Below are 60,948 nucleotides of genomic sequence, written 5' to 3'. Positions count from 1 at the left end.
AGTGCTTAAAGTAACTGGACATGCCCAAGATTTTATTTACAAGGGCCTAGGCAAAAATGAATCTGTGCATTGAGTTTGAATGGTTATTGGAAAGAAACAAAGCAGTTGCCTCCTGCAGGCGCCCTACGAGGTCCAGCTAATAAGACGCAATACAATAGCCACGCCTGTTTTCCCACTGTGAAGCACGGGCTCTGCACAGGCCGCCATAACATGGGAGGATTGAAAGGCTCCGAGTCCAGCTGCTCTCTAGAAGCCGGCAATTTCTACACGCCACTTTCTGCCACATCATGATTTTAGAGTTAATAAAGCAGGGCATTTATGTTCAAGGGTGTGTGCCAGGTTTTCCTGTCCACCCAGATGCTCCCTCTCTTCAAAGCCTAAGGATTCTCTCTCCTTATGGGGGATGGGTGCAGGGCAATGCACTGGCTGAAGCTTTGCAAATGGGTGAGCTGGCAATTAATGGAATGAGCCATTAATATTTATTGGGTACCCACCAAGGCTCAGGGACTAGGTGGCCCCAGACTTCACACCGAGGTAATTATGTGTCCATTTGGTCTTTCAATAAAATATTTTTCAGCCTCCACTGGGAATTTTTTTATTGGCATTGGACTTCCACACAATTTATTTTTATAGTCTTTTATGTGAGGTTGTAACCTGATTTTGTCTAGGTTCTTGACTGTGGAATTGATCCAGGCAGGGCTGAAGAAGGCCAGAATAGGGTTCCAAAGGCAGGAGAGCAGAGGAGAGAGCAAGACCACTTTGAGCTTGCTTTTTAAACGACTAATTGTTCCGCCCCTTTGTTAATGACACAGGATGTGTCCCAGCTGTTTGCTGCTTTGATTGATTACCCCACTGTCAATTCCCCAGGAGGGCCATTAATAAGGCCCCTGGAGAATATCCAGGCATCTGGTCTTATCCCCAACAGTACCGAGCTGCTCCTGCAGAGGGTTCTTTGCTCAGAGGGAAACACGGTGGTAGGTAGGAGCAAGGAGCCCAGTGAGTGCGGGGAGGGGCAGCTCTAGAGACCTGTAGGAAGTTAATCTCCTGGGGAGGGCGGGAAGCGTTGGCTGCAAGGGGGGGGGGGTGCCACCATCCTCTGTCTCAATTAGACACTCAAACCTATGAAAGGGAGGCTGAGACAGAAGCCGGGGAAGAATCTGCCAAGGCCACCCAGGATTAGGCAGCAGAGCAGAGATCTAAATCTAGGTCTGCCCACCTCCTTGCACTCCCAGTAACTGACAAGGCACAAGGGCTTGCAAAGGCCTCGAAGGAATGGTGCAAATCTATGACAGAGTCCTAAACTTCATAGTACTTTTCATTTTTCACTGGTAGAAACAAAATCACGAAGAGCCCTGGAGGTCAGTGGCCACTGGGAGTATTGGGTGGTCCAGTAGGAATTTCCAAGTTCCTGGGAGAGATGGGTTGAGACCTCAGGGCCCACCAAGGGGAATTTCCTGATGTAGCAAGCAGGGATTCTTCCTTCTATGTGTCCCCGGAGCAGCCACCTATGTAGGGACACAACGATGTCTGCAACATTTCAATTCATTCATTCTGCTCACGTTTATGAAATGGTGAGCAGGTGCAGAGTCTTGATTTTAGGCATCCTGAGGAAGAAAAAGATACACAAGACACGCTGCCCATCTTTAAGGAGGAATTGAACCCTGGTACTTACATGCTTGCCCGAAGGATGTCCTGGAAGCTGAGGGAAGGCCAGGATGATGAGGGCAAGAAGGCACCTGCTGCCAGTACACCATGGAGCAGGAAGCCGACTCCTCCTCACCTGGGCAGGGGGTGGCCATTCCTGCGCAGCCCAGTTCAGCTCAAGCATGAGACTGTCTCCTGGCATAGCCCAAGGAAGGCTGTGCGCTGTGAGGCAGGTCTTGTCATACCTTTCAAAGAGCCAGGTCAGCCAGTTTTGGCTCTGGTTAGGATCAAATGGATAGGGGCGTGCTTGTTAAGAAGTAAAGTTTCTGGCTTCAGATTCTGAGCTGATGTCTGCTCCCTGAACTCTCTCTTGACTGACCACCAGACCTGAAACTGTCTCGACTGGCCTATTGGCCACTGACCTCCTATTTTGGCCAGGCTAGTGACTCCTTCTGCAGTGGTCTATCCGGTCCAGAGTGCTCAAGCACTCTATGCGCCCTGCTCTGACACTGCAAACCTCCCCTGCCGCCCCTGCAGGATCAGTAGGGTGCTCAGGTGCGGGCCAGGCCCTCCCTGGAGAGCGCAGCCACCTAGTCCTTGCTGGGTGGAGAGGGTGTGCCCTGAAGTCCTCAGTGAGCAGGGCTGTTGGCACCAAGACACTGGCCTGGGAGACGGGCGACGGGCCGCTGTCACTCCAGAGAATTTACTGCTGGCAGCGAAGGGCGCTGCAGTGCCTCGGGCCACCAGCAGGGGCAGCACTACCGCTCTGGGCTCAGTCAGCCTAAGTCAGGGGCGCGGGCCAAGGCTCCAGTGTGCAGCGCGCAGGCGGCGCCGGGGTTGGCTGAGAGGACCCTGCACGGAACCTAACTGGTGAGGCGGAGGGGGCGGGGCAGGCCGGGTGAGGACAAGTGCAGGGCACCGGGAGGAGGGCGACGGTGGCCCGCCGGGGCGTGGGGGCGGGCGTGGGGGCGGGCGTGGGCCCCAGAGGGCGGGGCCGGGGTGCCGCGGGCCTGGCGGGTTCTCAGGTGAGGTCCAGCAGCCCCTGAGGGCGGGGCTATGCTGCCCTGGGCCCTGTCAGGCCTCAGGTGAGGCCCTGCGGTCACGAAGGGAGAGACCATGTGCTGTGCAGGGAGCCTAAAGGGGTGATTGTGGCTGGAGACCTGGTGAGGCCTGAATGGCCGGGCCCTGCGCAGCGGATGCCCACGTACTGTGACAAGTGCTGTGGCTCCTGTGTTTAGCAGGTTTGGGACAGAGAACAGTTTGGGTCTGTGGTAAAGAAAGTTCTTGAACTCTCCTTTAAGGGTCTGATATGACTGGTCAGAATCCATAATGAGATAGTATGACACAGTCTCTGCTGCCTGGGGCCTGGGGCAGTTGGAGTCCACGAGCTCCATTCTGGTTCAAGGATCAAGGAAGGGTGAAGGGCCTTAAGAGAAGCAGAACAGTAATCCCTCATTAATTAGTTCAGCCACTGGTTTTGAACACTTCCTGTGTGCCAGGCACTATTCTAGACTCTGAGAATATTGATGAACGAGCTGGGCAAGGTCCCTGCATTCATGGCGTTATGTTCCAGGTGGGAGACAGGCAGTCAAGGCTCAGCCCTGGATTTTTGCCTTGTCTATTTTTGCCTTGGTATTTACAAGAATACTGTAAGGAGTTTGAAAGGGATGGAAGCAATAATTATGATGTGACTATGTTAGGCTTGAGATGTGTAGTAGGTTTTTTCCCAACATACACTGTACTAACAGCATAGTTCAAAAAAAATTTTTTACAGTGAAGGCCATGCACCCACTGGTGGCATTTAACTCTCCTTGTGTTTTCACATTTCTATTTATCTATTCATCTCTCTATCCATCTGTCAATTGCCTAGTACATTTTTAGTTGAGATGTCAAATAGGCCATTGGAAATTTGAGTCAGAAGTCGTGGGGCTGTCAGGGCTAAAGTTAATTTTTGGAATTATCACCCATAGATGTAGTTAAACTGAGCCACTGGATAAGCCTAGGTTGAGCCAGGACACAAAGAAGAGTAGGGTTAAGTCAAAAATAAATAAGTAAATAAAAGGGAGAAATGTGGTCAGCCATGCTTAATGCTGCTATTTAGAATGAATTTGGCAGTTAGGAGGCGTTTGAGTTTTCTGGCTAATGGGTTGGCTTGAACAAGGGGGTTTACCAGGCCCATGACTTTGTGGTTAGGAGAAGTCCAAAGTCAAGGCATCAGCAAAATGATGCTTTCTGCCTGCAGACTGGGGCTGGCCGCCAGCTCCCTTGGTCCTTGGCTTTTCAGGCACATGGCAGCGCCTTCTCCTTTCTGTTCTGGGCGCCGCTGACTCCCAGCTTCTGGCTGTTCCCCTTGGCTTCTCTGTCCAGTTTCCTTCACTCATCAGGACCTCCACCAACTGGAAAGGGTCACCCTCCTTGAGTTTGGGCATGACTTAGCTAATAACATCTCCAGAGGTCCTATTTCACTTGGGTTCATGTCCACAGACCTGGGGGTTGGGACTTGATTGTTCCTTTTGTGGGGGACAGGATTCATTCCCCAACAGAAGGATTTTGATAATTTTAACTAGAGCAATGATAGTGGAGTGGAGAGGCTTTAGGGTCAAGTAGATTTTTTTTCTAGCTAGAAGAAACTAGACCATCTAGTTAATACACCAGTGGGGTTGAACTCATGGAAGGAGAGAAGTTATGATATTGATGAGAGAGGAGAAGACTGCATGGGAAATCCTTGACTGCCTGAGAGGACAGGGGATACAAAAGAGGTGACTGACTGACTTTGAAATGAGCAGGGGCCCTAATCCACCACGGTAACTGCGGATGCAGGTAGGTCAGTAACATTGGTGGGAAAGGCAGAGTCATTGGCTGAGTGAGGGCAGTAGGAGAAAAAACAGGTACTGGAAATTGGAGGAGAGACCTGAGACATGGCCATTTTGGAGAGTGGGAAAGTGAAATAACCTGTGAGGTAGAATTGGATGGCCAGGCTGTATTGAGAGCCTATTTGCGAAATGCAGGCATGAGTTTAAAGTGAGCTTAACCAGTGTGGATGTGTCATTTTCTTCAGGAATGGTCAACCTTGTAATGGTGCTGTGAGGGTTAAATGAGGTAATCCAGTTAATATAGTGCCAAGCACGTGATCAGTGTTATCTGTTTTTATTTCCGTCCTCATTGGGCATCTCAGTTTATACAAACGTGGCTAAAGAGAGCTGACATTGACCACTTTGCAGGATCTTCTCCTGTGGCATCTTGTCATGTTCTCCAGTAAAACCAGTCCACTGCAGTTGGCAGCTTCTTGCTTCAGTTGGGCACAGCTTAACTAATAATATCTCCAGGGGTCCTTTCACTTGTGTTCACACCCACAGGCCTGGGGGTTGGGTCCTGAACGTTCCTTTGGTGGGGGTCAGACTCCTGGTGTGGTTCTCTTTATACAGTTTGGTGATCGAGGATGTTTGCTTTTCAAAGCCATGGGGTAGCAGCTAAAACCCTCCATCATCAGACTGTTTCAGAGTTCCCAACTGGATGCGCCAGAGTTTGTCAGCCATGGCAGTTCTTAAGTTTCTGTGAAGATCTCTTCTTCCTGCATTTTGTATTGGATCTGTGGCATCTACAGTTTGATTACCAGGGGGAAATTTTCAGTTTATTAGGTTGACTCTTCTTCCTGACTGCTGGGCAGTATTAACACAAATATAGCAATACTAACTGCCATTGACTGAGGTCTGAATGAGAGCCACTACTACAAGCACTTCATATGCATACTCTCAACTCTGTGAGGCACTTACTATTATATCTCTTTTTTTTTAGAAGAAAAAATAGGCTCAGAGTGGTTAAGGAACTTGCCCAAGTTACACATGGCCTAGTTTCTGCCACGGACTTGAATTTTTTTTATTTGGCTGAGCCATCACTCGTCTGGAGTAGAGTAGTTAAGGTAATGGGCCCAAAGCCAGATGAGCTGGATTAAAAAACTTCCACTTGCTAGCTATATGACTTGGGCAAATCATTTCACCTCTGTGTGCCTTTATTTCCTTGTCCAGAAAGTGGGAATCATAGTAGCACCTGCGAGGATTAAATAAATTAGAGTTAACCTGCCCAGCTAGTGCCTGGCTGCATTCAGGCAGATGGTAGTACAGTCATGGCGCTATGGGGACTGACTGACCCTGACCCGCACCCCCAAACCCGTCCCCGAGGGTCCTGCTGCCACGGCTTGGTGGAGCTTGAGCATGGAAGGGCGCTGGATCCCTGCTCCTCCCTCAGGGTTCCGATTTTATTAGCTCTCTGAGGTGAGCGAACACTTTATTCAGACTCATCTGACCCCTGGTGTTTATTTCATTAGTCCTGGAATTGCACATCACCTAGAAAAGGGCAGTAAGCCTCGAGGAGTAATGTAATTCCATTTTCATTCCTGAATCAGCAGCCCATGCAAGGGGTGGTTGAAAGGCCAGTTATTATATAGCTGGTGCTGGGCACGGAGTGTGGTAAATGGTGTGTGGTTCCGTGGCTGCGTGCTAAAATGTATGGACAAGCTTGGCCAAATCTTTGGGGTGACTGTGATGTGTGGTGTCGGTTCCTGATGAAAAGCACCTGGGCAGGCCTTGCATGTGAGACCAGGGACAGCTCTAAGTGATCTTTGATGAGGTACAACAGATCGCCTGAATGCATGCTAGAAAGGCATGGTGCCCCGTGGGCTGGCATCTGCATCAGCAGGGGTGGTTCATAAAACCTGGCAGAACGGCAGGCTTTACTTCTGCAGATTCTGAAGCAGTAAAGCACAGGTAGGGTGCTGGGATCTGTTTTTTAAGTGCGCTCTAAGTGAGTCTGGTATGCACGAGATATCGTTAGTGCCAGTCAGTGCTTTTTAGCCTTGACTATTTCAGAATCACCTGGGAAGTTTTACCAAACAAACACATACACAGACACACACACAAACAAAAAATGATTCCCTGGCTCACCCAAAAGATTCTGATTTAATTGATCTGTTTAAGAGCTGGCCATTGGTGTGTTTAAAAAGCTTCCCACCTGATTCTTCTGTGCAGCCAGGTTTGAGTATCATTGTCTATGAATGATCAGCTTGGTTTCTGTTCACAGTTTTGTTACTCCTGGATTTAAAGGAAACATATCTCCAGGTAGGAAAGTAAAAGAAATCAGCATTTCTTAAGCTAAGCCATGAAGATTTCCTGACATTTTGCCCTGGGGAAGAGAATTAACATGCACTGAGAGCATTGTGTAGAATTTCCATCTTGCAGCGGTTCTGGGAGATGTTTATTCTTCCCATTTTGTTGATGAGGATTTGGAGACTGAGGGCAGTTATGTTACTTGCCCAAGGTTTGCATTCAGAAACGTACAACTCCCAAGTCCATACTGCACTCCATCAGTGGTTCTCAAGTGTCACTGCATGTTGGAATCCCTCAGGAAGTTTTAAAAATGACCCAGTGTTGTGTACCATTCTTAGAGATTTCTCTGGTTTCATTGGCCTGGACTGTCCTGGAACTGGGATTTTGGAAAGCTCTCCAGTTAGTCCTAATCCTAATGTGCAGCTGAAGTTGCGAATCCCTGTCTTACACCTTGTAGCCTCCTGGTGACCTAAATTCACTTTCTTCCACACCAGCAGATTGTCCCTGTGTAGGCTGCCACCACTGGGGCCCCTGCCTCCATCCGTTCACTTATACTTGTCTTAGTGTCCTTTCTTTCCATGCCTTCCTGTATCTTAATAAATAGGTATTGAGTGCCTACCATGTGCCAGACATTTTTCTTGGTGCTGGAGTGCCTCAGTGGTGACAAGACAGCCAGGCCCCTGTCCTCATGGTACTTACCTTGGAGGAGACAGGCAGGAAGCACGTGAGCAGATTCACATGGATTACACACAGAGCAGATTTTCGGGTGATGAATGGTACTTCAAAGAAAAATAAAGTGGGGTAATGAGGAGAGCCATGCAGACTCAGAGGGCCTCTGTAGGTTGGCTGATGAGGGGAGGTATTTCCAAGGATAAGTAGGCAGAAATCGAAATGCTGTGCATGTTTTAGGTAGCAGGAGATGAACTTGGCTCATTTGAAGAATGAGCTCCCTGCCAGAAGGTAGATTGAGGAATACCCAGATCTCTATTTCATTCAAAGCACCAGAACAGCACCTGGCGCATCCCTCAATAAATATTTGTTGGATGAATGAATGAGCAGCCACTAGGTATGGCTGGAACAAAATGACAGTGAGGGAATGAGTGGCAGAGGAGTTCAGAGGGATAGGGCCAGATGATGGGGGCTTTTATTGGCAATAATGAGGAGTTTGGATTTTACTTGAAATGCAAACAGAAGCTCATGGAGGGTTTTAATCACAGGAGTAACACAATCCAGTTTAAATATCTTTTCAATAGGGGTATAATTTAATTACAGGAAAACTCACTCTTTTTAGGTATTCAGTTTGATTAGTTTTGACAAATGTGTCAAGTCATGTAACACTGCCACATTTTCATCAGTCCATCATTCATCCACTCACCAGTTGATGGATACTTGAATTGTTTCCAGTTTTTGCCATTTCTAAGTAAAGCTGCTGTAAATGTTCAGGCACAGGTTTTTGTATGAAACTACACCTGACAGTAGGGTTGCGGGTCGTAAGGCAAGTATATTTTTAATTCTTTAAGAAACTGCCACGGTGTTTTTCAAAATGGCTGTACCATTTTGAAATATCACTGGCAATGAATGAGAGTTCCAGTTGCTTCATATCCTTGCCAGAACTTTGTGCTGTGTGTGTGTGTGTTTGATTTTAGTCATTCTGTATTCTAATAGGTATGTAGTAGTATTTCATTATGGTTTTCTTTTGCATTTTGGTATTTTTCGGGAGTGTTGAGCACCTTTTCATGTGTTTATTTGTCATCCATATTTCTTTGGTAAAATGTCTGTACAAATATTTTGCTCACTGAAAAATATTAGGTTGCTTGGCTTCTTTGTGAATTGGTCTTTATATATGTGGCATAAAGTCCTTCTTCAATATGTGTTTCACAAATATTTTCTCCCAATCTGTGGTTTGTCTTTGCTTTTTCTTAATGGTTTTTAATTTGTCTGCCAATTGTTTTCTTTCTGTGGTTTGTACTCTAGTATCCTAAGAAATCCTTGTATGTCGCAATGTCACAAAGATTTTCTTCTAGGTTTTCTTCCAGAAGGTTTACATATTTAGGCCCATGAGCCATTCTCAGTTGATTTTGTATATATTGTAGAGCTCTGTTCATAATTTTGCATGTGGGTGTTCAGTTGTTCCAGCACCATTTGTTGAAAATACTCTCCTATCTGTGTTGTGTATTCTCAGCACCTTTCCTGAAAAGGGAATTAGTTGATTTTATTCTGTTCCGAGAGGTGTTATGTCTATCCTTATACTATATGACTGTGTCTAGATGTTCCATCTCATCACTTGTATTCACCATTACAAAAGGTCTTAGCCAGTGCAATCTAGGGAAGCAAAAGACAAAAGGTACACAGATTGAAAAGGAAAATATACAGTGGTCTTTATTTGTAGACAACACATTGTCTATATAGAATATCCCAAGGAATCTATGAAAAAGTTACTAGTAATACTAAGAGTTTGTAGCAAAGACACAGGATACTAGGTTAATATCCAAAAATCAATTGTATTTCTATATACTAGCAATGAATACTTAGAAATTGAAATTTTAAAAATACCATTTACAATGGCTTCAAAAATATGAAAAACTTAGGGATAAATCTAATGAATCACTGAAATAGTTGAGTACTAAAAACTACAAAACACAGAAAAGAGAAATGAAAGGAAACCTAAATAAATGGAGAAATATCTATGAATTTTATTTGCTAATATTTTGTTGATGATTTTTTCATCATGAGAGACTATGGCCTGTAATTAAAGATTCTGTTCTATAATTATGCTTTTGATATCAGGTTAATGATGGCCTCATAAAACAAGTGGGAAGTATTCCTCCCTCTTTAATTTTTGCAAGATTTTGTGTAGAATTTGTTATTTTTTCTTGAAACCTTTGGTAGAATTCAGCAGTCAGGCCCTATGGGCCTGGAGTTTTCCTCATGTTGGTTTTTAGCTATGGACCCAGTTTCTTTTATATACACACACACATGTTCATACATATGCATATACACATATATAGATACATGGCTACTTGGGTTATATATGCTACTCAATTTTTTTATTGGATAACTTCAGTACATTGAGTTTTTCAAGAAATTGTCCTTTTTGTTTATGTTATCAAATTTGGTATATGGTTGTTCATAATACTTGCTTGTTATCCTTCTGAGAGCTCTAATATTAAGATCTCTAGTGAAGTCCTCTCATTTCTTGTTTTGGTTACCCTTTTATATCTTTCTCTCCCCTCTTCCACCTTCTTCCCCTACTTTCTGCCTGCCTTCATTCCTTTCTCCCTATTAATTTTGTCTTCTGGCCAATATGTAATTGGGTTATTTTCTTATTTAAGAGTCCTTTGTATACTTTGAATATAAGTCCTTTATCAGATACGTATTTTCCAATGTTTTCTCCCCATCTGTGGTTTGTCTTTTCATCCTCTTAATAGAGTCTTCTGTAAAGAAGTTTTTAATTTTAATGAAGTCCAGTTTATCATTGTTTTTCTTTCATGGATTGTGCTTTTCATGTTGTATCTAGAACTTCAGTGCCAAACTCAAGGTCAAATAGATTATATCTTATGTTATCCTCTGGCACTTTTATAGCTTTGCATTATACATTTTGGTCTGTGATCCATTTTGAGTTTGTTTTTTTGTGAAAGGTTTAAGATCTGTGTCTAGATTTATTTATATTTTGCACACAGATGTCCCCTTGTTCCAGAACCATTTGTTGAAAACCCTGTGCTTTCTCCATTGAGTTGCCTTTGCTCTCTGTCAAAGACCAATTGATTGTATTTCTCTGGAGGCTTGCTCTTCTGGTCCTTCAATCTATTTGTGTATTCTTTCACCACTACTACACTGACTTGATTACTGCAGCTTTAGATTGTTTTGAATTCAAGTAGTGTCAGTCCTCTTAACTTTGTTCTTAGTATTGTAGTGGCTTTTCTGGGTCTTTTGCCATTTCATCTAAACTTTAGAATTGGTTTGTTGATATCCACAGAATAACTTGCCAGCATTTTCATTGGGATTTCCTTAAATCTGTTGATCACATTGGGAAGAATTGATAACTTAACAATTTTGAGTCTTCCTGTCCATGAACTTGGAATATCTTTCCGTTTATTTAAATCTTCAGTGTTCTCTTGCAAGTTTGCTTTGGGAGCTTATGGAGAATACAAAGAGCAGGTTGTTACTCATCCAGTTACACGAAGGCTGCCACTTTAGACAAGGTGGAATTAACTACAGTCTTCTTTTTCCTTTCCCTTTCCTCTTTCCTACTTCTCCAAATATTTGAATTACTAAGCTTTTACAGCCTTGGAATGTCTCCACCAGACCACTGGGGAATTAGAACTAACCTCACTGATGCTTGTACTCCCCTTTTCCTCATTACCCACAAACTTTTATCAACATTTATTGGGGTTATTCCAATTTGAAAAAGAATTGGCTACAATTTCTCTTTTTTCCTTTTGATATTATGGTAACATATACAATATAAAATAGCCCGTTTTAACCACTTTCAACCTTACAATTCAATGGTAATTGAAGTACCAATGTTGTACTACAATCACCACCATCGGTTACTAAAACTTTTCCATCATCCCAAACAGAAATGCTATAATCATTAAGCATTGACTCCCTCTTCCCTCTGTTCCTGGTAACCTTTAATCTACTTTGTCTCTATGAATTTGCATATTCTAGTTATTGAATATAAGTGAAATCAAACAATATCTGACCTTTGTGTTTGGCTTATTTCACTCAACCTGATGTCTTCAAGGTTCACCCATGCTGTCCCATGTATCAGAAGTTCATTTTCATGGCTGAATGATAGTCCATTGCATGTATATACCACATTTTATTTTTCCATTCATCTGTTGATGTCCATTTCTTATGACGTGGCAGATGAATCCTAAATTAAGATTGAAGTCTTGGTATTTTAAAGCAACCTCTTGGACTTATTTATTTTCTTCCTTTGTTTTTTAAAATGATCATTTTTTTTTTTGCTGAGATATAATTCACATACCACAAATTTTACCCTTGTGAAGTGTATGATTCAGGACTTGTATATTTATGAAGTTGTTCAACCATGAGCTGTGTCAAATTTCAGAACATTTTCAACAACCAAAAATGAAACCCCTTACCCTTCAAGCAGTCCCTTCCAGGTCCAGTCCTTGGAAACCACTAATCTGTTTTCTGCCTCTATGGGTTTGTCTCTTCTGGACATTTCTTATCAGTGGAGTCATATGCTATGTGGCCATTTGTGTCTGACTTCCAGGTTTTCAAGGTTTATCCTCAACACCTTAATCTTTTTTTATGGTGACTAACATTCCCTTAACATGGATATACTATATTTTGTTTATCCGTCGATCAGTTGATAGACATTTGGGTTGTTTCCACTCTTTGGCTACTATGGATAATGTTGCAATGAAGTTTTTGTGTGGATTTTAAATTCTTAAATTCATTTGGGTATATTCCTAGGAGTGGAGCTATATCCAGACTTCTCTTAAAACATTTAATTCCTTTGGAAGTTTGAATGGAAGAGACATGCACATAAATAATTGTGTTAAGACAGGGCTTTTAGGGGACTCTTAAGAGGTCTCTAAAGTTATCTTCCATTTCATTGGACTGATTTCAAGAATCAGTGAGGAATTTTCCCAGATGCCCACTCAACTGAGAGCTCCTTGAAGGTGGAAGTTATATTCCTCTCTGTATTTTCAGTCCTAACAGTGTACAGCACATTGTAGGCACTCAAAGCCTGAGGAATCGATTGGGGATTTTTCCTCTTCCCAGACGTGATCTGTGATCACATTCCTGACAGGTGGATATAGAGACTCAGGGCATGTCAGGCACCATTGCCAGGCAACCAAGGGCAGCTTCTGTTGCTTGGTGACTGGATAAGAGGATGGGGTTGGAAGTTTAGAGCCTTCATGGTCACTCTTTTAGAACTGCCTCATTGAAGCTGAGCTTGCCTCCCCTCCTCATGCCTCTTTTTGTTCTCCCCACCTTGTTGTCCCTGAGTGAGTAGTTGGACAGCTTAAGCCACTTGCTTCATAGTAGAGCAGGGCTGTCTTGAAGCACGAGTGCCATTTGAAATCTTCAGGAGCAACCTTGTTTCCAGAGGTGGCTCAGACTTCACTTGCTAATCACAAGACTGCTGGGAAGTGGCCCAGAGGCTTTCCAGAGAAGGGAGAAGGTGGGGGTGATGAGTTGGGAGAGGGAAGATTTTCAGAGGTGGGAAACTTGTTTCTTTTTTTCCAGCCTTTAGAAGCTCAGGGCTCAAGCCATAAAGTGACCTAGAAATCCAGAGCATTGGCTTTCTCTTCTCCCTTTTAACTTCTCTCAGAGGGAAGATGTCTAAGAAGAAAAGGGTTGTGGCAACACGTGTTTTCTTTTTTCCCTAAGGGTCCAGGACTTCTCAAAGGAACTGATTATACTCTAAGTTCAGAGAAGAATATTTTAACCATGACAAATGAACATCAGTCTTTCTAGGAGAGAATTTATGGACTTAGAATTTTCTAATTGAAAAAAACATTGCTGACATCCCTGTTGTTTTTTTTCCCCCAGTTTTGTTTTTTAAGTTTTCTTCTTATATTTGATGTCCCCTGTTTTAAAGCTTATGTTTGACATGTTAGATAACTAAAGATTAAGAACAAAGGTGGCCTTGAGGCATATGAGGACAAATAATTTGAGAGAGGTTGGGAAGTCCCCTTTCACAAGTTATCTCCCTCACTTCTTGTTTTCCTAACATAGATGCCTTCTTTGTCCTGTAAGTGACTGTTTTTTCAGGAGACCCCCCATGAAAATGCTCATGTATTAAAGGGAATTAATTTAAAGGTAGAATCTTGAGGGAATAGGCAGAGCAGTCATTTCTGAAGAGAGACAATGGCATTTTACATTTTCCTTTGAGTCTACCCTGGCTTAATCTTTTATTGAGTTTCTCATTTTAGACCATATCCACATATGCCTATTGATAGCACATTATGAAACATGTGGCTGGAGTTCCTCTCTTGATAATAGCAGAACAAATTGCATTTTGTTGGAGAAATATATTCTTATATTAAGAAAAACTTGTTACTTAATAAAACATATTTATAAAAACAATCAGATGCAGGCATGCCATGTATGCAAAACTCATTATGGTAAAAGTAATGAAGCATTATATGATTTCTCACTTTGCAGAGGTGGCTGTTCTGAGATTGCCCAGGGATGATGTGCAGGTAGCCCTTGTGTAGGTCTTTCTCTCCTGGCAAATGTGAGGCAGGAAATGCAATTAAGTAGGACCTGCTCATTGAGACAGCAATGTGTTCTCCCAGCGAGGTAAACACTACTGTACCAAGGGTCCCCAAATCCACCCCCAGATTCAGTAATTGACTGGAAGGCCTCATAAGAATCAGCATGAAGTTGTAGGGCTATTACAGTGAATTTATTCATTGTGATATTTACAGTATAAATAATTACACTGTGATGATTACAGTGAATCTATATAATAAATACAGGGTACCAGTTACAAAGCAAAATCAGCAAAAAGGAAAGGCTCGTGGGGTAAGGTCTGAAGGAGACCAGGTACATGCTTCCAAGAGTCATCTCTCAGTGGAGTCACAAAGGCTTCAGTTCCTCCAGCTACAGGTTGTGACAAAACATGTTACTGTAACCTGAGGCTAGGAGTCCAGGGGTTTTATTGGAGGTGAATCATGTAGGCACAGACTCAGGAGACTCTCAGGAGGACAGCAGGTGTTCAACATAAGCCACATTGTTTGTACAGTTGCTTCAGCACATTGATCCACTGTTACCAGTTAGTTTTATATCAGTTAGGGAACTGTGTACAAGTCAGGTTCTCAGATGTCAACCAAGGGCCAGCTGTGCAAGCAGGCCCCTCTAAGGTAGCTGTTTCCAGCCTACTCTGTTGACTGTCTTTTGCACAAGTATGTAATGTGTACGTGTTCTTGACTGTCATGATCTCAGGGAAATTGTTCAGTTGTCACCTATAAATCAGTAGTTCCTTGTGTTACATATGCCCAGGTCTTCTAATTGGTGATGCAGGAACTTTGTACTTTGAAATAAAGTCCTGTCTGTAATTAGTGGTAGAGAGGGGAAGGAATGAGGGGAAAGAAAGGACAGATGGACCCAGGGTTCAGGGGCTTGGAGGAGGAAATATGCTGAAGCAATTTACATCATGAAAGAAAGAAACTAGATTATTTACCTTGGCGCCTAAATAGCAGAAGCATCTAGAAAATGGAGTAATTTAAAAGTGCTATTTTAAGTGTTTAGTTATTTTTACTTATTCCATTTTAATAATTGCAAAGCATTTGCTCAGAGTGAGGTTCTGTGTCGATCAGTTGCAATTGTTGGCAGGGGTCCGATCCTTATAATGCAAAAAGGATGATAATGGAACCTGGGACTATCACAGAAGTCCTTGATCTTGCTGCTAACACATGGGATGTGATAGTTCTCCATCATTTCTCTGAGTGGTAGGTAAAAACTTGTTTTTAATGTTTAAACTTTCATTAGTAACTTGATTGTTTTCATGCAATTGCTTCTACATATTTTATTTTAACCTTTATTTTTTAATTAATTAATTTCTCTCCCCTCCCCCCCCCAGTTGTCTGCTCTTTGTGTCCATTTGCTGTGTGTTCTTCTGTGTCCACTTGTATTCTTGTCAGTGGTATCCAGAATTGTGTCTCATTTTGTTGCATCACCTTGCTGCTGCGTCAGCTCTCCATGTGGGTGGTGCTAATCCTGGGCCGACTGCACTTTCTTTCATGCTGGCGGCTCTCCTTATGGGGTGCAGTCCTTGCGCTTGGGGCTCCCCTATGCAGGGGACAGCCCTGTGTGGCACAGCACTCCTTGCGTGCATCAGCACTGCGCATGGGCTAGCTCCACAGGGTCAGGAGGCCCTGGGTTTGAACCTTGGTAGGCAGAGGCCCTATCTGTTGGGCCAAATCTGCTTCCCATTTTTACCCTTAATGAAGTGAGTTATTTATCTTCTATGGTTCAAAAATCAACTTTATTAAAATCATTTTACCTTTTAAAAATCATCTTTTTTCAGGTACAGTTATGTACAGTAATCTTTACCTGATGAATAAAGTCCCATTTATTTAATTTTTTGGCCTATTTGAATACCCTTATTTCTTTTCCTTGCCCATTAGTATTGGTCAGAACTCTAGTACAATGTTGAATAGCAAGGGTGAGAATGAATGTACTTGTTTTGTTCCTGATCTTAGGTCAAAGCATTCAGTCTTTCACCTTTAGGTATGATGTTAACTATAGTTAGAACTTTTTGGTAGATACCATTTATCAGATTGAGGAAATTCCCTTTCATCCCTAGATTGCTGGTAATTATTATCAGGAAAGGATTTTGGATACTTTTTCAAATGACTTTTTTCCTATATTGAGGTTTTCATATGGCTTTTTAGGTTTGTTATTATGGTGAATTATATTGTTTGATTTTTGAATGTTTGCCAACTGTGAATTCCTGGCACAAAGCCCATTTAGTTATGATCTCTTACCCTTGAAAAACATTGTTGGACTTGATTTGATGAAATTTTGTTTTAAATTTTGCATCTCTGTTCAGTGAATAGTTTTATTTTTTTGTAGTGTCTTTGTCTTATTTTAGCATCCTGGTGATACTGGCTTCATAGAATATATTGGGCATAATTCACTTCTCTTCAATTTTGGGGGAACATTTGTGTAGATTTGGTATAATTTTCCTTTGATGTTTGATAGAATTCACCAGGGAAGCCATCTAGGTCTGGAGATGTTTTGATTTTAAAAATGATTCAGGACTATTCATATTATCTTTTTCTTCCATAATTGAGCTTTTTAGTTTGTATCATTCAAGGAATTTGTCCATTTTAATTAGATTATTGAATTTAATGATATAAAGTTGTTATAGTATTTCCTGATAACCCTTTTTATATCTGTTGAATCTGAAGTGATGTCACTTCTTTCACTTCTGATTTTTGTGGTTTGTATCTCTCTTTTTTTTCTTTATCAGTATGGCTAGAGTTTTATTAATTTTATCGATCTACTCAAAGAACCAGCTTTTGGTTTCTTTGGTTTTCTCTTTTGGTATTTTATTAGTTTTTTCTATTTCATTAATTTCTGCTTTAATATTTATTTAATTTCTTATGACTATTTTGAGTTTTATTTGCTTTTCTTTTCCTAGTTTCTTAAGGTGGAAGCTCAGGTAATTTGAGCTCTCTTTTCTTTTTTAGTGTAAGTGGTAAATTTCTCACTCAGAACTTTTTTAGCAACATTCCATAAATTCTGTTATGTTAGGTTTTAATTTTCATTTAGTCTAAAATATATTCTGACCTCCTTTTTGGTTTCTTCTCTGATCTGTGGGTTATATAAGAGGGAGTTATTTAGCTTCCAAATATTTAGGCTTTTTTCAGAGACCACTCTGGTATTGATATCTGATTTAATTCCATTGTGGTCAAATAATATACTTTGAATAACTTGAATTCTTTTGAATTTTTAAAGATTATTTTATTGTACAGAATTTGCTTTATCTTGGCAAATGTTTCATGTGCACTCAAGAAGAATAATCTTCTGTTTTAGGTAGAACATTCTATAAATATTAGTTATGTCAAGCTGCTGGATGATATTGTTCAAATCTACTATATTTTTTGCTGATTTTCTTCCTACTTGTTCTATCCATTTTTGAGAGTGGGGCATTTAAATCTCCATCTATAATTATGAATTTGTCTATTTTTCCTTAGCAAACCAAAATTCTTGGTTTTTTTATTTTGAAGCTTTGTTATTGGGTGTATAAATGTTTAGGAATATTATGTTCTCTTGATTAATTGACCCCTTTATCAATGTGAAATGACCTTCTTTGTTTCTGGTACCATTCCTTGCTCTGAAATTGTCTTCTGTAATATTAACATCGTCCCTCCATCTTTCATTTGACTAGTGTTAGTATGATATAGCATTTTCCATCTTTTACTTTTAACCTATTTGTGTCTTTATATTTAAAGTGTATTTTAAGTAGCATATAGTTTGGTCTTTCTTTTTTATTCATTCTGATGATATCTGTTTTTTAATTGGGGTATTCAATCCATATACATTTAATATGATATTGTAATAGTTACATTTGAATCTGTCATCTTACTTTTGTTTTCTATTCGTCCTGTCTGTTTTGTGTTCCCTTTTCCATTTTTATTCCTTCTTTTTGATAAAGTAATTTTGTGGTTGCTTCAGAATTTATAGTATACATCTTTAAACTATTACAGTTTACCTTTAAGTGATTGCCTTAGTTTCTCAGCTGTATGGACAAGAAATACCACACAATGGGTTGGTTTAACAACTGGAATTTATTGGCTCATGGTTTCAGAGGCTAGAAGACTTGCTTCCTCTTGGGGTAGGCAGTGTTCTGGTTGGCTGGCAATCCCTGGCTGGGTTCCTTGACTTTTCTGTCACATGATGTATCCTTTCTTTCTCTTCCAGGCTCCATTGACTTCCTGCTTCTACTTGTCTATGTGGCTTTCTCTTCAAAAAATTTCCAGTAATAGGATTAAAGCCCAGCCTCATTCAGGTGGGCCACACCTTAACTAAAAATAACGTCTTCAAAAGGTCCTATTTTCCATGGGTTCACACCCACAGGAATACATAATTCACCCTACCAAAGTGATATTATGCCACTGCACATATGGTGTTAGAATCTTTATTGATAATATACTTCCTTTTCTCCTTGACCTTTATAATATTTTTGAGTGTGTGTGTATGTCTCCCAGTGTGACTCCCTTATCTGTTTGTTTTTGCTCATTGTCTGCTTGTTGTCTGTTTGTTTTTTTCTTTTGGAGGCCCTGGGAACTGAACTCAGGACCTCTCATGTGGGAGGCATGCACTCAACTGCTTGAGCCATAATCGCTCCCCTTTGTAGTATTTTTGTCATGCAACTTACTTATATGGTTGTAAACTGTAAAATGCATTGTTATTATTTTTTATTAGTCAATTTTCTTTTTAAGTGATAAGAATATTTGTGATATATTTATCCTTATTGTTACCATTTCCTGTGCCCTTCATTCCTTTGTATACATATAGATTTCAATGTGATATCATTTTACTTTTGCCTAAAGGACTTCATGTAACATATATTGTTTTACAGGTTTGCTGATTAAGGAGTTCTTTCAGCTCTTGTATGTCTGAAAAATCTTTATTTTGCCTTTGTTTTTGAAAGAGATTTTCACTGTTTATATATCGCTATATTGTCCATTTCTTTCTATTCTTAAACAAAATTTTTTTGTGTGATGTTCTTCCACTGCCTTTCCACTAGTATCCTTACCTTTGTTCTTTTATCAATAGCATGTCTTTTTTCCTCTGGTTGCTTTTAAAAAATTCCCTTTATCTTTGGTTTTGAGCAACTTGATCAGATGTACCTGAGTGTAGTTTCCTTACTCATTTTTTTGCCTCGATTTCATTAAGTTTCTTGGTCTGTGGTTTCTCATCAGATTTGGAAAATGACCATTCTTTCTTCAAATATTTTTTCTGGCCTCCCTTCTTTCTTTGATGGAATCAAACTACATGCATATTAGACTGTTTGAAGTTGTCTTAGAGCTCACTGATGCTCTTTTCATTTTATTCAAAGATTTTTTTGTCTTTGTGTTTCAGTTTGGGTTTTTTTGTTTTTGTTTTGTTTTGTTTATTTTTTAGGAGATACCAGGGATTGAACCCAGGACCTTGTACATGGAAAGCAGGTGCTCAACCACTGGGCTACACCTACTTGTGTTTCAGTTTGGATATTCTATTGCTTTGCCTTCTAGTTCACAAATCTTCTCTTTTATAACAACTTTTAATATATTTACCTGCTAATTCATCTGTTAAGGCTCAGTTTTAATTAAGTATTTTCCTTCTTATCTTTGCATGCTAGGTAATCATTTATTGGTAGTCAGACTGAATTTTACTTTGTGGGTACTGGATATTTTTGTTTTCCTAGAAGTCTTCTTGATCTTTATTCTGGGAGCAGTGAAAGTCAGTTGGATTACTATTATATTTCCTCTGTGTGATTATGCCACCAAATTTATATAGAGGTTTTTTCCTTTAATTTTGCTTTCAATTTTTAGTGGATCTCATTTTCAAAATTTAATTGTTTCAAAGTTATTTGCATGGTTTCAGAGTTAAATTTACACAAAGCAAGGTTTAGTCCAAAGAAGTCTCTTGTCCAATCTGTCCCTCTACCCTTTATCCTTCCTTCCCTTATATTTAACCATTGTTTTAAGTTTAAAGGTACTTGCTTCCATTTATTAAAAAATGTTTTGTAATGTGTATTTTTGTGTGTGTGTGTATTGGTATTCTCTGTCCTTTCTTTTACTATGTAGTTTATTTAATTGCTTGCTCTATCTTTTGATAATGTTTCAGATATTTGGGCAAGTTTTTATTTTTTTATTTTGTTTTAAGTTACTGTTTTACTAATAATTTTATTGTAAGCTAGTTTACAAATTTTAGGTTATGGTTTTTAACTCATTTGTGGGCGTGCTTTTCTAATGTGCCTTTGTTACTTGAAAGGATATTATTTTTCTCCTGATTTCCTTTTTTATTATAACTTTTTGTGAGCACTGATCTCAGTGTTTTACTGTTGCTCATGTGTAGATGTGAAGAATTTTCCTATGGCTAAGAAAGGGAGAGTGGGTGAGGAGTGCTTTGCTACCTTTGTAGTTCTAGGTGTCCTCTGTTTCCACCAGGTGTTCAAAGTGTGCTTTTTATGACATGCACTGGTTTCCTCCTATCCCCATTCCCAACTTTATTTGGCCCTTCTGTTTCCTTTGATCCTATTTTCCCCCGCTGCTCAATTTGATTTATACTCCTGGCAGTTTCTCTTCACTATGAAGCCTTGTCCTATAAGAAAACTTTCAGCTGGTTAGTTTCAGGACTTTATAGGATTCCCATCACTCTAGTACCCCCCAGCCTTACTATGTTTCCATTGCACTCATCCAAGAATTGGACCCTGCAAAGCCACTTCCAGTTTCAGATGTTGTTCTTCGACAGATTTTCTGAGTACCTATTGGAGATTTGGGGGTTCTGTAACTTTCAAGACCATCAGAAGTCCCTTTTTCTTTCTTCCTCTTTTCTTCTGTACAGTTGCTGATACTATGCAGGAAGTGTTGGTGGAGTTATGCTGAAACCTTTTTTGTTGTATATAATATCTATTTTTTTTGATGGCTATCCAGTTTGCTCTATTTTTGTGAGTAGATTTTAATTGTTGAAATTATGTGAATTTTAATAAGTTTTTGAGTTGTAACAATTCCATAATGCAAGACTGGTAGGATAAAAGGTGCTTTAGCATATTGGTTGGCCTTATAACCAGGAATGGCTTCTGCACATCTGTTGCCCTCTTGTTTTCAGGTGTTCTGGGGTGTTGTGTACACTCAAAATATGCCATAATTCTTAGTTATCTACAATGCCTTGGTATGACTAAGGAGGAAGTGGCTACCTGCCTATAAGATCTAATATTTGAGTCACTGTCTTTTTTCCTAAGGTATGTTTATTCATATTTGTCTAAATCCCTGATATCACATACATGTTATAATATTAACATAAGACTAAGACATTTCATTTTCTGTTCTATGTTTCAGTTTACATTAAAGATTATTTTCCAACATATCCAAATATTTCTGTTTAGGGCTACATAGAAAACTACAATTTGCCAAATTAGATTTTTCAGCAACAACTTTTGTTGCTTCCATATATGCAAATACTAATCTATTGAGTTGAATCTCATTTTATATTCTTAAAAATTCTTCACCCAATATTTCCAGGTCACCTCACAGGTCTACATTGCCTTATTACATGTTTTCAATCATAAGGCTTTTTTCTTTTTTCAAAATTCTACATATAAATTGTATTATTTTCCAGTATGAGTTAGCTGATGTGAAATCCAGCTGAAGGTTTACCCATCTGACCTTCAGAATGGTTGTTTCTTCATTGGAAGAATATTAAAGCTACTAGGAAATGAATGCTCACTGAACACACTCTTTCATATATGACCTGAAAAGTGTTTTAAATAATGTGAATTCCTACATGCCCTGCAAATGTTGCTGTATGAATAAGGGATTTCATGTGGTTTTCATCAAACAGTTTTTCAGCATGAAATATCTGGTATTCCTCCTAGGAGTTTTGTCTTTCTCATAAAGACTTTTCATGATTATTTTTTGTTTTTAGTGATTATTCCTACACTGAATTTTCTTTTGCACACCAAGGTTGGTCCTTGAGTAAATAGTTATACACATCCATTACAAACTTAGTGTTTCTCTTGTTGTGTTCCTTCATTTAATTTAAAGGAGAATATAAACTTAGGCATTCCTCCATTGATTTACAATGTAGAATTTCTCTCACATATCATTTTCCTGGTTTCTTTATAATTTTGAAAAGCAGGTGAAGACTCTTCTATTTTTATTGTATTTATATAATTAGTTCACTCATTTTATATCAAACCATCAATAGAAGGTTTTGCAACAACTATGACATTGTATAGATTTGCTTAGGTAAGATGAAGTAGTTATAAGATAAAAAGCTATTCCCTGTTGATTACAAGCATAGTGTTTCTTCAGTGTGTGAGCTCTGTGGTGTATTAAAGGTTAATTTTATGTTTATAATCTCTTCTGTATATTGAATGTTAGTGACTGCTGTCATATCCTCAGATAAAAACATTGCTTGAGAGCTGTCCCATATACTTGTATTTTATTCCTATTTAAGTTCTTATATATTGCGTAAATTAAAAAAATAAACTTAAGGTCTTCCCATTCATATTAAGACATTCATGCAGTTTCTTTCAAATGTGAGTACACTCATGTCATCTAAGTTCAGAATGAGTGAAAGCTTTCCCACACAGACAACATTCATGTGGTTTCTCCTCATTGGGAATTCTCTCATGTTTCCAAAGGAGAGAACAATGAGTTAGGACTTTATGACATAGGTGATATTCACATGGTTTCTGTTCAGTGAATTCCCTCATGTTCTCTAAGGTAAGAATAATGATGGAAGGTTTTCCAACATAGATGACATTCATAGGATTTCTCTCCAGTGTGTGTTCTCTCATGTCATCTAAGGCCAGAATGAATGAAAGTTTTACTACATAGAGAACATTCATGTGTTTTTCCCTCATTGTGAAATCTCTTATGATGCTAAGGGCTGAACAGTAAGTGAATGTTTTCCCACATAGATGACATTCACAAGATTTCACTTTACTGTGAGTGTTCTCATGTTTTCTAAGGTCAGAACAATGGGTGAAGGCTTTCCCTCATAGATGGCATTACTAGGGTTTTTTTTTTAACCAGTGTGAGTTCTCTCATGTTGTCTAAGGACAAAAAAAAAAGGCAAAGGCTTTCCCATATAAATGACATTCATAGGGTTTCTCTCCAGTGTGAATTCTCTCCTGTTGACAAAGGCTTGAAAAGTGATTGAAGACTTTCCCACATAGATGACATCCATAGACTTTTTCTCCAGTGTGAGTACTCTCATGTTGTCGATAGTGGGACCAGTGGATGAAAGCTTTGCCACATAAAAGACACTCATATGGTTTCTCTCCAGTGTGAGTTCTCTCATGGCCTTTAAGTTGGGAACTTGTTCTGAAGGCTTTCTCACATAGATGGCATTCATAGGATTTCTCTTGAGTAGTAGTCTTCTCCTGTTTCCTAAGGCCAGAAGAGTGGTTCTGTATGTGGTTTTCCCACATACAGCATATGTGAAGGGCTTCTCTCCAGTGTGAAGCCTCTCACGTTGCCTAATGCTAGAAGAAGTGTTGAAGACTTTCCCACATAGATGGTCTTTTTAGGGTTTCTCTCCCTGTGAGTCCTCTGGTGCTAAGGATAGATTCAAAGGCTTTCCCACATATATGACATTCATAGGGTTTCTCTCTGGTGTGAGTTCTCTCATGTTGCCTAAGGGTTAAAGATTGACTGAAGCCTTTCCCACATAGATGACATCTGGAGGGTTTCTCAACAATGTCAGATCCATTGAATCATCTAAGGGCATACGACTGAATAAAGGTTTTACCATTTATGTGATATTCATATGATTTACTTCTACTGTGAACTGGTTCATGTTGAGTAAAAGATGACTGTCACTGAAGGCCTTTCCAAATTGCTGAAACAGGGTTTCTTTCCCTTGTGAGTTGACACATGTTGAAAATCTGTTGATCTTTGTGTGAATTCTTCTTGCAAATATATTACATCTAGAGGGATTCTTTCAAATGTGAAATCTCAATGACATGATGGAAGATACATCTTTCCTGCAGATATTTTGTATGGCTACCATTTATTTTTTTATGGCTGCTTTGCCTGCTTGAACTCTAGTCATGGGGAAATCCTATTCCTTCACTCCACAGTTCCTCTACTTGCTCCAACTGGGAAAAGACATCTGATTTGCAGACCTGAATACCCACCGAAACCAGATGATTGGTGATCTCTGCTGTGACATCTCTGAACACCTTTCTCTGGGACTGGTCCAGGAGAGCCTATTCTTCTTGGGGGAAGTCTATAGCTACATCTTTAAAGGCCACAGACTCCATAGGTTGCATTGGCAGTTGTCAGCTGAGAGCTATATTTTTCTGCATTTCTTTTACAACCAGAAAACCAGTAGTCAGCCAAACTGTGGAAGGCAGGCCATGGGGGTGATTGGTGAGCACAGGCAGCTTGAGACACTTGTTGGTGGCCTGAGAGGGAGATCTAGTTTTCTGTTGTGGTGGTGGTGGTTTTGCTTTTTCTCCTTATTTTGTTTATTTCTCTTTCTTTCATTTCCCCCTCTTTCTTTATTTTTCTTTCTTTCCACCTTCTCTTGTTTGGTCTTTATTTCATTCCTCTCTTCTCATCATTCTGATCTTTTATATTTTTCCTCTTACTTTTATTTCCACCTTTTAAATTTTTATTCCGTTTTTTTCGAGTGTGATTTTTCACTGTTATTAGTCTGGCTCTTTTATTCTTCTTCCATCCTTTCTTTTATTCTCCTTTTTCTCTTCCTCTTTCTTTCCCTTTTAGTGAACTTAATATTTCTTTGGTGGATGTCACATGACTTGTCCCAGAGTCACCAATGCTCCCCTGAGCCACTGTCTTTAAGTAGCAGTAATATTTTCCTATAAGATGACTGCACCTGAATTATGCATATCTGTAAGGGGGAAAGTTGTTGATTTATTTAGAGCAAGTCTAGAATAGTGATTTTTACATCTTTTAAGTGATAAAGATATGTATAAAATTACTCGGAGATGATTACTTAAAATACTGTTTGGAACTGTTGTTTTTGAACTTCTTTTAGTGGAAGAACTTTGTTGAAAAAATTATGGGAGCCTGGAGGGATCCTGGAGCCCTGCCTTCTGTGTCCTTTGCTTTTCTCTCCCTCACTCCACCACACTCGTCTCCACCACCACAGCAGCTCTTGAGGTAGCAGTTCACACCTCTCTTCTCCCTGTTTCCCTGCAACCCTCTCTCCAGACACACATACTGAGAATGGTTAATAAACTACAAAATGAAATTTCCTATTTGTAACTTTACTATTGGTTATCTTTATAGTCAGAAAAATCAACAATAGTAATTCTTAGAAAAAGCATAGTCTGAAAAAACAATTCTTAAAAGGTATAAATAGTGCTGTATAATTTGTAATAGTCCAACATGCTTACACTGGCACTTGGCCACAGGAAAATAGATTTCAGAGGAGGGAACTCCTCTCTCCATAGGACTACAGGAAAGACAGCAAGAGCCATTCAGTATTGGGCACTTGGCCTTCTTTCCTGCCCTTTATTCTAGGCTAATACACGACTCAGTGAATGGGGTATGACAGAACCTTCAGGAGAGTTTGAAGAGTCTCAGCCTGTAGTTAAGAATTGGCCTAGACAAGGTGCTCAGCAGGTCATTTCAACTTATTTATCTTGGCATCTAGTACCTGCTTAAAGTCCATTATGAAGAAGTGGTCTTTGCCAGTATCTGCTAAAGTTTTGAGATAGGCTATAAATAGTACCCCAACTGGATTTACAATAGTTATCATTTGAAAATAAGAATTCATTGGTTCTTCCACTATGTCACCCTAACTTCTGAAGGAAAATGTCATGCTTCTTTTGCCTGGGCAACACAAACACTTGTGTTTTCTTCCTCTTATGATCAAATGGGATCACTTTGCATCAGGTTAGACCACTTTTTCTCTCTCCTGAGTTATGTATCCAGAAACTAGCTCTGCTTTTAGTTTTCTCCCTTCTCAGGGTTAATGCCCTGATTTTCAGCACTCTGGCACCTTCCCCAGGAGTTGGAAGGAAACCTTGAACTTTATCTTTTACAGCCCTTCTCTCAGGGACCGTATAAGACTTCTGAGACTTCCCAGAGTTATTGATGTGGCTGTGTGGACTGATCAGTGATGATACACATTTTCATGAAATTAATTAATCGAACATTTCTTGAGTATTTCCAATGTGCTAGTCACTGAAGAAACAGCAACAATTCTACCCTTAAATGCTTAGATTCTGATTTGTCTGAGAGGAAGCTCCGCTCCGCTGAAGCGGTAGGGAAGGATGAGCCCAGGAGGAGGTCGGCAAGGCTGTCTGCTAAACCTGCTCCTATGAAAGCAGACGTGAAGCCAAAAATGACAGTGGGAAAGGATAAACCTTCAGACTGAAAAGTACAACCCTCAAAGGGAAAAGGGAAGCAAAGGGAAAACAAGCTGACGTGGTAACCAAGAAACTCAACAGGATTTACTTGCAGAAAATGGAGAAACTAAAAATGAGAAGAGTCCAGCCTCTGATGAAGCAGGAGAGAAAGAAGCCAGGTCTGGTTAAATATTGTATACCATGTCTTCTCAGTGGTCCATTTCTCCTTTCTTGTATAACCCAGAGGAATATTTTTATCAGCTATTTTTTTTTACATTTTTAAAATTAATGCTAATAGATTGTAAAGAATGTTACATTAAAAAACATAAGCGGTTCCCATATAACCCACTCTCCACTCCCCACCCCACCATTTTTGTAAATTGTATTTTTTTGAAAATATATACATTACCAAAAAAAGTTATTTTATAAATGCAATGTTTTTAGTAGCTCTAGAAGAAACAGTGTTAAGAAGATTGGGATCCTACTTCATCCCATTTTTTAAAGTGTAAATGCTTTTTTTTTTTTTTAAGGGGGAAGTCATTTGCTGGTTGTTTATTTCTTGGTACAACCAGAAAATAGTGGATATTGATAGTCTTTGACTATCTTGGATGTCAACTTTTTTTTTTTCATTGTAAAAAATATATACACATTTCTGGTATATTAGATGTCAACACTCCATGGCAGGGGGAAGCGGACTTGGCCCAGTGGATAGGGCATCCATCTACCACATGGGAGGTCCATGGTTCAAACCCTGGGCCTCCTTGACCCGTGTGGAGCGGGCCCATGTGCAGTGCTGATGCACGCAAGGAGTGCCCTGCCACGTCCTTGCATAGGAGAGCCCCCCACACAAGGAGTGCTCCCCATAAGGAGAGCTGCCCAGTGCAAAAGAAAGTTCAGCCTGCCTAGGAATGGTGCTGCACACACACGGAGAGCTGACACACAAGATGACGCAAGAAAAAGAAATACAGATTCCCGTGCTGCTGACAACAACAGAAGCGGACAAAGAACATGCAGCAAATAGACACAGAGAACAGACAACTAGGGCGGGGTGGGGGAAAGGGGAGAGAAATAAATATAAATATTAAAACAAACAAACAAACAAACAAAAACACTCCATGGCGTAGGGGTTGGCAGTTTTTGTACCTTGTAATGCATATTAACTGGTGATTTGAAATCACAGTCATGCATTGAATATGGTTGAACATTGTTATTAATCAGGGTTCTCTAGGGAAACAGAATCAACAAGAGATATCTGTCAATTGTATGTTATTTTATGAGTCTGTATTATGCAGCTGTGGGGATGCACAAATCCAGGTTTTGCAGGCAGGCTGCAACCAGGGGCTCCGATGAAAGTCCAATGAAGTTTCTTGATAAGTTCTGGGAGATGTTGGTTGTCCAAAGATGAGCTGGGAAATTATCACTCAATGCTGAAATCACTTCCTCTTTTAAGGCATTCAACTGATTGGGTTAAGTGTCACTCACTGCTGATTGCAATCTCCCTGATTGATGTAATTATAATGAGCTCTCTATGATTTACCACTGCAGTAAAGTCAATGGTGACTAAAGTCCATAAATGCCCTTGTATTACAGTTAGCCCAGTGCTTGCTTGACCAAACAACTGGGTACAATTACCTGGCTGAGTTGACACAGTAGCCATCACAAACATTTTAAATTACTTCTATTCCCCTGTTTTTTAGTAGAATTCTTTCTTGAAACCATCCCTTGTCTGAACTGTGTGTACTCTATAACATCCTTGGTCATGGCCATCCAGTTTTTCTAATAACTGTGTTATGTGCTGTGAAAGATTGGAAATGTGTGTTGTGTGTATGATATTGAATTGTGAATTAGTGGGATATAAAGATGGAACAGCTTATCAGCACTTGAAGATGTAGGTACTAGATAGCCTCTTAAGGAAAACTTACATTCAAATTTTAAGCTGGAAAGTAACTGGAATAACTTTAGAAAAACAACTACATGGCTTTTTAGGTTTTTGGTATTTATATTTAGAATTGTGTTCAGATTGTTCATAAATGTCTGTGTACTGAACTTCAAAATGACTGATAAACCTCAATTATGAAAAGAAAAAAACCCCACAGAACAGTGTTTAACCATAAGTTAAACCATGGACTACAGTTAATGGTATAATTATAAACATGTGTGTTCATCATTTGTAACAAAGGTACCACACCAGTGCAAGTTGTTAATAATAGGCTGGTATATGGGAATCCTGTATTTGATGCACAATTGTTCTAAAACCCTCAACTTCTCTAATTAAAAAAATAACCAAAAATCCCCACAGAGATTAGAGGGGAAACACTAATGGCTGCTTACCTAGCCAAACTTGGGAGGAGGTGGGCACTGTATTTCCTGAAAAGTTTTCTTTTGCTTTATAATAAATGAAATAATGATAGTAAGGGTGGGCAGGAGAGGGAACAGGGATTTATATAATATATTTTTTAAACTTTATGGACTGACTCGGCACTCAGTGTACATTTGTTGATGGTGACTTGTATAAACTGTTACTTAGGCATTATGCTATGTCTAATTTACTGCAGTAGTTGCAATTTAAAATTGAATTAAATATTAATCATCTTAACGTTGGTATTCTTTTATCTAGTTGTACTATGATATACTAGATAACATGTAAGAGAAGAGAAATTCATCCAGTTGATGGACTTTTGTTTTTCTATAGGATTATCTCTGATTCATTACCTAACAAGTCCCAGAAATGGGCATGTGTTTCTAATCAAAACTGTTTGTCCTGGAAGCACTGCTGACTTTGGTGGAAGATTTGAAATAGGTGACTCTTGGTATGAATTAATATGAGTTTCAGTCTATTTATTTGTTTGCTAGAGAGACCTTATCTATGTGTGTGTGTGTGTGTATGTGTGTGTACAAAGAAGATAATTTGTTTGGGTACAGGGCCATTCACATGTTTATTTCATGTGGGCCATTTATTTAAACCCTGGTACTTGTGTTAAGGGTTTCACTAATTATCAAGGACTGTCTTAAAATTAATTTTCAGACAAAATTTTTAGAGAAAATTGACTTTAGTTGTCTTTAGTTAAAAATATACCAAGTAGTTGGATGGCAGATCCTCTGGTCCTTAGTGGTTCTTCATTAACAAGGAGGTACTTCAATTCTCAGGTATGTGTACAGGGAAAGCTCTTCATTGCCAGTCACCATAGTTCTTCTTTTTGAAAAAGAGATGCCTTTTCTCCTTGTCAAAGTAGAATTTAAAAAAAAGTTTACAAATGATATGTCATTTCACTAAGTGTAGGACTCTTAGTCAACAGTAAGCAATGAGTGGACCAAAGTACAATTTCCCTACGTTATTAAATAATCCTTGGGAGGGCCAGTTAAACATTATCCTTATGTGGCATTAAAAGGAGGTGCCACCTACATTTTTGCCTTAAGGAAAAATTTTAAATATTTTTCTTAATATTGTAAATCTCAGAGTTTTTAAAAATGAATCTGTTTAAAACAGTAATTTTTGGTTTCAGGTTACAGTAATCCCATTTCATTTGTAGGTAGCCAGACAAAAAATACTCCAAGCTTTAACAAATGACAGCAATGTAACATGACCTTGCAGTCCAATTATGGCAAATATTAGAGGAAAAAATGCTTTTTTACATGATAATATTTATTGATTGAATCAAGGTGACCACATTTCTTGAGGACAGGCTCTATAGTTAATTCTTATTTATTATTTCCATATTGAATCCCCAGCATCTCATTCAGTGTAGATGTGCTATTTAAGGAATTAAGTATCCACTGAATGACACTGACTGAATAAATGAGTAATGTGTCAGAGCTGTGGAAACACCAGTTGTCTTATAGAAAATCCTTGGCTTTGTGTTTGCCCAAGTGAAGGACTGTTGTGTTCTGGCCCCCAGGGTGCTGACTGGGCCTGCCTGCCTCAGGACACCAAGCTCCATATCTGCAGAAGGCTTTGCGCCACCTCATGCGGGCTATGGCGACATGTCTTTATCCAGGGTCCCAGCAGAGTCTGGTAGGTTCCCACACACTGTTCACTTGGGGAGGGTGTGGGGAGTGGGGGGTGGGGAGAAGAGCAGAGCTTTTCAGACTGAGATGTGCCATCTTGTTAACAGCACAGTTTGGGGTCCCTGGGTCCCCAAGTTAGGTGTTTCTAACAAGCCATCACACTGAAGAGTAACAGTGATTATTGTGTTTTTTGGTCTTTATTTTCCCAAAGAGCATGGGTTCTCTGATTATAAAAGTAATACATGTGCATTATAGAGGATTTGGAAGGTTCAAATAAGCACAAAAGCACCCTGTAATTTGCCACAAGTCTCTTAGTATTTCCATATTTTTCTTAGATATGGCTTTAGGGGATATATTTTTCTAAGACTTTTGGTATGTAATACTAATGTGATTTCTTTAAATTAGATGCCAGCTGTCTTCCAACTGACCTGTATTGTCATTACCTTGCCTCAAACCTGAGTAGCTTGCCCTCGTTTTTCATGTCCTTCTATGTTTCCTTGTTCCTTCTGCGTTAGCCCTGTCCCTGTTCCCTCTCCTGCCCACCCTTACTGTCATCAGTGCTGCTCTCCTTCTCTAGAGGTTTAAAGCCACAGCCGTCTGCAGGACAGTCCTTTGCCAGGCTGCTTCTGGGTATGTCTGCTTACTCGCAGAGAGATCGGAAACAGCTTTCTTTCTCATTGTAATATTAATTACTCCATAGCAGATGCATTGTTTCCAGTTTTTTCTTCCCTATTATAGACATTACTATTCATACCATGTTAATATTTGTGACTTTTATTCTTTCATTGAATTGTTTCTTTAGGATAAATTCTCAAGAGTGGTACTCTTCAACTACGGGTGCAAATTTCACATTGCTTTTGCTCTCTGTTGCTATGTTATTTTCCAGAAGTGGTCAAACAATTTACCAGCGTTACTCTATTTACACTGCACCCACACGAGCTTTTGGTGTTATCATAGCAAGAAGAGACCTGATAATTTATTTGTGAAATGATGCCTTGAGCTTCTTTGATTTATATTTCTTTGATTACCACCCAGGATTATTTATCTCCTTTTGTTGTAGCTTAATTTTCTTTTTTATTTGCTTGATACTCTTTCTTTTTTGTAGTAATTGTGCATAAACAATTCTGTCAGTTAATAGTTGGTCTCTTCTGACCTATTCAAGAAACTGATGAAATGATAAATTTTACTAAAGTCATTTTAAGTATGATTTCCACTCAGAGTCTTCCCTATTTTACACAGACACTCTGTGCCTTTATTTTAGCTTCCAATAAAAAGGAAAAGGCAAGCACATAAAAAGATAGTTGAGGCACTCATTTAATACATTTCATTTGTAAATTAATATTAAGTGGCCAAGCTAGGTGGATTGTCTTAAAAGAAATTACAATGAAAGTAGCAACATTTGTTATATTTTATGGGCAGAAATTTTGAGGTTCTAAATATATTTTATCTGTATTCAAAAAGTACTGCATCATGTTACGTTAATTTATTGTTCTGCTCTTCATTTCCACCTAGTGAATGGCCTCTTCGGGGAAAAGGAATGCTTTGCAAAATTGAAAGGTTAGACAGCTATAGATGGAGAGCCCCTGGTTACTTTAAGTGAATTAGTCTTTAGCCATAGACACAGTACTGAAATCACTAATTAAAAGCATTTACAGTAGTCATGGAATCCCCGCTGGAATGTGTATTCCCTTTTCGGGGCTCCTGTGAAGCTTTATTTATATGCCTATTCAAGTGCTTATTTGTTGTCTAATTCCATTTATTTTTATATTTCTCTAGTGGAGTGTTAGCTCCCTGAGAAAATAGGCCAGGTCTTTTTTCGTGTTCATTTAGGCAGGCTCAGTACTTGGTATGCTGTAGAAGGTTCATAAACATTTGTTGGGTTGAACATTTCCTCAGAGCCACTCTTGGTGGTGTAAGCAACCAGAGAACCAAAGTACTACTAAACAGAAGTTTCTACAGTACGTTGTCCTTTAAGAAACTACTAATTAAAAATCTTGGTTTATGGCATGGTTCCTAATACTAAACAGATGGAGTGTGCGCCCTTAGGAAAGAATGTTATTATCTTTAAGAACTGGCTGAGTTTCTTTAAGTCAAGGTGGGCTAACCCAGCTTCTAACCGGCATTGTGGAGAGCAGCCCTGGATCATGAAGACGTTCACCTCTTCCTGGTGGGGCAGGCACTCTTCTTCCTAGTTATTAAAACCACCAAACCCCAGGGAATTACTTGCTTAAGTACTTTGTGTCCCTTAAGCCACACTCCCCTTAGGAGGCCAGACAGGGGTGCTTGAGCCTATCATTGTTTTCTGTAATCTAAAACCATCCCTTTTTGATAATAAAAAGGGTAGGATACATAGGAGCTGTGTTAATACTTACCAGTACAGCAAGATCACTGAGATGTTCCATTGGTAAAAGCCTGTGTGAAGGTCATCAGTTTTTTCCATCTTTCAGACTTCTTTAAAACTTAGCCACGATAACCTGAAATTGCTCTATCAGGTCCAATATTCTGAATTACATAGGACCTTATAGGACCTGAGCCAGTGATCAGGGTTTATGTTACTTATCCTCAATTTCTGAGTAACCTCGGAGAGCCTCACCCTTCCTAAGATGCCCAGAATACAGTTCTCATTCTATGCAATGACCTTGCCAAAACAGACCATATGGCTCTTTGTGCTGGCTCACCTTTGTCTCCCCCAGTTAACCCCATTTTTTCGGAAGAGATGTTTCTTTGTGTGCTTCCCACTCATGTGTTGAGAGAGGGCCACATTTATTATGTCTTGCACTTAGAAGACTCTCCAAGATCATGTCCACCTATCAGTAATCCAGAAGGGGCATTTAAGGAGTCACTGGGAAGTACTTTGGGTACTGTGCCTTGTATGGATAAAATAGTAGGCTACAGAGCTACTATTTTAAATGTGCAAGTAGTTAAATTGGCATACACATCTTTCATAGTAATAATGTTTTTCACTTCTAGTTCTATATTTGATCTAGTGCCATCCTGATTCTGGCCATTGGTCAAGGAGTCTCAATCCACCAGTAAGGATTTTAGGATACCCCACCAAAGACCATTTACTAAGCCTCAACTGACACAGCATGGCTCTCCAGTAGACAGTATCAAATTAGGCAATCTAGAATCACTCACCTCCCATGAAATCTCTTTGACCTGCCCATTCAGGAAACTCAAAGACTACATTTTGGGTTCTTCCCAAATTGCTAAAGTAATGAAGGTTGCCACCTTTCTGCCTACCATGGCTTCATTCATATTATCCCTGTCTTTCACTGTCAATTGGCATCCCTTTCGACCATATCCAGCTCCTTTGGACATTGCAGCCAGTACTTTCAGGATGTGCTCCACACACTGCCTCCACCAAGACCTGCTCCAGCACCTGAGTCAAGAGGAGAGATTGGACAACAGAGGAGTACATAGGGACACTATCTCAAATAGATTTTCTTTGGGGTGGGATCTTAACACTGGGAAAAGGAACATCCTGTTCTTATCCTGAGGCAGTACCATCTGTGAATTATAAGACCTGGAGGAACTTTCCCAGCCTAGATTATCAATGAATTTGGGAAAGTACCTTGCCCATTATACTCTACTAATCTAGAATCCATGATGAAAGGGTTCCCAACCATAGTGGAAGTTCTTTGTTTCCCAGGTATATTGGTCAGCTAAAGGGCTACTGATGCAAAATACCAGAAATCGCTTGATTTTTATAAAGGGTATTTATTTGGGATAGAAGCTTTCCATCACAAGGCCCTAAAAAGTCCACCTAAAGGTACTGTAAGAGGTACTTTCTCACCCAGAGTCTGTTGCCACATGTTGGAGCAGGATGGTGGGTGATGCCTGTGAGGGTTCTGTCTTACTCCTCCTCCCAAGGCTCCATGGTCTAGCTTCTTCCAGTCTCAGCCACAGACTGGGACAAGTCTTGGCTCTTTTCCAAGGTTTGTTTCTTTCCAGGCTCAGCTGCTCTGCTCTCTCCACAAGGCCAGCTGTAAACTGTCAGGGGAACAGCTTGACTCTCTTCCTGGGGCCTCTGCAATGTCTAATGGAGCCTTCACTCTTTCCTCATGTATCTGCTTCTTTGTGTGCTTACTTCCTGAACTCCAGGATCAAAACTCCAATTTTCTTCTCTGCCATGTCATTTTCTCTGTGACTACTACTCACGTACTACTGCTGTGGCCCAGTCAAAGCCTTAATCATTATTAATCAAGTAAAAGTGAAACCTCTGACTGCAATCCAATCTAATATGCCCAGAGGAACAGACCAGTTCACAACATAATCCAATATATATTTTTGGAAATCATAAATATTATCAAACTGCTACACCAGGTTTGTCAAGACCTGGGAATAGTACTCATTTTACTAGAGAAACATAATAAAATGAACCACACAGTGACAATACAAAATTCCTTTTTTCTAGTTACCATTCTGGACTAGGCACTACATTCTGGGTTGGAAAAAGAGAAGCAGGTAAACATTTTTCCAAGGAGATTATAAAATATTGTAGACATTTATATATAGGTAATTATAATACAAATGGGAATCCTATTATAGTTGCATGAACTAAGTGCTATAGTAAGGTTATCTCAGCAGATCTAGAAAGGAAACTAATTAAACAAGTTTAAATAAAGGAATAAAATTAAAATTTGTGTTTAATGTTAAAATTTTAGCTCTAGAATAATATGATCGAGGTAAACTGTACTTAAAATATATTCAGTGGGCAATTGGTGTATTCTCTTTTTTTTTTTTTTCTTGACTGTCTTAGCTAGAGGTTTATCAATTTTGTTCATAATTTCAAAGAACCAGTTTTTTATTTTGTTGAAGTTCTTTATTTTCTTATTTTCAGTTTCACTGATGTCTGCTCTAATCCTTATTATTTTTTTCTGCTTTTTTGGTTTAATTTGATCTCTCTTTTTTTTTTTTTTTTTTTTTTGAGTTTCCTAAGGTGGAAGCTTATATAAACAACTTGAGATGCATCCAACGAATTTTGATAAGCTGTCTTTTCATTTTTCTGTAGTTCAAGATATTTTTAAAATTTCTTTTGAAACTTCTTCTCTGACCCATGTGTTATTTATGTTTTGTTTAAGCTCCAAATATTTTGGAATTTCCATCTGTCTTTCTGTTATTGATTTCTAGTTTAATTCTGTTATGGATTGAAAGTTCTGTTCTTTTACATTTGTTGAGGGGTATCTTATAGCACAGTATGTGGTCTGTCTTGGTGAATGTTATGTGGGCTTGAGGAAAATGTATATTCTATTGCTGTTTGATGTTTCTATAGATGTCAATGAGATCCAGTTGATGGATGGTGCTCCTCAGTTCTAATACACCTTTACTGATTTTCTGCCTGATGAATCTGACAGTTACTCACAGAGGGATATTGATGTCTCCAAATATGAGTGGAGTTGTCTATGTCTCCTAGCAGTTCTATCAGTTTTTGTATCACATATTTTCGTGCCCTGTTGTTAGGGACATACATGTTAAGAATTGTTATTTTTTGGAACATTGACTCCTTTTTCGTTATGTTATTTCCCTATATATCCTTGATAATTTTTCTTGCTCTGAAATACGTTTTGTTTGAAATCAATACAGCTACTCCAGCTTTCTGTTGATTAGTGTTAGCATGGTATATTCTTCTCTATCTCTTTACTTTTATCTATCTTTGACTATGTATTTAAGGTGAGTTTATTAACAAAATATAGTTGGGTCTTATGTTTTAATCCACTCTACTAGTCTCTATTAACTGGTGTATTTAAGTCATTCACATTTAAAGTGATTATTTATATCATTCGATTAATATCTACCATATTTTAACTACTTTTTATTCATTGACATTGTGCTCTGTGTCTTCCAGTCTTTTTTTCCTTTTCTAATTTTAATCAAGCATTTTATATAATTCCATTGTCTCTCCATCTTAGAATTTCAATTATACATATTTTTTAAAAAATTTAATGGTTTCCCTAGAGGTTACAATATACATTTACAAGTAATCTGAGTACTGCTTCATGGGTAGTGCAGGTACCTTATATAACAGAATAATCCCAATTCTCCCCTTCCATTCCTTATAGCAGCCATCATATATTTAATTTATCCATAAACTGTAATCATTGTTGGTATTATAATTTTGAACAAACTTTTATTTGTTAGATCAGTTAAGCATAAGAGAAACAAAATATTTTACCTTCATTTATTTTTTCTTAACACTCTTCCTTTCTTTTGTAGATCAGAGTTTCTGACCTTTATCATTTTCTTTCTCTCTGAAGTGCTTCTTTTAACATTTCCTGCAGGACAGGTCTGTTGGTAACAAATTTCCTTAATTTTTGTTTGTCTAGAAAGTTTACTTCTCCTTCACTTTTGAAGAATAGTTTGCTGAGTTCTATAATTCTAGGTTGTGTATGTGTGTTTTGTTTGTTTGTTTGTTTTACTTTCAATGCTTTTAGTATTTCAGTCCAGTCTCTTCCTGCTTGTATTGTATCTGGAGAGAATCTGATGTAATTCTTACCCTTGTACCTCTATAGGAAGGTGCTTCTTTTTCTATGGCTTCTTTCAAGGTTTTCTTTTTTTCTCTGACTTACTTACATTTGAATAGATATGCCTAGGGGTGGGTTATTTTACATTTATCATGGTTGGTATTTTCTGAACTTCTCAGACCTGTGCTCTGTCATTAATTTTGGAAAACTCTCAGCCATTATTAATTCAAATAATTGTTTTGTTTCTTTTTTTCCTTCTGGTCAATACCTGCATACGTGCATGTTACACCATTTGTAGTAGTCCCACAGGTCTTAGATATTCTGTTCTACTTTTTCAGTTTTTATCTCTCTGCTTTTCAGTTTGGAAGTTTCTAGTTATGTATCTTCAAGCTTACTGTTTTTTTTCCCTCAGCTGTGTCTATTCTGATGGGCCTATCAAAGGCATTCTTCATTTATGTCACAGTGGTTTTGATTTCTAGTGTTTCTCTTTTATTCTTTTGTAGAGTTTCCATCTCTTTGCTTATGTTACCTGCCACTTTTTGCCTGCTGTCTGCTTTTCCCATTAGAGCCCTTAACATACTAATCATAGTTATTTTAAATCTTGCCCTAATAATTCCCAAACTGCTCTCATATATCAGTCTGATATTTACCCTGTCTCTTCAAATTGTGTGTGTGTATTGTTTGTTTGTTTGTTTGTTTTTTTTGGCTTTATGCATGCCTTGTAGTTTTTTATTAAGAGCCAGGCATGATGTATCAGGTAAGAGGAACTGAGTTAAATAGGTGTGCTTAGTGTGAGGTTTTATGTTTATCTGGCCAGAGTTAAGCTGTATTTATTTTTTGCTGTAGCTGTTAATGGAGGCTAAAATTTCCTGTGGTGGTCTTGTTTTTATCTTCCCTGTTGTCTGTGGGTTTCCTGGTATACTACTTCTAAAATACAGTCTGAGTTTTGCCATTTCAACACTAATCCCCTATTTTCCAGGAACCCTACTGATGTGGTTGTCAGAGGTGAAGGAAGGGATAGCTCTACAGTGCTGTGACTAGGTCTCATTCTTTTAATGAGCTGCTGCTCCTAGATGGTGACCATCCCAGGTGCTTTGCATCTTTTTAAAAAATCACCCCTTATTGGATAGTGGGGACTGGAATTGGGTATTTCCTCTTCCCCATGTCAAAAGCTAGACATGGAATTCAGTGTTCTTCGTTCACTGGGTTGGTTAGGTTCTGATAAAACTCAAGTAGGTTGGTTCTGGTAAACTAGCTTCTTTCGAGGGCAGCCCTTTGTAAAAGAGAGGAGAGTTCTCTGGGCTTTTTTTTTTGAAGATTTTTTTTCTATCCCCTGCCCTGCTGTTTTAGCTGTCTGTGTCCATTTGCTGTATGATCTTCTGTATTTGTTTCTCTTTTTGTCTTCCCTTCTTCCTCCTACTGGAAACAGAGGGGGTTTGTTATAGTTTGCCAAAAGGCTGTCTATGCAAAGTACCAGAAATCTCTTGGCTTTTATGATGGGGATTTATTGGGAGTAGAAATTTACAGTTCCAAGGCCATGAAATGCCAAATCAAGACATCAGCAGAGATGCTTTCTCACCAAAGTCAGTTGCTGGTGATACTGGCATTGTTGCCACATGGTGAAGCAAGATGGCTGCCCATCTCTACAGAAGTCTCTGCCTTCCCCTCCAGAATCCACCATCTCTTGGAGCTCAGCTGTGAGCAATCAAGCATAAGGCTTGTCTGTTTCTTTTTGGACCTCAGCTCTTTGAGCCTCTCAGGGGCTTCTGTTTTCCTGCAGTTCTCTCTCATGGCAGAGTCAAACATGGCAGCTCTCTTTTCCTGTGTCTGTCTCTCTGTGTCTCCTTTTATATCAGACCCAGCCAGAGGGTTAGACACAACAAGAATCACACCCCGATGATGTACTCCAGTCAAATGGATCTCACATCCACAGGAATGGATTAGTTTAAAACAATCTTTTGTTTTTTTTGGATTCACACAATTCAAACTGTTATACTCCACCCTATGGATCCCAAAATATATATTCTTTCCATATGCAAAATACATTCACTACATCACAATATTTCAAAAGCCTTAAATCATTTCAGTGCAATGCTAAGTATAAAATTTCATAGAAATCAGTTATAGGTATGCAGTTTGTCTTGGGGAAATATTCCCCTCTGGCGGTAGACCAATGAAACTTACAAAGAAATTATCTGCTTCCAATATACAAAAGAGGGGCATATATAGGATAAACATTTGCTTTACCATAAGGAGAACTTGGAAGGGAAAAGGGTGTCACAGGTCCCAATAGTTCTGAAAACTTGCAGGGCATACTGCACTAGATTTCGAAGTCTGAGAGTCATCCTTAAGATAATGGTTTCTTCTCCTTGGGGCCTCATGGGAGCCCATCCTTTTCGTGGGTTTGCCCAAAGGCCATACTTTCAGCTCCATGTTCCTCAAGCATCTGGGTGGAAACTGAGCTACCGATGTTACCCACCAAGGATATTGGAGTGATGGTCACACTTTCCCCAATCTCTGGGGGACAGGCTCATTCCTCTTAGTACAGTGAAATGGCAGCAATATTCTCTCTAATCTTTGGCATATAGGCCCAACCCCCTCAGAGAAATGGAGTGTTGACCTCACTCTCCCCAAACATTGGGAAATATGCTCCACCCTCTGTAGCCTGGGGAGACCAAACTCTCCCTTAACAATGTGCTGGAACATCCGTCCTCTTCGAAGGCTGGGACAAACTCACCTTCTCTGTACACATGGGTGGGGTCTCTCTCTTGGCCCAAGGGAATATCTTAATTCCAGGCTTCAGCTTCCATGGTTTTCCTTTTGATGCTGTTTCTCCCTCAGTCTCTCCCTCCCCTGACTTTTAGTCCAGGCTGACAGTGGTTTTGTTCCTACAGTTCTCACAGAAAGCTTGTTGGTTTAGATGAACCTCACAGGGGTCCAGGCATCAGACAGTAGGACTTTCCACCACAGATCCTTCCTGGATAACTGCGTTTCCAATCTTAACTTACAAGCTCCATGTTTAGTTAAATCCTCACATGGGGCACTATCATCTGGGGGCTTGTTTTCCAGAAGCTTAGAATTTCCCAAATCAGTCTTTGGTTTCTTTGTGCCCAGCAATTTAGTTCTCAGTTTATCTCTTTCCTTTTACATTTTTCTGTAAGCTGCAAGAAAAGCCAGGGTGCATTTTCCACATTTACTTTGAAACCTCCTCAGCTAAATGTCCAAGATTGTCATTTTCAAATTCTGCCTTCCATCTAACTTCAGGAGTCAATTTTGCCAAGTTCCCTGCAACATTAAAACAAAGATCACCTTTCCTCCAGGTTCAAATAATAGTTTCATCATTTCCTTCTAAGGCCTTATCAGCACTATATTTACCATCTGTATTTCTACCAACAGTCTCTTCAAAGCAGTCTAGACCTTTTCTATCAACTGTCTCACAGTTCCTGACAGCTGAACTCCAAGAGATGGTTTTATAAAATAAAACTGTTCCAGCATTTTTGGGAATTGCAAACAGCGTGACTCACTCTCCTGGTACCAGTTTCTGTTTTAGTTTGCCAAAGGGCTAAACCTTCCAATTCTACCACCTGAATCCCAAAAAGCCATGTCTTTTCCATGTGCAAAATAAAATATTTCAAAAGCCTTAAATCATTCCCGTTCCAGGGCTGTGAAAAGTCAAAACCGAGGCACCACCAGAGATGCTTTTTCACCAAAATCAGCTGCCACATGTTGAAGCAAGATGGCTGCCAATCTCTGATAAGATTCCAGCCTTCCCCTCTGGGTTCACCATCTCTTGAGCTGCTCTGTGGGCTCAGCCTCTTGAGGCTTCATGCTTAAGCGATCCTCTAGCCCTCTCTCTTACATGACAGGATCAAACATGGTGACTTCCTTTTCCTGTGCCTGTCTGTGTCCCTCTCTCTCTCTGTGTATCTGTTTATATCAGCCCCAGGAAGAGAGTGAAGAATCAAACTGAGTCACAGCTCACTGAGGTAGTCTAATGAAAAGCCCTAAATCCACCTTATCAAGTAATCTGATCAAAGGTCCCTCAACTAAATTTATTGCAATCAGAGAGTAGAGTATCATACCCAGAGGAGTAGATTAGTTTACAAACTAATGATCATTCTCTTTTTGGGATTCATAAAATAATCTCAACCTGCCACATTCTACCCTCTGAATCCCAAAAAGACATGTCTTTCCATATGCAAAATACGTTCATTACATCACAATATTTCAAAAGCCTTATATTATTTCAGTAGTAATGCTTTAAAAAAATTTCATAGAAATCGGTTATAGGCTTGCAGTTTGTCCTGGGGCAACATTCCCCTCTGGCTGTAGACCTGTGAAACTTACAAATTATCTGCTTCCAATATCGAAAGGAGGGACGTACATAGGATAAACATTTGTATTTTTGCTTTTTGAGATTCACAAAATTCACACTGTCACAGGACTTATCTCTAATCTTCACAGTGAGAACCTGGTTGGCTCCTAGGGGTAAAACTCCTGAAAGTGTGGGCCCCTCCCCCAAGGCTGCGTCTCCAGGAGTTTTTATCTCCCAATCTAGTCCACACTCAGCCTCCAGCAATTAGCCTTTCACTCTGCAAGAAGTCCTATCCAATACTTGCTCTAATCCTGTGAATATCTATAGTGGCAAGTCTTTTTAGTTTCCATGATGATGGTTTGCCTGTGACCTCAGTTGTCAGATGCATCTGGGAAGAGTTGTTGATTTTCAGTTTGTTTCTTTTCTTTTTTTAAATTAATAAACTATTTTTAGAGAAGTTTTAGATTACATAGAAGTGAATAGAAAGTGTAGGGAATTGCCATATAACCCATCCTTCCCCTCCCATATTTTCCCCTGTTAGTAATATCTTACATTAGTGTGGTACATTTGTACAACTGATGAACCAATACTGAAGCTTTGCTACTAGCCAGGGTCTTCAACTTACATGATAGTTTACACTTTTCACTGTGCAGTTTTATAGGTTTTGGCAAAATGTATAGGGTCTTTATCTGCCATTGCAATATCATTCAGAACAATTCCACTGCCTCCAAAATGTGCTATATTCCACCTGTTCTTCCTCCCCCTCCCCTCAGCAACTCTGGTAATCATATCTTTATATCAATGTTGTAAGTTCTTTGCTACAATATAATAATTCTACTTTGATTGGGGGTTGTATTCCCCCTTTATATTGTTCATTCCTCAATTTTGAGGCTTTTGGGATGATGTTGCCACTTGGCTTCATATTGGAAGAGGGCTTAGATCTTATGGGGCAGATGGAAAGAACTGTTTTGCTGGCAGTTGTATATACTCTTCAGTTTTGGGGGATGGGAGTTGTCCATCCTCAGCATTTTGATAGTTGTCCTGGGCAAATCTAATGGACTGGAGAGTGGGTAACTCTGCTGAGTATCAGGGTTCAGCTGGCATATAAACAGACTAAAGCCTTAGGTCTCTGGAACTTGTATTTAATGGGTATAATGCTAATTATTAGGTTCAAATGAAAGGGATAGAAACCTTAAGTCTCTGAAACTTATATTTAAGGGGTATAATGCTACTTATAGGTTCAAATAAAAGGGATAGAAGAATTGCCAGTAGGGAAATTATGAATGAGTCTAATTCCTTATACTGGGGAAACAGAATATTGTATCTTACAGAATAAGGTCCGCTGCTGGAATGCTGATTTCATGAGTATGTGCCTTGCCTGTAGTGACTGGATGTTACTAGAACCCTTGGGAGCACCCCTGTTTGAGGCTTTGTTTACTGTGTCAGTTAGTGAGATCTGCCTGAGACATGCATAAGCATGTCTGAAATGAACTCCTGGCTCACTTTTAGGTCTCTTAGCCATAAGAACTCTTTTGTATTTAATGTTTTCCCCTGTATTAGGGGTCTCTAGGGAAATAGAACCTATGGGAGATATCTGTAAATAGTATGAGATTTTATAAAACGGTCTCATGCAACCGTGGGGATGCACAAGTCCAAATTCTGCAGGACAGGTGCAAACCCAGGGCTCAGATAAGAGTCCTCCTTGAATTCCTCAGGAGATACTGGCTGCCTGCAGTAAAGATTGGGATTCTCGCTGTGAATGCTGGAATCCCTTCTCCTTTTAAGGCCTTCAGCTAATTGGATTACATGTCACTCATTGCTGATAGCAGTCTCTGCAGTTGATTGTAGAAGTAACCAGCCATCTATGCAATCAACTCACTGATAATTAAAGTCAATGTCATTGTATTACAATTATCCCAGTACTTGGTTGACCAAATAACTGATACCATTACCTGGATGAGTTGACACCATAGCCTAACCATCAAAGTCTACCCCTTGTCAACCTGGCAGCTTTATTATCACCTTAAATCATACTTGGTCTGTAAATAAAAACAACAGATTCATACATATATATGTATATTTCTGCCTAACACTATTCAACTGTACTACATAAATCAGAAACACGCTAATTCCCTCCACAATAGGGTGCAAGTACTTGGGTAGTATTCACTGTTAAACTTCACATCCTTAAATAGTGCGACATAGAGCTGTACACCTTATTTCATATAATAAGGGGAAAGGCTAGGGAAGAAAACAAAGATTCATTTTATGTATATATACAAACATACTCATAACAAAACAAGGAAGGAAGATTCATGATTACAGTTCTTATTTCTGTAACTGGTCATGTGATTGAAGTTCATATTTATCACTATTTTCTTCCACTATCCATTCCATGTTCTCTTTACCATTAACCAGCTCCTCAGCTGGCTGTGGTTCTTTACCTGGTGGGATGACCCAAACTTTCATTCCTGAAGATTCTGGGCCTTTTTTAGTCCTGCCTGGATTGGGTTGGTGCAGTTTTCCATTGTATTTAATCACAGGTCATGGTAGTATTAGGAGCCACCCTAGGGGATCTCCTGTATTCCTATTTCCCCTTGATAGCAGGATCAATTACCCCAGGAAATAGTAATTTCCTTCTTTGCCTGTTAGTAAAGAGGCATGAGGAACCCAAAGTGGCCAGGTGGCAGTCTTAACTTCCAGGTCAGTGGAATCATTGTGTTCCCTGATGGAAGCACTCCTCCTTTTGGCAATACGACCCACAGACAAGCAGAGTTTCAGGTTGCGAAAAAGGAGGCAAAATTTTTTCCTAGTGGATCACTCAGGGTAATAGCTAGTGGTGTCACTCCCATTTCCATCCTTGATTCCTGGACCTGTGAATCCTGGCTATGGGAGAAATAGTACCTTAGAGTGAGTTAGAGCATACACAGCCTCCTGGAGAAACTTGCCCCAGCTGTGTGAAGTATTGCCACCTAGTTGGTGCCAGAACACCGTTCTAACAATCCAGCTTCTTCAGGATGGTCATGAACATGGTAGGGCCAGTGAATTCCATGAGTGTATGCCCATTCCTGCACATCACTTGCTGTAAAGTTAATTCCTTGATCAGAAGCAATGCTATGTGGAATGCAGTGGCAGTGGAAAAAATATTTGATAAGTCCACAGATGGTAGTTTTAGAAGAACCATTGCCTGCAGGGAAGGCAAACCCATATCCATGGTGTATGTCTATTCCAGTTAGAACAAATTGCTGCTCATTCCATGATGGAAGTTATCCAGTGTAATCAACCTGCCACTAGGTAGCAGGCTGATCACCTTGGGGAATGGTGCCATATTGGGGACTGATTGTGGGTCTCTGCTGCTGGCAGATTGGGCATTCAGCAGTGGCTGTAGCCAAGTTGGTCCTGATGAGGGTGGGTAAGTCTATATTGCTGATCCCTTGCATAATCTCCATCCCTACCACCATGGCTACTTTGTTCATGAGCCCATTGGGCAATGACAAGAGTGGCTGGGGAAAGAATCTGAATGCTAGCCACAGAGTGGGTCATCTTATCCACTTGATTATTAAAGTCTTCCTCAGCTGAACTCTCCCTTATGTGAGCATTTAGGTGGGACACAAATATTTTCAAGTTTTTTTGGCACACTCAGAAAGTTCTGTTCACATATTCTTCATTACCAATTTTTGAATCATGTTCTTCCAAGTCCCTGACCATCCACCTAAACCTTTGGCAACAACCCATGAGTCATATATATACCACTTCCACTTTATGATGGAGTGCTGCTATGCATGCCAAATTTTATGGTTTGGTGGGTCAGACAATACCCAGCTCATGATAGGCAACTCGGGTCTCATGGTTACTTGGTGGCCTGTAACCAAGCGTTTGTCAGATAGATAGCTGCATTCCAGGTACCAGCAGATGTGCTGATTTGCTCAAACAATGGCACCACATCTGGAACAGCAACTGTAATTGGCCTGTAACTTAGTTCAGTGTCAACTAAGGCCCAGTAGCTGGCCAAAAGCTGTTCTCAAAAAGAGAATAAATATCTACATAGGATGGTAGGGCTTTGCTCCGAAATCCTAAGGGTCTGCATTGGGATTCTCATGTAGGGGCCTGCCGAAGGCTCCAGATGGCATCTCTATTTGCCACTGACACTTCCATCCCATTGGATCTGCTGGATCATATGGCCCAAGTGGTAGTGCGGCTTGTACAACAGCCTGGACCTGTCACAGAGCCTCCTTTTATTCAAGTCCCCACTCAAAACTAGCGGCTTTTCTGGTCAATTGGTAAATGGGCTAAGTAGCACACCCAAATGAGGAATGTGTTATCTCCAAAATCTGAAGAGGCCACTTAAGAATTGTGCCTCTTTTTTTTGGTCATAGGAGGGGCCAGAAGCAAGAGCTTATCCTTTACTGTGGAAGGGATATCTTGACATGCCCCAAATCACTAGACACCTAGAAATTTCACTGCAGTGGAAGGACCCTGTATTTTTGTTGGATTTATCTCCTATCCTTTCTCACACAAATGCATTACCAGTGAGTCTAAAGTCATTGCTACTTCTTGCTCACTAGGTCCTATCAACATGATATCATCAATATAATGGGCCAGTATGATATCTTCTGGGAGGGAGAGTTGATCAAGGTCCCTGCAGACAATATTATGACTTAGGACTGGAAAGTTGATACACCCTTGAGATAGGACAGTGACAATTTATTGCTGACATTGCCAGCTGGAAAGCAAACTGTTCTGGTGGTCCTTACTAATGGCAATTGAGAAAAAAGCATTTGTTAGATAGATAGCTGCATTCCAGGTACCAGCAGATGTGCTGATTTGCTCAAACAGTGGTACCACATCTGGAACAGCAGCTGTAATTGGCATAATCCACTGTCATCCTCCAAGATCCATCTGTTTTCTGCACAGGTCAGATAGGAGAGCTGAGTGGAGATGTGGTGGGAATCACCACCCCTGTGTCCTTCACATCCTTAGTGGTGGCACTGATCTTTGCAATCTCTCCAGGAATCTACTATTTTGCTAGGTAGAGGTAGTTCCTGTGGCTTCTTTTTGGCCTTTCCTATCATAATAACCCTCACTCCACAAGTCAGGGATCCAATGTGGGGATTTTGCCAGTAGCTGAGTGTATCTGTTCCAATTACATATTCTAGAACTAAGAAAATAGCTACAGAATGGGTCCAAGGACCCACTGGATTCACTGTGAGACATATCTGAGCTAAAACCCCATTGATCACCTGATCTCCATAAACCCCTACAGACTTGTGTACCACAGTGACATTTTGGGTTTTCTGGAATTAATGTCACTTTTAAGCCCGTATCTAGTAATCCCCCAAATACCTGATCATTTCCTTTTCCCCAGTGCATGGTTATCCTATTTAAAGGCCATAAGTCTCTTTGGGGGAAAGGTGGGAGGAAGAATAACAGGATACATTTTTGGCAGTTTAACAGGGTCCCTCCCCAGGAGTACCTGGCATTCCATTCATTCATGGTGCTCTGGTCCGTATCCTGTCTCAAGTCTGGCAATTGATTAAGGGGCTGTGATTCTCTGTGTCTGCAGTTCAGTTTAGGGTTTTATTTACTTGATCTAGAACTCTTCCACTTATACAGATCAAGTCGTAATTTTGTAGACTGCCTATCTATTTCACTTCTAGGTACTCCAGTACTTCATTCCTTTTTACAGCTTTATAATATTCCATCATATGTATATCACTCATTTTATTTATCCATTCATTAGTTGATGGGCACTTGGGTTGCTTTTATTTTTTGGCAATTGTGAATATATATTTTAGCACAGTAATATTTTTAAAAAAGAAGCCAGATACATAAGAGTAAAAATAGAGGATCCCGTTTATATAAAGTTCCACAATATGCAAAATTAAACTGTGGCTCAAGAAGTCGAAATAGTGGTTATCCTGGGAAAAAGGGAAATGATTGAAAGGGCATTCATAAAAAGGCACTCCAGCATTCTGGTAATGTTCTGCTTCTTGTTCTGGGTGCTGGTTACACAAAGTACAGTCACTTTGTGAAAAGTCATTGAGCTTATATTTATGAGCACTTTATATATATATATGTATATAATCTTGATTTTCTCCTCTGCTTACTCAGTACTAGCATATAGAAACAATACTGATTTTTGCATGTTGATCTTGTACTCCACCAATTTGTTTATTAGCTCCAGTAGCTTTTATTGTAGTTTTTTAGGACTTTCTGTATATAGGATCATGTCCTGTGGAAATAGTGAAAGTTGTGCTTCTTCCTATCTAATTTGTATGCTTTTTATTTTTTTCTTACCTAACTTCTCTGACTAGAACTTCCAGTAAAATGTTAAATGACAGTGGTGACAGTGCACATCCTGTTCCCAATCTCAGCAGGAAAGCTTTCAGTCTTTCACCATTGATTGTTTTGTTAGCTGTGGATTTTTCATGTATTCCCTTTATCATGTTGAAGAAGGTTCCTCTCTTTTTTTAAAAATATTTATTTCTCCCTGCCCCCCCCCGCTCCCCGACATTCCCTGCTTTCTGTGTCCATTTGCTGTGTATTCTTCTGTGTCTGCTTGTATTCTCATTAGGCAGCTCCAGGAACTGATCCTGGGACCTTCTGGAGTGGGAGAGAGGTGATTACTCTCTTGTGCCACCTCAGCTCCCTGTTCTGCTACATCTTATTTCTTTTCTCTGTGTCTCTTATTGTGTATCTTGCTGTGTAAGCTCTCAGTGTCAGCTGGCAATCCTCTGTGGGGTGCCATTCCCATGCAGGGTGGCACTCCTGTGTGGGGTGGCATTCCAGCATAGGCTGGCACTCTATGTGAGCCAGCTTGCCACATGGGTCAGCTTGCCCTCACTAGGAGGCCCTGGCATCGAACTCTGGACCTTCTATATGGTAGGTGAGAGCCTAGTTGGTTGAGCTGCATCTGTTTCCCAGAATGTTCCTTTTATTCATACTTTTCTGTTTTTTTTTTTTTTAAATCAAGAAAGAATGCTGGGTTTTGTTAAATGCCTTTTCTGCATCAATTGAGAGGATCATGTGATTTTTCCTTTTGTTTTGTTAATATAGTGTATTACATTAATTGGTTTTCTTATGTGGAATCACCATTGCATACCTGGGATAAAACCCACTTGATCATGGTATATTATTATTTTCATGTACTGTTGGATTCTGTGTTTGGGTATGTTGAAGATTTTTCATCTATATTCATGTGAGAAATTGCTCTGAATTTTCTTTTCTTGTTGTATGGAATGAGTTAGGTAGTGTTCCCTCCTCTTCAATTTATTGGAATAGTTTGAACAGAATTTGTATTAATTCTTCTTGGAATGATTGGTAGAATTCCCCTGTGAATCCATCTGGTCCTGGGTTTTCTTTGTTGGGTGGTTTTTGATTACTGATTCAATCTCTTTACTTGTAATTTGGTCTGTATAGGTCATCTATTTCTTCTAGAGTCAGTGTAGTTTGTTTGTGTGTTTCCAGGAATTTTTCCATTTCATCTAAGTTGCCTAATTTGTTGTCATACAGTTGTTCAGTTGTTCATAGTATTTCTTAAATTACTTTTTATTCTGTGGGGCCAGTAGTTATGTCCCTTTCTCATTTTTTATTTCATTTATTTATAACTTATCTCTTTTTTTGTCAGTTTAGCATAGGACTTGTCAATTTTATTGCTCTTCTCCAAGAACCAACTTTTGGTTTTGTTGATTCTCTCTTGTTTTTTTTAATTCTCAATTTCTTGTATTCTTCTCTAATATTTGTTATTTATTTTCTTCTACTTGTTTTGGAATTAGTTTGCTGGGTTTTTTTCCTAGTTCCTTGAGGTATGTATTTAGTTCTTTGATTTTAGCTCTCTCTTCTTTTTTATTATAAGTGTTTAGGGCTATAAATTTTCCTCTTAGCACTGCCTTCACTGTATCTCCTAAGTTTTTTTAATATATATATTTTTAAATTTATTTTTAAAAGATAATAAATCACACAAAATGTTACATTAAAAAATATAGGAGATTCCCATATACCCCACTCCCCACACCCCCCACTTTCCCCACATCAACAACTTCTTTCATTAGTGTTATACATTCATTGCATTTGATAAATGCATTTTGGAGCACTGCTACAGAGTATGGATTATAGTTTACATTGTAGTTTACACTCTCTCCCAGTGAATTCAGTGGGTTATGGCAGAGCATATAATGTCCTGCATCTGTTTCTGCAGTATCATTTAGGACAGCTCCAAGTCCCAAAAATGTGCCCATATTACACCTCTTTTTCCCCCTCCCTGCCTTCAGCAACTCCAGACATTGATTGTCTTCACATCAATGATATAATTTCTTCCATTGCTAGAGTCACAATAATTCTATAGAAGAATACCAGTAAGTCCCCTCAGATCTATATTTTATTCCCCAATCCAGAAGACTCTGGGATGGTGATACCCACTCTACTTCTTAATTGAGAGGGGGCTTCTCTAGACACATTGATCTCTCTTGCAATTTCTTCTTTAACCCACTAATTGTTTGAATATGTCTTTTGTATTTGTGGATTTTTCAGTTCTCCTCCTGTGATTGACTTCTAGCTTCATTCCATTATGGTCAGAGAAAGTGCTTTGTGTAATTTCAATCTTTATAAATTTTTCGAGGCATGTTTTATAACCAAACATGTGGTCTCTCTTGGAGAATGATCCATGTGCACTTGAGAAATATATATATCTTGCTGTTATGGGTTGCAGTGTCCTATATACATGTTAGGTCTAGTTCATTTATCATATTACTCAAGTTCTCGGTTTCCCTGTTGATCCCCTGCCTAGATGTTCTATCTGTTTATGAGAGTAGATATATTGATGTCTCCATCTATTATTGTAGAGATGTCTATTTCTCCCTTCAGTTTGCCATATTTGCTTCACATATTTTGAGGCATGATGGCTAGGTGCCTAGATATTTATGATTATTATTTCTTCTTGGTGGATTGCCCCTTTTATTGATACATAATGTCCTTCTTTGTCTCATAAAGTCTGTATTGTCCAGTGGAGGTTTAGCTATGTCAATTATTTTTTGGTTACAGTTTTGTATGGAATATTCTTTACAACATTTACTTTCAACTTATTTGTCTTTGGATGTAAGGTGAGTCTCTTTTAATGGAGGAGTTTAATCCATTAACATTCAATATTATTATTGTAATATTATTACTTTAACAACGTTATCCTTTGGTTTTCATATTTCTTCTTTTTGGTCTCTCTTTTTACCTTTTCAATACCTTTATTGATAATTCTCACTTCTTCACTCTATTCCATGCCTCTCTCCTGTTTTTCCTTTCAGACTGTAGAATTCCTTTTAGTATTTCTGCAGGGCAGGCCTCTTGTTGATAAATTCTTTCAATTTTTGTTTATCTGTGAATATTTAAAATTCTCCCTCATTTTTGAAGGACACTTTCTTCCATGAAAGAATTTTTGGTTGGCAGTTTTTCTCTTTCATGATCTCAAATATATCATTTCATTTTCTTCTCACTTCCATGATTTCTGATGAGAAATTGGCACTTAATCTTATTGTGGATCCCTTGTATGTGATGAATCACTTTTCCCTTGCTGTTTTTAGAATTTTATCTTTAGCATTGACATTCTGATTAGTATATGTCTCAGGGCAGGTCTGTTGGGATTTATTCTGTTTGTAGTACATACACTCATAAGCATTGGGAACTTTTCAGCTATTATTTCCTCAAATATTATTTCTGCTCTTTTTCCCTTTTCTTCTCCTTCAAGGATACCCATTATATGTACATTTGTGCATTTCATGCTGTCATTCAAATCCCTGAGACCCTGTTCAATTTTTTTTCATTTTTTCTCTATCTGCTCTTCTGAGTTTCAATTTTCCTGTTTTCTAGTTCACTAATTATTTCTTCTGCCTGTTCAAATCTGCTGTTGCATACCTCTGGGTTTTTTGTTTTGTTATTGAGGTACTGGGAACCGGAGATTGAATCCAAGGCCTTGTATGTGGGAAGCCAGCACTCAACCACTGAGCCACATCAGCTTCCCTGAGTTGACTTTATCATCTGTTTTGCTTGTTTGTTATTTTTTCAGGAGGCATTGGGAACCGAACCCAGGACCTCCCATGTGGGAGGCGGGTGTTCAACTGCTGGAGCCCAATCCACTCCCTGTAGTGTATTTTTAATATCTTTTAATATGTTTCTTCCCCATAATTTCTGCTGTTTCTTTATATACTTTCAAATTGTTCCTTATGATCACAGTGTCTTCTTAATTTCCTTTCTCCCTTTAACTTTATTTTCCTTCATCTCCTTGTATTGATTTAGGAGGTTTGTTTGAATATTTTTATTTAGTTTTCCCAAATTCTGTGTCACCTCAGGTTTTAATTTGTTCCTTTGACTGGACCATATCTTCAAGTTTCTTAGTATGGTTTGTGATGTCTAGACATATGATAATATTGTTGAGTTTGTTTTGAAGGTCAGTTTCTACATCTTGCCCAGGGTTTTATTGTTGGTTGTTTGTGTTAAGGCTTTTCTTTGACACTTGGTTCAACTTACTGTACACTTTTAACTGATCTGATTCTTTCCCTGTATATGTGGTGCAATTTTTAATATTACAGTTTTTGTGAATGTTTTACCCCCAGGAGAAAAATTCCTTTCTTCCTTTCCTCTCTTCCTTCTCTGAGAATCTTTTTTGAGGAAGTACTGGGGCTTGAACCTGGGACCTCATACATGCAAATGAGCACTCAACCACTGAGTAACATCTGCTCCACAATGAGAGGTGGTTTTTTCATTTGTTTTTAGGAGGTACCTGAAATCAAAGCCAGGACTTCATACATGGGAAGCAGGCAGGCACTCAATCATTTGAGCTCTATCTGCTCCCCTCTGGGAATCTTGATCTGTTCTGTTTGTTTCAGTTTTGCCTCTGTAGTTTCATTTACACTTCTTTTGTTGTCTCCAGCTCCCCCTCCCTGGAAGGCAACTCTTGCCTGAAGGTCATTCCAGAAAAGACCTTCTCAAGACCATATTTCCCCACCCAGACATGGCCAGGAATCCACAAAGGGATCAATGACCAATTCCAATGTGTTCTGGGAAGGGGATCAGAAAGGTTGCCAAAATTCTCCCCAGTGGTTTCCCAAAGCTGTGCCTTCTGGCCTGTCCATCAAATGCTGCCCTTTAACAAACTGTTCCCACTACCTCAAGGAGGTGCTTTGTCTTTAAATCTCCACTGCTTCCACCCCTGTCCAGGGTGCAGTCAAAATGGCTTCTGCTGCCCTTATCCAGGGCATGTCGAAACAGTAGCATAAAGATGGGACCCAATGATTCAAATTTGGTAATCAAAAGCCACGATCAGTGCTCTGCCATGCCTATTCCTGTTTTGGGGGAAAGGATATTTATGTTCCTTTCAGCCAGCAGCAGGTAGCCAGGGACTTGACCCCAGGTTGGCCCACCATAAGAATGGGGGATGGGTGTCAGCAGCTGCGGCAGAGAGAGCTACTCACTATTCTTTACTGTAGTTTATCAGTCTCTTCCTCCCTCTCTTCCCTGGATGCTGTTCTGGCCTCTGGAGCCCCAGAACAGTTGTTTCAGATAGTTCCTGCCTGTTTAATAGTTGCTTTGTTGGAAAGACCGAGTGTTAGAGCTCCCTACACTGCCATCTTCCCCAGAAGTTTGTGCCTTGCTTCTCTTTTGAAATCCCATTTTGTTGTTGTTCTGACCTGAGGCAACCACATGCCTTTTCAAAGAAGCATCAGAGTGAAACTAATATCCTACAGATCAGTATCAGGATATAATATGGTCAGTGATGTTGCCAGAATTTCTCTCAGTTCTTGGCTAAACTACATAAAATGAGTTTCAAGAGTGAGCCAGCTTAGTTAGGCCAGTAATTTATTAAGGAAGGGAGGGAAGATAAATGGGAGAAAATAACAGATTACAGGTCCCAAGTACAGGGGAAGGGGTTGAAAAGAGATAAAGAGGGCTGATTTACAGATTACATATGCCCAGGTTTTACTTGTGTGCTGTTCCAGGCAAGAACAGGGGAGTCTTGTTTTGGCCCTTACCTTTTAAACCATTAATTATTCTTCCCCTTTGCTACTGTCAGGGGAGGAGTCCCAGCAGTTTGCTGTTTTGATTGATTACCCCACCCATCAATCCCCTGGGAGGGCCCAATGATAAGGCCTCCTGGAGAAGATCCCGGTCTTCTCCTGTCTTCCAGAGGAAATCTTGTTCTGAATGAGGTTTCTCTCAAGGGTCTTCCAGCAGCCATCCTGGGGGTACCAGTGGCCACATGGGCATCCTGCCAGTTTCCAGATTCATCTATTGATTCCCTTCCTAGCCTGCCTCAGTGAGAACATGGTCAGTTCTCTAGGAATTTTATACAATCTTTAAGTATTTGTAAGTACATTTTATCCATATAAATTCAACCAATAGAAGGTTAGAAAATCTCTTTTAATTTTTGTATTTCCCATGAAATTCCTAACATATCAGAGGAACCCAAAGATTTTTAGCACCATATTTTTACATGATGAAAGAATAAATCCTTTGCAACTGTTTGAAATAAAAGATATCTTTTAGGGTTTGGTTTTGTGAAGACAAAATACAAAAGTTGTCAGGTTTAAACATTATGTTAAACAGGAAAATGGTCCCCGTAAAACAATATTTATTTCCCTATTTAACCAAAGTGACAATAAAATAATGAAATAAGACTTAATATGATTATAAGAAAAAGTCTTAATTCCTTTAAATAATAGAAGACTTGTCTTCTAAAACAATAAAGGATGGTAAGGTCAACATAAACATTAATGAGGATGTTATTCTAATATGACATAGAATCTTTGTCTTATAAGCAGAATACTTAGATGGCATTAAAACAAACAAACAAAACAAATAGAAATAACCTTATCAAATATTATTCAGCACTGACCACAACAAATAAAATTCATTTCTATGAACCCTCCACAACTTTCTATATCCATTCAGGCTTTTTCTTACACATTCTTGCTTCCCATTCTGTGAAAAACAGTAATTTTATTTTGGGAAAAATCTGTCTTTTTTCTTTAACAAAGAACATCCTGCATACTTTACATACCTGCCACCTTAAGTTACTAAAAAGATCTTTGAAACTGTCTTCAAACATCCTACAAAAATAATTATATTTGAAATAAAGTTTTTAAAAATAATTCAGTTACATTAAACAGAAATTAACTTTTTTCATAATTTTAAGATCTAATAGCCATAATGCAGGCTTATTTTATCAGTAAATCTGTATAAATTTAGGGAGAATATACCCAAGTAGAATAAAATTTTATGTTTGTATTGCAATTAACATGGTAGTACAGAGGACATAGCTATTTTAGTTACGGTTTTCAAAAATATTACTTTCCTCACTTTGCCATTTTATTAGTATTCCAGTGAGATACAGTATGAATAATTTCTGAAATAGTTTTCTGGAGGCAATTAGGGAGGACTGGTTTAAAGCTATGATTTAATGTCAGGCTTATAAAAGTAGCCAGCTTCTTTCCATTCTTTTTTGTCACTTCTTCAAATAATTTTGTACATCTAGATTTCTGTATGACCTTCACCCGCAGTCCTTAAATTAAATGGTAAAGATATCCAGGCTCCTAAGTCTGAAATAAGACTGAATTATTTGTAATACCCTTTGAGTCTTCAGTAGGGTTTGATGAATCTTATCGCTATAGAAGGGGAGGTTGAGTAAGCCAGGACATAGACAAGGAAGACAGGAAGAGTCTGAAGGATATAAGTTTGATGTCCCTAATTCCTGGAAATCCAGGGTACCAATTTACATATACATCTGTGTGTATTTTTAATATTTTCATATGTATATATGTAAACACATATATGTATATTAGCACACATTTATTTTTAAGCAATTTGAATGGAGGTCTCCTAAGAATTTTTTTATTCTTAATTTGATATTACCATTTGGAGGTAGGAAAATGTGCATCAAACAGACAGACGCAAATAAAAAACCATGTAGCATCAGTTAAAATCTTTTTTTTTTAAAGATTTATTTATTTATTTCTCTCCCCACCCCGGTTGTCTTTTCTCTGTGTCCATTTGCTGCGTGTTCTTCTTTGTCCACTTCTGTTGTTGTCAGTGACACGGGAATCTGTTTCTTTTTGCTGCATCATCTTGCTATGTCAACTCTCCGTGTGGGAAGCACCATTCCTGGGCAGGCTGCACTTTCTTTTGCACTGGGCGGCTCTCCTTATGGGGTGCACTCCTTGCACATGGGGCTCCCCTACGTGGGGACACCCCTGCGTGGCAGAGCACTCCTTGCGTGCATCAGCACTGCGCATGGGCTGGCTCCACATGGGTCAAGGAGGCCTGGGGTTTGAACCACGGACCTCCCATGTGGTAGACAGATGTCCTAACCACTGGGCCAAATCCACTGCCAGTTAAAATATTTAGCCATGAGTCAGATACAGAAACACAGAAATGCAGAGATATAAAACTTGTTAGCTTAAATTATAATTTTGTACCTTTTTCTGTAAATTCTCATTCTGATACAAAGACATGAGCTTTTGGGATTTATTTTTAGTTCTCTTCTCTTTTACAGTCTAAACTTAAGAAATACATTTTCTGACCATTTTTCTCTAGATTCAAATTTGTATTGAGGCCAGGGAGTATTACAAAAGAATTTCATCTTTTTCTTTTTCATTGGTTCATAACTGAACATAGACCAATGATCTCAAACAAATTCCAAAGGACTATAGTCATCAGTACTGCTAACATTTCTCATGATTATATTTTTCAGCATGCTAAATTAAGGTGTACACAGAATTAAACTGATTAAATCAGAAATACCAGAAAGCAGAACCAGAATATGAAAATTGTATTGTGAGTACTTCAGTGGCTACCTCTCACAAGCCTGGGACCTGTACCCAGCAACCAGAGCAGAGCTAATGTGGAACTTGAACCACAATTTTGATTAACAGCCAATAACCAGAAAACCAAAATGAATTAATTGGTTTCACAAAAGAGTAGGCACTACAATGAAGTTACTCACCAGAAGATGACTGTACCTGTATCTGTAACTCCCCTCGAAATGGAACTGCACAACAGGGCCAGTGACACTGGCAGGAGTACAAGAGAGTACTGTCCATCGAGCCTGTAAAGTAACTGGGATAGGTGGCCGTGCAGGATCAGTGACTGGGCATCTCTGTCCCACAGGAGCCACAGGGCCTCCAGTAAAGATATTTAAGACTGGGATCACCAGATTATACCACCTGAATGGGCTTATTGCCCAAAGCCCACAGAAATCAATGACCTGATACTTGGATTTCAAGAAGAGGGTTTTTTGCAAAGCACCATAGCAAGGAGACAGGAGACAAGCTCAAATCTGTCTCCCCGAGCTGAAGAGGTTTGAGATTCTTAAATGGTTTGGAGAGGGTTGGTCTAGGGAAGTAATACAGGATTAGGTAAGATGACATGGGTCATGGGGCAGGATTAAGTGGAGCCTGTGCTGCTACAAGTTATGCTAGTTAATGCATTGCACTTTAAAAAATGGCAGCTTAGCATGTTGAATGGTTGTGATTTTTACTATTAAAATTAGGTATAGGTAACTTCATAAGGAAGTGCGAGTTCTACGAAAAGGGAAACAAACTTCTGCAAGCTGGTAAGGGAGGGGTTACTTTAAAAGTTGGTTATTATGCAGTGGTTTCAGTATCTGGTAGTAGTAGGGCAAATTTCTCCAGTACTTTCTCCTTTTCCAAAGTTGTCTTTGATGTTCTTAGACCTTGTATTCTATAGCATAAACTTTAGAGTCAGTTTGTCTACATACTCACACCCATGTGTACATGTGTGCAAATTCTACATGAACTTTGATTGGAATTGCATTGCATCTATGGATCCATTTGGGGGATAGTTGCCTTTATTATGATGTTGAGTTTTCTCCTACATGATTAGACCCTTTCCATGTAATCTATCTTTTGTGCTCTTCAATAAAATGTTGCAATTGTCACTATATAATTTTGGTTAAATTTATTTCTAGTTACCTTATACTATTTGTTTCTATTGGGAATCATATTTTCTTTTATAACTGTATCTGGTTATTATGGAATGCTCCTAATTTATTTATCTTATATCAGTTCTTCTGTCAAACTTTCTTATTTTTTCTAGTAGTTTTACTGTACAGTCTCTTTAATTTTCTATGAAGACAATTAAAGTGTTTGCAAATAAGCTTACTTGCTTCATTTCCATTCCTTATGGGCCTGTTTGTTTGTTTGTTTGTTTGTTTTACTTATTTCACTTTGCCTGAACCCTCTATATTAGCAATATTAAGAAAGGGTGGTGATAGGAACCCTTGCCTTTTCTTTAAAATAATAATGTCTAAAGTTTTATCATTAATTTTCATGTTGGCTCAACATTTTGGATAGATAAACCTTCATTGTAAGTCAAAGAAGTTCTCTTCTATTTCTAGCTCGAATGGCTATTGAATTTTTCAAATGATTTCTTGTGACAAGGTTTAGTCTAGATGCATTTTTTTCTACTGCTTCATTTAGTAATAAATTATTCAGGACTTTTATATTATTGTTCATAACTGAACGTGGCTAAAACTTTTCCTTATTTGGCTAATAATTTTACCTTTTTAATTTTTGTGTTAGAATTATACTAACTTTTAATATAAATTAACTCTAAAAATTTTCAGAAAGTATTTATAGAAGAAAGGTATTTTTGTTCATTAAAAGTTTGATAAAGCCTCTTCTGGATACCTGTTGGGGGCCAGGTGGCTTTTTCTCCCTAAGGAGTGAGCTTTTTATTATTGTGCCAACTTTTTAAATGCTTATTATTTTTTGTCCTTTTGAAACTCTAGAGTAAATTTTTATGATTTATAATTCTCTATAAAATGTCCATTTCATCAACTTTTTCATAAAGTTGTTCATAATATTTGTTTATTATTTTAAAAAATGATCATACCATCTGTTCCTGTGCCATTTTTTATTCCTACTTTTAATTGTGTTTTTTCTCTCCATTGGTTAATAGTGACAAAGTTTTGTGTATTTTTAAAGTTGTTTGTAAAGAACTATTCTTTGTTGTTTTGCTAGTTTTTTTCTTTTAGCTTGTTTTCTATTTGTTATATTCTATTCTTTATTATTTTTTCCTTTCTGCTTTCTTTGGATTTACTTATTTATTCTTTGCTTGGTCTTTATCATTAAATACAGAATTCATTTTTATTCATTTTTTCTGTCTTTTTTAGCAACACACTTAAAGTTATACTGTTCTCCTTTATACACTGCTTTAGTTCCTTCACCTTTATTTTGGTATGTTGTCCTTTCATTGATATTTCTTAGTATTATATATTTAAATTTTAATTCAGGTGTTATAATAGTTTATAATTTCTTTTTTTTAACACAAATTAATGAATGCTCTTTTTAGTTTCCAATGTGCTTGTCTTTTTTATTGTTGATGTTGTCATTCTTGATTTTTACTTTATCACAAAATTTCTAAATCATAGTATTTAAGGCTGCCATAATATATTCTGAGAACTGAATTCTGAAATCAGAGAAAACTCTCTCGCTTGGCCTCTTATCAGAAAGAGTCCATACAGTGAAATTAACAAAATAAGTAGTAACAATCCTATAATAAACCCAGCAATCAAGTCTCATTGTAATGATATTATGATCTTTAATAAAGCTTTAAACAACTTTCTATAAAGATTAAGAATTTACTAATTTATATATTATTGGTAATACAAATGTTTAAGTGAGACTTATGGAGCACAGTATTCTTGATCCAAAAGGTAGACTCTGAAACACAAAAGATTTGTGTTCTTTAGATCCTAATGTATAGGTTTACAAGGTTGTATATATCTACGATTTACCTGAAAAGTACTTTCTTAAATAATATGGCCTTTAGGAACAAAAGAACTACTTAAAAATAAAACTCCTGAGGCTCATCCTGGAGGAAAGATTATCTTTGCTATTTGATTTTGTCAAAGCAGGGGGAAAAGAAATTAATATAGGAGATAAAGATGATATGATTCTAGAATAGAGGGGTAGATTAAAACAATTTCCCTGAGTAGCATGACTTTCTCATTTAGGCTTAATCTTTCCATCTGTGTGTTTTTTCCCATTTGATCATGTCTTGTCTTCTCTTTGTTCAGGAAAGGCTCCTGAGGGAGATGACCCTGTTAAGGAAGACCTGAATTCCCTGGAGACTTGGCCTGCATCAAGTCAGGAAACACATAGCTTAATGACTCGGGAGGTAAAACTCAAGAAGAGGGACCTGTGCTCATTGACTGTGCCTATTACCTAAATCACTGACCCCGTCCTCTCCTCACCACGTTAGCTTTTCCATTCTGTGTCACTCTGATGTTGAAGATGACCCAATTAGGAATTTGAAGGAATGGAAATGTTTTACAACTGTAAAGAAAACAAAAACGTGAAGAAAAACCCTTTCAATTCTACCCTGAATTTACGTATTTTAGTATTGATCTTATTTTGTGCTACTAATAGAGATACATGATAAGTTTCACATGAAGTAGGAGGCATGCGTAGATATAGTGTGGATGGCCTTTTAATTAATGAAGACAGTGTGATACGATGTCTTCAAAGCAGAAGAGTAGAGGAATGTGAAAAATTGGTGGTAATAAGCCTTGCTTTAACATATTACCTGCCTTGTGGAGATACTGCCAATATTACAGAACACAAAAGAGGAAATGCATTCTCATCTTGTGGGTGCCTTGTATTTTTTTCCTTTATCTAATGCACTGAAGCATTGAGACTTCTATGATGATGCTGTCCTCATACTCACTTCCTATACGTTCCTTCATTATTAGAGAGAAAAGTCAGTACCAAGAGCAAACACTGCTTCCCCCAACTTCTCAATTCATTCAGTATCCCCATGCCTGCCTGGCAGTAATGCAGCTTTGAAAAGTGACATGGCAGTTTGGCTCTTCTCTCATGTAGGAAACTGTTCAGTCCTCTGTTATATTTAAAGTCACATTTCTGGATAGGAATCTCTTACTCTTAGGACAGATTTTTAGCTATCAGCCTACGAATAATACTTTTTCTTTGATTACTATGATTTTCTACTTGTAGAGAGATCATTTGAAAGTAAGCAATGTCATAGAATGTCCCAAGTAGATTCTTTATATAACCTTATTCTCTCCCTTCTAGAACCGAGTCCATTATTTATGTATGTATTCTTTTTTTTTCCCTAAATTTTATGGCCTAAATTTTATGACCTATCCTGGATGAATTTTTATATCTTTTAAAGTTTCCTTTTATAAAAGAGTGTCTTAGAATATTCCTGGATGTTTTTTAGGTTATCTTTGGAAAATCTTGCTTTACCAGAATTTTCGTTTCTTATATTTCATGTAGCAATTTGATGTTGTAGCCACTTGTACTGTCAGTTATGATGCTGTCCCCTAGGAATTGTCTAGACTCATAGTCCTGTAGGTAGGTTTTGAAGATAGTTGATATGTTTTTATTCCAACATTCATTTTAGAAGTAACATAACTTAGGCCCAAAGAGCTGTCCAAGATTATACAACTCTTCAGTCATAGTGAAAAGACTTAGAAACCAGGCTCTTATCTCCTAGTATAACTAATTTCACTTTGTACTTATAAATCTTTGGCATAATACAGAGCAGAAAAGCTAATTTTAGCTCCTTGGAAAAATCTGTCCAACCTTTTTGACACTAATTTGATTCAGTGAGCAGTCTCCAAAAAGACCTGGAATCTTGATAATTTATTGTATTACTTCCTGGCATTGTTAGCCAAATCACTATTTCATTCCATCAAAGACATATTAGAGTCCTAAATGAGCCTTCAATTTGAATAGCAACCATCTGGACTGGTTTGCTTCTTTGATAAATATAGTCAAGTTGATTTTGTTGTTTTTTTTATTTATTTTATTTATTTTATTTTATTTTATTTTATTTTTTAAGATTTATTTATTTAATTTC

General features: G+C 38.7%; 1 long non-coding RNA gene across 1 annotated transcript; it reads left to right on the top strand.

The window, feature by feature from the left end:
• The first annotated feature begins 2,436 nt into the window (after positions 1–2,436).
• Positions 2,437–59,446, top strand: LOC131279037 (uncharacterized). Its single transcript, XR_009186381.1, has 3 exons — positions 2,437–2,514; positions 30,177–30,292; positions 59,144–59,446. It is a non-coding gene; the product is annotated as an uncharacterized lncRNA (long non-coding RNA).
• The last annotated feature ends 1,502 nt before the right edge of the window (positions 59,447–60,948 follow it).

The sequence above is a fragment of the Dasypus novemcinctus genome, chromosome 6, assembly GCF_030445035.2.
Source record: "Dasypus novemcinctus isolate mDasNov1 chromosome 6, mDasNov1.1.hap2, whole genome shotgun sequence".
Classification (NCBI taxonomy): domain Eukaryota; kingdom Metazoa; phylum Chordata; class Mammalia; order Cingulata; family Dasypodidae; genus Dasypus; species Dasypus novemcinctus.
The sequence above is the reverse complement of the archived record's forward strand: the minus strand, read 5'-3'. Positions and strand labels throughout refer to the sequence as shown.